Source organism: Humulus lupulus, chromosome X, assembly GCF_963169125.1.
Source record: "Humulus lupulus chromosome X, drHumLupu1.1, whole genome shotgun sequence".
In the NCBI taxonomy this organism is placed as follows: domain Eukaryota; kingdom Viridiplantae; phylum Streptophyta; class Magnoliopsida; order Rosales; family Cannabaceae; genus Humulus; species Humulus lupulus.
The window spans coordinates 86712685-86773632 of NC_084802.1; the positions used below are offsets into that span (position 1 = coordinate 86712685).

The window sequence follows — 60948 nt, forward strand, 5'->3', positions numbered from 1 at the left end:
TGACTACAGGGCTTGGAGTGATGTGCACTTGAAGGCAGGTGCTTTCCTTCCTTTAGACCAGCTCCCCCCCCCCCCCCCCCCAAACTCGTATCGACTTTTTGGGGGATTAAAATATTTATTCTTAAGGCACGAGTGGGAGGTTCCAAATCTGGCTGATATTATGTACTTCTTCTGCCTCAAAGCCAGTCCTGATCAAAAAGGGTGAGGTGACGGTTTCTACAACCTCACTCGCCTCCCCAGCACGACCTCCGTTATTGACCTCCCCAGCCACCCAAATGACTATAAAATTTAGTTCTGTATATCGAATGGGTTCAAGAACTGCAATCACCAATACTTCAACCATCCTTGTAAGTCTCCTAACTTTCTGAACTCCATACGTGAACTCCATTATCATTTTTTTATTGAATTTAATCCTCCTAATTGAGTTTGTTATTTGTGCAGCTATATTCAAGAGGACAGGGCGATCGAGACCCTTGGAGGTCAATACGAGACACTATCCCGTCTTCCTTCGAAGGAGAAGGAATTCTGACAGGTAGTGAATGGTGCTACCATGGTGGCCTGCAACCTGATACGCAAAGAGCAAAGATCAAAAGCTGGCTATCAAGAGCCGAGGTCCACCTTCCATGCTTCTTAAGAAGTTCAACCCACCATTGAAGACACCGAGGAAGAAGAAGATGTGGCACTGCTGGTGCATAATAAAAGAGTTCGTGAGGATGGGTAGCATCCTGACCCAGTCTGAGCTGATTCTGGGGCAGCAGCCGAAACTTCCCCCGAAGGTAACCCATAGAGAGAACTAGATCAGGCTGCTACCAGTTTTAGGCTAATTCGATTGAACACCCATCAACTCGTGAGTCAAAATCCTATTTACCTAGACCTGAACACAACGCTCCTCCAATGTGTGGATCATTTGGTGGTACACTTTGACCATAGCTACCCAAGATGCACTATTGTGGTAGACAATACCTTCCATTTTAGGTCCACCATTTTTTAGGAATATGGTACGAATCGTAGGACATGACCTTCCTTAAGTCAGGGTGTATTCTCCCCAGGTTTTAGGCAATTCGTAGATAAATCCAGCTCGGAAGAAAATGAACCCCTTAGGACCCACGGTGTAATGATTCTAGAGTCCCCCCCCCCCCCCCCCACCTCTGGTAGACCAGGAGTTAGAGGTTTTTCCCAATCCAGTTCATAACCATGAAATGATCGTAATAGATTCCACCCCTAGCTCGGAGGGTAGGGTTCTTTCTCTGTTCTTTTTTTTGCATTATTTTGACTAACTATTCCTTTTATCTGAATCCTCTGCTCATTTCTTTTCAGGCTGTTGACACCGTTTTTCGTCAACAGTGAATATAGAGCACGTAAACAATAATTAGTTATGGCCAAAAAAATATAATAACACAAACAAGATTTTTTACATGGTTCAGCAGTTAACTCTGCCTAGTCCACGAGTCTTTGTTATTAGAACTTAAGATGATTTCTAGAAATTCTTCAAGAGTGAATTCTCCAGAGTTTCTCTCCAAATTCCAAAATTCCAGTCCTTTTCAAGGGTACAAAACTTCTCTATTTATAGATGAAGTCTCAGGATACTTTTCCACACGTTTCTGGGAAGTTATCTTTTACATTAATAAACTTAATGGCTTTAATGCCTGTAACTCCTATATAGAAGGAAGCGTCCCCTGAAGACCAGGGGGCGTGTAACTGACTAATAAATATCCCTTTATTATAGGGAAGTTACAGCAACAATATTTCTTGAATGCATGGACTGGGTCTCTTCAAGTGATCTATTAAGCGACTCGAGATCAGCGATCGGCATCATACCCGTCTAAGTCTCTTAATGAAGTATGAGTTACCTCGTTTTCTCAGGATCAACTCGGAAAGGGTGAATATCACCGAGGCTGCCTTTCCCCGAGCTCACACTCATACCCACGCTCGGGCCAATTGATTCGAGGTCACCCCCGAACACGGACGCCTTCCGATGTCAGTCTTTCGAGCTTATGAGAATTTCGAGTTTACCTATCATCGAGGTTTCCACCATTGTGAAGACTCGGTGCCTAGACTGCGAACACATATTCTAAATATTGCGAGCTCACACTTGACGAATCCATCTTTCGAGATCACAATTCTCAGAGCTCGAAATCTGGGTGTAACATTTTGCCCCCTCAAAAGTATTTGTTTGAATCCTATGAGAGGGAAACTTTTGAACTACTTTCTTCGAGAACTGCACCGTCACACATGTTCGAGTATGGATACGCGTCAGTTGAGTATTGCTCACTGAAAAGTACTCGAGTGTCTTGGAAACCTGCCCACGATCGTTCGCCTGCCATCTTTTCGGCACCATCTTGTCATTTATCCCTGGTCGTCATATTTGATAAGGATCCTGGACAATGGCTTAGATTAATCCCCCTTTTTTCACTTTTGATTGTCTATATATAGGGCTTCAGTCATCCTTTTCTTCTTACTTTTACGTTTACCAGAAAAAAGGAAGAGAGAAAAAACCAGAGACCAGCCCAGAAAGTTTTTGCTTTTGCATGTTTTCCCAGTCAAGGAAGCAAAGGACCACCAGCCTGTTTGAGATCATGAGATCATACCTGCCTCTTCAATCATCAGTTTCTCTGCAACCACCATTTTCAGTGTGTAAGTGTCTGATCTTAACTTGTATGTATATCTTTTTTTTCTTTACGCCAGTTTCTGCCTTTGTTACTTCTGCATTTCTGGGAATGTGCTGATTTATCCTTTAGGTTGTTGTACTAGTATATTTTGATCGATAGATAATCGTTTAGGTTCCCCATTACTGGTTTAGAATCTAGTTCAAATGTAGGAAGACTCATCTTGTACACCAAGATATCGGGTACAAAATCATGATTTTAAAGAATGCACGATACCCAAAAATACCATTTGTAAATAACCGCCACCTTTTTCCCTGATATTTCAGGATTCTCAAAAATTAAATTCACTTCCTTCCCTTTTTCGTGAAATACACGTCGTGACCCTTAATCGGGTCTCCAGGATCGAACTCGTCTCGTACCCAAGCATTCTCGAGCTTGTTTCACCAAGCTCAGTATTCTTAACTCCTTGGTTGCATGGCCCTCACCATTTTTTCTTTCTTGCTAGATGTCACAGAATCTGGAAAGACAGTGGGGGTCGCTGCTGGCAATTCCGTACTCGCCAAAAACTCCGAGCCCAGAATCGCTGTTTGCTCAGAACCAACGTCTGATTCGTGAATACGATCTCGGGCACGAACAGGAAAAAACACGAGCTTACTATCGCCACCAAATCATCGAGGTCATAGAAAAGAAGAGGAGAATCCTTCGAGAGGCTCTTTATCCGGAATCTAATTCGGGGCCAAGGCCGATCCCCCTTGATCCTAGGTTAAAAGTGACCATCGCGTACAACCCGGGAGAGCTCCAATTCTCACTGATGGGGGAGCCCTCTACCTCGCAGCCGAGGAGGGAGTTCTTCGAGGTCGAGCACTACTGGAGCTCGGTTACCTTGCTAGGTCAGATAAATGATATCCTGGCCTTCCACGGTCTCAGACTGTCAGGCTCCTTAAGGTGTCGAGCCCCTACCTCTAGTGAGTGAAGCTGCTATGCTCCAGGAGATGGAAATCCTGATAACAAGCTGAGGTATGTGGCTTGGAGTCAGGAGCATATGAAGGCAGGAGCGTTACTGCCTTTGAAGTCTTTCTTCAAGGACTTCACGGACTTCGTTGGGTTGGCTCCATTCCAGCTCAACACTAATTTGTATAGGGTTCTGTCTGCCCTGAAGTCGATTTACAACGAGCTGAAGTGGGAAGGACCCACGCCGGCAGAGATCTTGTGTCTCTTCTATTTGAAAAGCAATCCCTCCCGAGCTCGGGGAGGAGATGGCTTTTATTATCTTTCGAGCTACCCAAAGGAGAAAAAGATGTTTGAGGATCTTCCCAATCATCCTCCTGAGTTTAAGAAGGCCTTCTTTTGGACGGATGGCCTGTCTCCATCATGATGCTATTCGTTCAGACAGATCCATAAGTGCCCCACCTCCTTTATCTCTGTGCTCGAAAATTTATCTATAGGCTTATACTTAGTTGAAATGTGTTTTATTTTCCAGCCAACTATCGTCGTCCCACTCCTTCTGACGAGATGAAGGAGCGCAGGGAGATCCTGCTCCAACTCCCTTATGGCAAGAGATCGCTCTCATACCTTCTGCATGAAGATAAACTTCGAGCTTGCGGGCTCTTGGGAGATGGCCAGTCCACCTTGGACTGGTCTAACAAAAAATATGACCGCTGGGAGCTTGTGCCCTTGCCAACAGGCGTCCTCCCCCCGAGGAAAGAGGTGAGGCCCTCGCCTCCAGTTCGCCGAAGGAGCCTGCAATCAGGGAACGAAGCCAACGATGAAGCCTCAAGCTCGGGCTCGGATGATCAAGGTACAGTCATCCTAAGCTCGAAAATGTGGTCCCCCACCCTGTTAAAGCACAAACCTGATAGGCTAGTTCTGTGCGAAGACGATAAGAACCATTTTTATGTGTGGACTTGGGTAGATGAACGGGTTCATAGGTTCGATAGTTGTTTCGGGCAATACGATACTATGTATAGCCTGAACGAGGTATGGAACGGAATAGCCGTCGAATACGGGACCAATGATTATAGGGACCTTTCGAGGTTGACATCCACATATAGGGAAGGCACTCCCCCCGCCTCTTCTGAAGATGGGGGAATTTCATGGTCTCTGAGCTCAAGCTCGGGGGAGAGTTCCAGTTAGGTCTTTCTCTACTTGTTGGGTTTTTTTTTTTTTTTAATCTTCCAAGTTTGTTAGCACTATGCTTAACCTCGATTGGAATTGTGCAGGTGCTATGGATTCCAACCTTGACGTCGTGCTCTTCAGCGATGAGGGAGCTCAAAAGAGTAAGCGCCTGAGACGCTCGCGGAAATCAGATCGACCATCTAAAATCCCCAGGTGCACTGAGAAGACCCCATCGGCTCAAACTGCTGCGAGCACAGCTGAGGATCCGAATGCCCAGGTCGATGCATCTGTCTCGACCGCGCCTGCCATGCTTCCTCCAGCCACAACTCTCCCAACACTCGGCCGACCCCCGAAGAAACCCTCAAACTCCAAGGCACTCCTACCGTCGGCCCGACCTCATGTTGAAGAGTTCGTGCTTGATGGTACTGCTGGGACCCACGGAGCCGTACTTGGCTCAGACGTCCTTCCTCGAGTGGGTCAGAGCCTTTCAAGATTCGGCACTGACCACTGGGATTTTGTGAATAAGGCCCTAGACTGTAACACTCTCTATGATAAGAGTATTGAACTTACTGCCGCGGTAATTTTCGCAACTCACCTTTAATTGCTTATGTCTTGGCTTGTGCTCTAATTCAATCTCTGTGTTTCAGGCCCTCGTCGTCTCGGTACAACTTAATTATAAGCTGACCAATGAGGTGCACACGAGCATGTCTCTAGCCCAAGAGTTGAGGGATCTCCAACTTAAAACGGCTGATGAACTCAAAGACTCGAAGGCCGAGCTTGAAAAGATGAAAACTCATCTTGCGGAGCTGGAGAAGGCTAATGCCAAACTCGAGGAGGAGAAAGCTGCCACTTTTGAGATAATTGAAAATGAGAAGTCCCGCCTTCTTAACGAGTTCAAAGAGAAGAAGGAAAAAGCGGTCTACCAAGCCATGTACAAGATCTGGGTCGATAATGCTGACCTCGACACCAGCTTCCTAGGTCCTCTTGAGGCAAAGTTTGTAGAGCGGTGGAATGCCCAACTTGAGGCGGATGAGGATGCTCGGGGGGCTGCTCAGAAGGATAGTCATGCTATTCGTCCTAAGGGGTCTAGTGCCGCTGATGCTAAGAAGGCCAAGGAAACTGCTCCTTCTTGAACCTCACCTCGGGGCTGCATCCCTTTATTTTTGTAACTGCTTTAATTTATGCCCGTAGGGCTGATACAATTTCTTGGTTTGAAATATTTTGCACATTTTATATTAAAGTCGCGTATGTTTTTTTATTCGCACAAACATAGTCTGGGTTTAGGCTCGAGGTTCAATTCCTTCATGCACAGTTTGCTCGAATTACCCGCTTCCGATCTCGTTATTCGTCAAGATCGGATATTACTTTAACCATGAACTTCGAAAGTACTTGTATGGTGTGTAATACGAATGGTTTAGTTATATCTCATTTTTTAGTTACTTTTTCTCGTCCTCGGTTAGCCCTCCGAGGTTATGAGTTTGAAACTATTTTTTATAAGATACTCCAGCCTCGATCTCGACTTAACTCGAAGTAGGTTTATGTTCCAACTTATCGCCGATTAGTTTTAGCTGGTTTGCTCCAAACCTTTTAAGGTCGTGATTGGTTTGTAATCCATACACTTATATGTTTTTAATAATTTGGTTATATCCAAATTACCTTAGCTCGCGCATTTGGTTACATCCAAACACTTGTACGTTTTTGACAGCTTGGTTATATCCAAACCATCCCAACTGGTGCATTTGGTTATATCCAAACGCTTGCATGCATTTCGTGTATGTTATTTTATTTTTCAAGCTGATGGTATATATACCAATAATGCCCCCTTAATATCCTATGAGTGTGACCATAGGTTATTAAATTAAGAGAGATTGCAAAAATAAAGAAAAATATAACATATTGAACAAAATAAATCTTTATTTGACGAAATCCAAAAGTAGACAAAACAGTACAGATAAACAAACATGGTTACAGGCAACACCCTTCCTATACTATTGGTAGTAAGGTCTTAGGTGTTCGTCATTCCATGCTCGCGGTACCAGGCTCCCATCCAATCTCGCTAACTTGTAAACACTGGGCCGGATGACTGATTCTGTCTGGTATGGTCCTTCCCAATTTGGCCCGAGCACGCCAGCAGCTGGATCTCGTGTTGCCAAGAATACACGCCGTAGCACCAAATCTCCCATGCCGAACTTTCGATCCCGAACTCTCTTGTTGAAGTACCTGGTAGCTCGATATTGGTAGGCAGCGTTCCTCAGCTGAGCTTCGTTTCTTCTTTCCTCGATCAGGTCTAATGTTTCTTCGAGCTGAGTGTGGTTTGAGCTTTGGTCATAAATGTGGGTTCTAATTGTAGGGATTTCGACCTCAATAGGCAACATAGCTTTGCAACCGTATGCCAGAGAGAACAGGGTATGTCCTGTTGATGTTCGAGCTGTAGTCCTATATCCCCATAGGACTTGGGCAATTCTTCGGGCCATCGTCCTTTTTCTTCCTCCAACTTTTTCTTTAGCGAACTCTTGAGAGTTTTGTTTACAGCTTCGACCTGGCCATTCGCCTGAGGATGAGCTACTGACGAAAAACTCTTTATTATTTCCATTCTTCTCGCAAAAGTTGGTGAACAAATCGCTATCGAACTGAATTCCGTTGTCGGATAAAATTTTCCTCAGCATCCCATATCGGCATACGATGTTCTTTACCACGAAGTCAAGGACCTTCTTGGAAGTTATTGTTGCTAACGGTTCAGCCTCTGTCCACTTTGTGAAGTAATCTACGACAACTACAACATACTTCACACCGCCCTTGCCAGTTGGGAGAGAGCCTATGAGGTCGATTCCCCATACTGCAAATGGCCATGGGGAAGTCATCATGGTCAGCTCGGATGGTGGAGCTCGAGGAATCGTGGCGAACCTCTGGCATTTATTGCATTTCTATACGTACTCGAAAGAATCCGATTTAATGGTAGGCTAGAAATAACCTTGGCGTATGATTTTCTTGGACAGGCTATGCCCCCCAGTATGGTTTCCACAGAACCATTCATGAATTTCTTCAGTGATCTTCTTGGCTTCGGGTGGAGTCACGCACCGAAGTAATGGCATGGAATATCCCCTTCTATACAGCTTTTCATCCAAAATGGTGTAACGGGGAAGTTGATACATTAACTTTCGAGCCTGGTTCTGATCTTTTCGAAGGACTCCGGTCTCGAGATATTCGACTATCGGGGTCATCCAGGTAGGCTCGAAATCAATCATACACACGTCTTCCTCCCCCGGCTCGTTAATGCTAGGTGTCGAGAGGTGTTCTATTGGCACAACATTTAGCTCATCATTCTCGGCGAAAGTGGCGAACCGAGCTAAGGCATCTACATTTGAGTTTTTCTCTCGGGGAACCTGTTCGATCGCATAAAACTCGAAATGTTCCAATGCGGATTTTTCCTTCTCTAAGTAAGCTGCCATTTTTGTGTCACGAGCCTGGTATTCTCCCAAGATTTGGTTAACCACAAGCTGGGAGTCGCTGTAGCAATGTATTGCTTTAGCTTTGAGCTCTTTGGCTATACGAAGTCCCGCCAGTAAAGCCTCGTCTTCGGCCTCGTTATTTGATGCATTGAAGTCAAATCTTAAGGCAGAATGAAATCTGCTCCCTGCGGGAGTAATCAAAATGACCCCTGCCCCCGATCCATTTTCATTAGATGACCCATCGACGTAAAGTTTCCACAGCTCGTGGGCCGGGGTTATAACTTCATCGTTGGTTATGCCAGTACATTCCACTATAAAGTCCGCCAATGCCTGTGCCCTAATTGCCATCCTCAGGTGGTAGGTGATCTCAAATTGTCCGAGTTCAACCGCCCATTTAAGAAGTCGACCTGAAGCCTCCGCTTTAGACAAGACTTGCCTAACTGGTTGATCAGTCAATACATGGATGGGGTGCGCCTGAAAGTAGGGTCGAAGTTTACAAGATGAATGAATTAAGCTGAGAGATAGGTTTTCTATCAAGGGGTATCTCGACTCTGCCCCCAGTAATCTTTTGCTGATGTAATATACGGGCCTCTGTACCTTTTCTTCTTCTCGCACGAGCACTGCACTTATTGCGTGTTCGGTAGTGGAAAGAAATAAGTACAGTACTTCTCCCGTAATAGGTTTTGATAAGATGGGGGGTTCTGCGAGGTGCTTTTTAAGCTCCTGGAAGGCCAGCTCACACTCTTCCGTCCATTCAAATTTCTTGCCTCCCCTCAAAAGGTTGAAAAACGGAAGACAACGGTCTGTAGATTTCGAAATAAACCTACTTAGCGTCGCCATCCTGTCGGTCAGACTTTGGACATCCTTGTGTCTTCGAGGTGAGGACATGTCGATCAGGGCCTGGATCTTGTCTGGGTTGGCTTCTATTCCACGAGCGTTTATAATAAAGCCCAGGAATTTTCCTGATGATACCCCGAAGGAGCATTTCTGAGGATTTAGTTTCATGTTATACTTCCGGAGCATGCCAAAGCACTCTTCGAGGTCGTCAACATGGTTATCGTTAAGTTAAGACTTGACTAGCATGTCATCAACATAAACTTCCATGTTGTTCCCTATTTGCTCCGAAAACATCATATTCACGAGACGCTGGTATGTGGCCCCAGCATTTTTGAGCCTGAATGGCATGACATTATAACAGTATAGCCCCTTGTCCGTTATGAAGCTCGTATGCTCCTGGTCGGGAGCATGCATGGGAATCTGGTTATATCCATAATAGGCATCCATGAACGACATCAGTACATGCCCCGCCGTGGCATCCACGAGCTGGTCAATCCTTGGTAAGGGAAAACAGTCCTTCGGGCAAGCTTTGTTGAGGTCCGAATAGTCAATACAGGTTCGCCACGTCCCATTAGGCTTTGGGACCGACACCAGATTGGCTACCCAGTCCGGGTAAAAAGCATCCCTAATGAACCGGTTTGCTTTTAACCTGTCGACCTCCTCCTTCAGTGCTTTTTTCCTGTCGTCATCCAGCTGTCTTTGCTTTTGTTGCTTTGGAGGGAAGCTTTTATCAATATTTAGCGCGTGGCTCACTATGTTTGGACTTATTCCTACCATGTCCGAATGTGACCACGCAAAGACATCCTGTTTTTTCTTCAAAAAGAAAATTAGTTGCTATTTGGTTTCTTCCTGGAGGTGTTTCCCAACCTTTACCTTTTTCGAGGGATCGGAATCTTCGAGTTGGATCTCTTCGAGCTCTTCTAAAGGTTTGAGATCAACTTTCTCCTCAACCCTCGAATCGATTTCTTCATCAATCTCCAAGACCGTCCCATCTTTATTCTGAACAATGACGAGTGCATGTGCGCTCGTCTATTTCTTTCCTCCTAAAGAAATGTTGTAGCATTCCCTTCCAGCCAACTGATCTCCCTTCAATGTCCCAATACCACTAGGGGTCGGGAACTTAACGGCCAGATGCCTTACAGACGAGACTGCCCCCAGCCCAACCAGGGCGGGTCTTCCGAGCAGCACGTTGTAGGCCGAAGGTAGGTCTACTACTACGAACTCCATAATCTTGGTTGTCGAGACTGGGTAGTCTCCCAAGGTTACGGGGAGTTTGATGGATCCCATGCAAGCGGTCCCCTCTCCTGAAAATTCGTGCAGTGTTGTTGCACATGCTTTCAGGTCGCGAAGAGTGAGTCCCATTTTCTCCAAGGTGGCTTTATAAAGAATGTTAACCGAGCTCCCATTGTCTATGAGAACCCGATGAACTCTCTTATTTGCAAGCTGGAGAATGATAACCAGTGGGTCATGGTGAGGAAACTGAACATGGGACGCGTCGTCCTCAGTGAAGATTATTGGCTGAGATTCAATCTTTTGATTTTTTGGAGCTCTAGGTTCGGGTTCATAAGGAGACCCGTCCCCAGTTTTTAGCTCATTCACATATCTTTTTTGGGAATTTCTGCCCATGCCCGTGGGATGAGGCCCTCCCGAGAGGGTTATCACGTCTTCTCCATCAATTGGAGGGGGCCTATCTTCTTCCCTAGCTTGGGAATTGTTGTTTTGTGCAAGCTGTGGCGCAGCTGCCCTCTGGCTCATAGACGCCTGATTAGTATTCTGGTTTTTGACATATTGTCTAAAATAACCTCTCTAGATCAATCCTTCGATCTCATCTTTTAGCTGTCAACATTCATTAGTAGTATGCCTGGTGTCTCTGTGAAATCGGCAATATTTGCTGGAGTCCCTCTTGGGCTTCTGATTTCTCATTGCATCTGGACACCTGAAGGGGACCTGGTTTTCATTAGCCAGGTATATGTTCTCCCAAGACTCGTTGAGCTCGGTGTACACTCTGTACACGGAGAAATATCTCTCCCCCTTCTTTTTCTTTCCTCCCTCGGCCTCGGGGTTTACTCCCTTTGTTCTTTTTTCTCTTGGAAGGGTTTTTCACAACAGGCTTTGAAGCTGGTGGGTCTATTGAGGTGGAGGCAGAGTTTACGTTTATCGTTGTAGTTACGGGCTAGGAAGTCACATTAAGTGTCGACCTCGCTTCCTCTACATTGACAAACCTCTGTGCTCGTTTGTTAAACTCGGTTAGGGATCTTACTGGTTTTCTCTGCATGTCGTCCCAGAGAGCACTCCCTGGCATTACTCCAGCTTGGACAGCCATTAGATGACCGCTGTCATCCACATTTCAAGCTCGGGCAACTTCCAAGTTAAACCTTGTAAGGTAACTTTTCAATGTCTCACCTGGCTGCTGCCAAACGTTAGTCAGAGTTGATGCCTCAGGTCTAACCCCCATCATGGCTCTGAACTGCTTTTTGAAGTCTTTAGACAGGTGATCCCAAGAAGTTATTGAGTGTCTTCTATATTTTTTGAACCAGCTTTTGGCTGGTTCTGTCAGCGATGCTGGAAATAACATGCATCTGAGCTCGTAACCCACGTTACTTGCTCTCATTATGGTATTGAATGTACTCAAATAGCTGTACGGGTCAGACTTTCCCTCAAACGTTGGGACGTGGGGGATCCGAAATCCTTGGGGAAATGGAGTATTGGAAATATGGGGAGCAAACGGTTCAAGCTCCTCATCAGAATCTTCATATCTACCCTGACCTTGCTCATTTTTCAAAAGCTTGAAGGCCTTTTCCAACTGATCAATTCTTTCCTGGACCGGGTCCGCGAGGGGTCTTGCTTGAAATTGATTGTCGTCGATCATAATTCCAGGTTCGTGCCTCCGCAGGGGGTCTTTACGCCTATTTAAGCGATCCCTCAGGTCTGGGTTTGTCGGGTTAACATTACCCCGACTTTGATTCAAGTGTTCCCGCAGGTTGGAGCGATTCCTGCGGCTCCCCGTATTCTTTTGACCTTGATCATGCATACTGACTGATCTGGTATCTCCAGAGTCCTCACTAGTAAGACTTGTCACATGATTATTTCGAGATGGGTCTCTTTCATGCCGTCTCGTTTCTGCAGTGCGAGACCGGGACGTTTGACTTTTTTTAGATATGGTGCCTCTCTGTTCCCGGAAAGCTTCCCTGTTCCCTTGTCTCCTCCCCGCACGTCTTTCCTCATCATCTCGAACTGGTTGAGCATTCCTGCGAGGAGGTGAAGGATATCTTATAGGCGATGGAGGGAATCGTATGGGTGATGGTGGCTGCCACCATTTCGTGGCCTGGACAGTCCGAAGTTTGCCCGAGATGGGTTGGTTGCATTCTGTATGTTTCCAGGGACTTGAGTCCAAGCCTCTGCAGGGGCTCGGTTGTTCTCAATTCCCGCTGGTACCTCCGCAGGTGGATTAACCGGGGCCCTAGCTCGGGTACTTCTCTGGGGTCTCGAGGGAGCGGATGGCTCTACTAGTGCCGGAGGTTGTTCCGGCCTTCTTGTGGCAGAATTTTTTCGTGGACGCCCACGAGGCCTGCGGGGAGGAACATGCACATCCCTCGGAGGAGGGGCTTGGTTTTCATGCGGAGGCGGGGGCTAAGCCGCCTGCGCCTCTACGGCTATCCTAGCCAACTCCTCATTCCGCTTGTTGGCTTTTGCCAACTGCTGTTTCAGCTGCCGGTTTTCAAGTTCCACAATGGGAACGTACCACTCAGGATTTTAGTACATATCCTCATCCCTTGGAGGTGCGGGTGGTCCCCGAGAATCGGAGGACTCACTTCTCTCCTCAGCATCCGGGTTTACCATTGGCTGTTTCCTAGGGTGTCTCGGATAGTTTTCTTCAGGAATGTTTTGATCGTTAGCGGCCATAACTTGTTCAGGGACTGAATGCTTAAGGCTCTCAATGAAAGCACCAAACTGTTGATGTCGTTTCTCATCAACAGTGAATATAGAGCACGTAAACAATAATTAGTTATGGCCAGAAAAATATAATAACACAAACAGGATTTTTTACGTGGTTCAGCAGTTAACTCTGCCTAGTCCACGAGTCTTTGTTATTAGAACTTAAGATGATTTCTGGAAATTCTTCAAGAGTGAATTCTCCAAAGTTTCTCTCCAAATTCCAAAATTCCGGTCCTTTTCAAGGGTACAGGACTTCTCTATTTATAGAGGAAGTCTCAGGATACTTTTCCACACGTTTCTGGGAGGTTATCTTTTACATTAATAAACTTAATGGCTTTAACGCCTGTAACTCCTATATACAAGGAAACGTCCCCTGAAGACCAGGGGGCGTGTAACTGACTAATAAATATCCTTTTATTATAGGGAAGTTACAGCAACAATATTTCTTGAATGCATGGACTGGGTCTCTTCAAGTGATCTATTAAGCGACTCGAGAACAGCGATCGGCATCATACCCGTCTAAGTCTCTGAATGAAGTACGAGTTACCTCATTTTCTCAGGATCAACTCAGAAAGGGTGAATATCACCGAGGCTGCCTTTCCCCGAGCTCACACTCATACCCACACTCAGGCCAATTGATCTGAGGTCACCCCCGATCACGAACGCCTTCCGATGTCAGTCTTTCGAGCTTATAAGAACTTCGACGTTTCCTATCTTCGAGGTTGCCACCATTGTGAAGACTCGGTGCCTAGGCTACGAACACGTATTCTAAATATTGCGAGCTCACACCTGACGAATCCAGCTTTCGAGATCACAATTCTCAGAGCTCAAAATCTGGGTGTAACACAGGTGAAGAGATGGATTTGCTAGATGCTTCGGGTTTAAAGGGTGCCTTCATGGCTGGTGGGGCCGAGGCTGGGCCCATGGTAAAAAGGCCTAGATTTCCAAAGAAACACGCCTCCAAGACATGAACTTCCACCGAGTCTCCAATCAAAGAAAAAGGTGCCAGCTCCACTCAGGAGCAACAACAACCAACTTAACCCCCAGGCCCAGTAATAGTAGTCACCATCCTCGAGGCTCCTCCTCCTCTTCCTTGACATGCATCTCCCTTGGGTCCTCAAGTGATTCAGGGCGATGCTCCCTCCGCTCAAGTCCCCTCTGTTCAGATCCCGGTAAAGCCACTTGAGCTAGCAAGGATCCCCGAAGCATTTCAAGGAACTGTATACGAGATGGCGAGCCATATGCTGGGCCATGCATATAGATCCAATGTCAAGGATTTAAGGGCCATGGAAGTGCATACTCCCGAAGATGTTCTCGAGTCCACCATGGGGATGAACCTCACTATGAACAACCTTCATTCCTCCTATAGTACTTATTTTTTTTCTTTTTCCTCTTTTTTTTTACTAACCTTGACCTGCATTTTCCCCTTGCAGTCTGTCGTGGCTCAACTCCGTGGTATTTCTCAAGTTTGAGCCAGGAGTGATGAGCTCTAAGCCACTCTGACTGCCTTCGAATATGGCGAACGATCTTCCAAGGCTGCCCTGGTAACCTCCTAGAGTGAGCGATCTGCCAAGGTTTCCCTGGCTACCCCTCAGGAGAGCGAGTAGATTGGTACAGACTAGGTCATGGAAGTGAGTCGATAAATGGACCAGCTGCAAGGCGAGAATGATAGCCTAAAAGAGAAGCTTGATGAGGTCGAGACCAAAGCCAAGGAGGAGGCCGAGAGGGCGAGGTTGGAGATTGCAGAGTCGATGAATTCTCTAGACAAGATGTTCTACCAGTGTTGGGCTTCCAACCAGGACGGGGATTTCACCTTCATGCAGCCAGGGTTGTGGGAGCCTTATCTTGCCAAGTTCAAGATTCGATTCTCACAAGAACCCTCTAAGATCGTCGAGGCTTCCAGTGATGTTGACGGGGACGGCAAGGAGGTGACATCCTCTGAGCAAGTCGATGGAGCTCAGTGATGCCTTTACTTTATTTTTTATTCTGTAACTAAGTCCTTAGTGATTGAAATAATCACCTTTGGGCTCAGATCGACATTTTTTCTTCCTCGTGATAACTATATACTTTTGAATACATGTTTGTTAATTTGTGATCTATTTGTGTTCCCCTTAATTTATTGTTTTCTCGTGTTTATGAATCTTGAATTTTTGTACACTTGAAATCATAGGGGTTGTCTTTAGATCGAGATAGGTTTTTGATTGCTCGACTAACGTATCTTTAGTCGATATCTTGGTTGTATCCAAAATTTGGTCTACCTAATTGTGTTACACCTGTTAGAAATCTGGCCTCGGACTTGGTCGTATCCAGGAGTTTTAGTCTCCTTAATAGCATTGTACCTGTTAAGAATCTGGCCTCGGACCTGGGTACTTGTTCAACGAAGCTGAATTTGAATTCCGAAAACTTGCCCTTAACCTTGGCTAAGTAAGCCGCCATCTTGATGTCGTGAGCTTGATATTCCCCCAATATCTAATTGACCAGGAGCTATGAATCACTATCACATTGGATCACATTTGCTTTCAGCTCTTTCGCCACCCTTACTCCTGCCAATAGGACTTCGTACTCGCTTCATTGTTGGAAGCTGGGAATCAGAACCTGAGAATTGTATGGAATTGATGCCCTTCAGGTGAGATTAAAATTATCTTAGCTCCTGATCCATTTTTGTTAAAGGATCCATCATTGAATATTTTCCACAACTCCTGCACCGGTTCTATCATCAACTCGTCCTAAAAACCTGTTCACTCGGCAACGAAATCAGCGAGGACTTGACTCTTGGCTGTTGTGTGTGGCATATGCAATATCTTGAACTGGCTGAGTTCGATGGCCCACTTTAGTAAACGCCTTGATGTTTCAAGATTTTGCAAGACCTGCATTAAAGGATGGTTGGTTATGATGTGGATGGTGTTGGACTAAAAGTACGGTCTGAGCTTTCTCGCAACCAAAATAAGACAGAACGCGAGCTTTTCTATTAATGGATATCGGGACTCAACTCTTAGAAGTCTTTTACTTACGTAGTACACTAGTTTCTGTGACCGGTTCTCCTCTCGAACTAACACAGCACTGACTACATTTTTCGTCACAGCTAGATAAAGAAGCAAACATTCTCCAAATGTCAGTTTTGATACTACAAGGGGTTCAGCCAAGTGAGCTTTTAGGTCATGAAATGCCCCGTTCGCATTCTTCAGTCCACTCGAACTTTTTGTTTCCTCTGAGCAAGTTGTAAAATGGGAGACACTTGTCAATGGACTTTGAAACGAAGCGATTTAGGGCCGCCACCTTTCCAGTTAAACTCTATACCTCCTTACGCATCCTAGGCTAAGGAATTTTCTAATAGCGATATGATTTTCTCTGGATTTTCCTCTATCACCCTTATGTTGACTATAAACACTAGAAACTTTCTCGATGAAACTCCAAAAGGGCACTTATGAGGATTTAACTTCATGGCATACCTCCTTAGTATGCCAAAACACTCTTCCAGGTCAAACACATGGTTACTGGCGGTCTTTGATTTAACTAGCATATCATCGACATACACATCCATGTTTGTCCAGATCTTGTTAATGAACATTTTGTTGACTAATCGTTGGTATGTTACACCGGTATTCTTCGCCCAAATGGCATAACTTTGTAGTAGTATACGTTATGCTCAGTGATGAAGCCGTTATGCTCTTGGTCTGCAGGGTTCATCGCAATCTAGTTATATCTAGAATATGCGTCCATGAAAGACATGAGCTCATGACCGGTTGTGGCATCTACCAACTGATCAATCTAGGTAATGGGAAACAGTCCTTAGGATAGGCTTTGTTGAGATTGGAGAAGTCAATGCAAGTTCTCCACTTTCTGTTTGGCTTCGGGACCAAAATGGGGTTACCAACCCAGGTCGGATATTTTGCTTCCCTGATAAATCCACATTTAAGTAGGCAAGCTACTTCTTCTAAAGCCTCCGACCAAACTCTCCCCAAAAGCCTTCAGTTTTGAGACTTTGCAGGCACATTCTTGTCCAAGTTCAAACTATGCATTATTACACTTGGACTAATTCCCACCATATTTTCGTGCAACCAGGCGAAGACGTCCAGATTCTTTCTCAAGAATTCGACCAGCTCCTTCTTCCTTTCAGCTCCAAGATTTTTCCCTACTTTTACAACTCTTGAAGGTGTTTCTGGGTTGATACTGATTTCCTTGACCTCCTCCATAACTTGGAGCTCAAATATATCCTCGCCTAATCACAGATCAATGTCGTCTTGTTGGACAACCTCGTTATCTCCTTCTTGAGGTTCTTCCATCCCATGGGTTAGTTCCATTACCCGAGACTCCCCTCCTCCTTTGACTATGACCATTGCCTGCTGTCCAGGTTGTGATTTTCCCTTCATGGAAATGTTGTAGCATTCTCTGGCAGTGAGTTGGTCTCCTCTTACAGTACATATACCTAAAGTTGAGGGGAACTTCATCGCTAAGTGTCATATCGAGATAATGGCCTAAAAAATCATCAGCCCAGGTCGTCCCAAAATCGCGTTATACACAGCTGGACAATCAATTACAACGAACTCCAGTATTTTAGTAACAGTTCACATATCATCCCCAAGCGTAACCACCTGTCCAATTATAACGCCCCAAATCTGATAATAAGGCCTAGTGCCTTGATTAGCGTGTCGAGAGAGCAATAATTGATTTAATTATCTTATTATGTGAATTAAATGATTATATGATTAGAAATGCATGTTTAGGTGAAATAAATATTCATGTGGGCACATTTTCGTTAGTAAGGGCATATTTGTAATTTTGGCCCGTTAAGGGCATAAATGTAAATTATGTTTGTGTTATGATTGAGACCGCAGTATTGTGGATATATATTGCAATGTGTGATCCGAGATGGTTCTAGGGAGTAGAACAGCAGAATAGTCATAACATGGTCAAATACTTGGCTCGGGGTGAGCCTAGGAGTATTTTGGGAATGTAGCACGTGTTCGAGATTATCGAGTAACGGGTAGTGATTTAGCGACTATTTGGGTATGTCGGGATTAGATGGAGGTTTATAGGACTATTCGAGGAATTAGCGAGAATGTGCCAAAAGACGATTTTGCCCTTGGTGGAGTTAGAAAGGCTAAGGTTAAGTTAGAGGAATTTTGGTCTTTTGTATTAAGGGATAGATACACCTATAGGAACTATGTGGAAGGAACCAATCAGAAGGGAAAAAAAACACAATTCTCTCAGTCTTATCTCTCTCTCTCTCTCTAATTACTCTCTCTCTCAAAGCTAAGGGGAATTTTTGCTTAAATTCAAGGGAGGAAGCTTGGAATTCAAAGGGAATAGATGCTTAAGGTGTTTGGAGTTAGCTCAAGGTCAGAATTGCAGTTGAGGTAAGGATTCTATTCTAATTTTTGAGGGAATAGTATTTCTTCTACAGTTAAAAGCTTTCTTGAGGTTCAAACTTAGGATTTGATTTTGAGTTTTGATGAGTTTGTGAGATAAGTTTTGGGGTACTAATACTGCTGATGTTGCTTGGATATGAATTATGGACATAATTCTAGGTCTAGGTTTTGAATTTGGTGAATTTTGGGGAGTTTGGCTCGTAGAAATGCATGGAGGATTGTTGGGTTTAGGGCTCGAGTCGCAGCCCTGTTCTTCACGCGCCACGGCCCGTGTGTGCGGCGCGCCTCTTGTCCCCATGAAGAGAGCCCCAAGGCTCTCTGACTTGTAGCGCGCCGCAGTCCTAGGGAGCAAGCCGCGACTCAAATTAAGGGCTCATGAAGGATCCTACTACCCTGTTTAGTAGGATTCGAGGTCCCAGAGGCTAGAATACTATTTTGAAGTTCTTATTTGATTTAGGGCTTGATGGATATTATTATTGCATCGTCACTAGGTTTTACCGCCAAAGCTCAGGTTTATGGGATCGTGCTCGGAATCGCATTGGCCAGCTAGCTCGGGACACAGGTAAGAAAACTGTTTGTGCCTGTAAAGCAGGGCATGGCCTGATTGATTGTGTTGAATGTTGTGCATGAATAGTTGTAGTTATTATGCTATGTTTTACATGATTTTGTTTGATCGGTGAAGGCCGAGAACGATGAAGGTTGGGATCGGCATTAAGCATGTTGAATGCAGGCCCCTAAGGTAAAACCCTCTGAGGGTGTTGTACTTACCCACTCGGTAAAGACCGTGAACCCAGTACCTGGCAAAGCACCTAGGTTTGCATAGGTCGTTATGTGAATAGTCTGATATCTGTTTATGGTTGTGTATTTATTTGATTGAACTGTCATATGCTATGTATGGATTTTTCTTGTTGGGCCTTGGATCATGGATGCTCTATGGTGCAAGTAAGGGCAAAGGAAAGGCTGACCAAGCATGAGTCGAAAGGCATGGAGCAGCGCGTACATGTTTGGCCTACCTGGCTGCCATGACCAGGGTTATTTGAGGGACATGCTGTAAACAGTTGATTTTGTTGCTTAGATCGACTATACCTTAACTTTGAATTGTAAATACATTTTGAAACAGTATCTTGGGATCCCAATGTATCACTTTTATGAGTTTAATAAATGTCTAAACCTTTTATATTTAATTTTCATTAAATGGATTTTTATTTCAATTTAATGACACTTTTTAGTCTAAAACCTCAATTAGCGAGTTATTGGCACATATTAAAATCACATGGTAACGACTCTAAGGTAGTAGGGCGTTACACCAATTGTCCCTATGGCTGCTAATCCTTCACCTCAAAATCTATACAGTGTCATTGAGGTCGCTTTAAGATCGGTTACGGATAATCCCATATTTTCTAGGGTGGACCAGAAAAGCACATTTACTGAGCTCCCATTATCAACCAATATCCTTCGTACCCTTTGGTTAGTGAGCTGAACGATTACAACCACCGGGTCATTATGTGGGAACTGAATATGGCTAGCGTCCTCTTCTGTGAAAATGATTGGTTGTTTTTTCTCATCGCTGTTGTTTTGATAACCGTTTCTTTGGGATAAATTCAACGTCGTTGTGAGTTTTTATCTCCTGTATATACCGTTTTTGGGCTTCATTACTTGTGCTCGCCAAATGAAGTCCTCTAGTGATAGTAGTTATATCTCCTCCTTCTATTGGATGAGGGTCAACTCGGTTCTCTTGATCCATCTGAGTCCTAGGCTGACCTATCGAAGTTTCCAGAGCTAGACAAGAATTTTCCCCGGCTGATTGATTGGGAGCAACTTGGTTTGGGGCATACTGGGCTACAGGTCCAGCCTGAATGATAGTTTCAACCTCATCCTTCAATTATCGAACAATCATCAGTGGTATGGCCGATGTCATTGTGATATCGACAAAACATTGAGGGATCTCTCTTCACCCTATGGCACCTTAATGGCTCTGGGTTCTTCCACAAAAGGAAATTAGAGTTTGCCAGGAAAATATGCTCATGTGTATCCATCAAGTTAATGTAGATGGCATAAATGGGCTTGAATTTCTCCCCAGGTTTGTTCTTCTTTGTGCCGCTCTGGTCGCCCTTAGCATTCCCTTTCCTCTTATTGTTTCTTGCCTGGTTATTCTAGGTAACAGGTTGGGCCGTAGCTGCAACATCTATCACCGCTCCAGCAGGCTGAATAGGGATCTAGCTAGTTCATGCTACAACAGATCGCGCATCCTCCAAGTTTATCCATTCCTGAGCCCGGGCCAAGAACTCATCTACACTTTTAACTCCTTTTCATTGGAGCTCTTGCCATAAATTGCCTCCTACCAGGATTCCTATTCTCAATGCCATTAGCTTGGAGCTATCATCAGCATCTCTAGCTCGTGTTGCAACGTTGGTGAACCTGCTTGGATACACTTTAAATAATTCACCAGGTTATTATTTTATGTTGGCCAATGAGTCGGCCTCTACAACTTCTTCCATGAGCTGATCGAATGTTTTTTGTATTTTTTGAACCACTTTCTGGCAAGTCCGGTCAGAGTTGTGGGGAACAAAATACATCTTAGGTAAAACCCAACATTTTGGGCCATCATCAGCATATTGAACATCTCGAGGTGGTCGGATGGATCTGTGTTTCCATCAAACGCAAGCATGGTCGGCATCCAGAAACCAATAGGATACGGAGCTGCTGCAATGTTTGGGGCAAAAGGCTCAACTTCCTCATCATAATCATAGTTATCAATTCCTTTTCCAGATAAAAGCTTCTTCATTTGTTCCTACATCAAGGCCAGTCGCTCTAGGGTTGGATCTTTGGTCTCTATGTTAGCTGGGAGTTGTTCCACAGGCCCCATCCTATTGTACGCGTTTGATGGGTTGTTTTCCCTCCAAGTTTGAGCTTGGTTAGGTGGGACATTCCCATTGTTGCGTACGATTGATGGACCTCCCCCATGCTGAGTATGACTCATATCATCATTGCAAGTTGGATACCTCCTTTATGAATTCAGATGGTCACGCAGGTCAGGATGTGGATCGGAACGAGGAATTTGTGCGAAACTTAGATGATTCCTCAGGTTGCTTTCAAACCTGCCTCCATGTTGGCTACCCATCCAGTAGCTTCCATTTGACAAACTTACGACCCGCGGCTGAGATCGAGGACCTGGATTATCAGCACGTGCTCGTGGGACGCTGAACTCCTAGTATTGTCTTGGCCCACATATTGCTTTCCAGGATGTTGTTGAGTGTCTGGGCCCATTTCAGTGGGAACGGCCGTATGACGCGACTCTTTCCCACCAGGTTGTTCCATTTTGATGTCGTGCATTGATCGAGTAACCACCATGATGAACGTTGAATGAAACTTGTAAGGCATTAAGCACTAATTTCCTCTCAACGAAAGCACCAAACTGTTGAGGCGGTTTTTCGCCAACAGTAGATTAAGAAATCCAATAGGAAAGATATTAGTGTTTTTTTCTAAACCATAATGAACTATATGAACAATTTCTTACACACACAATTTTACGTGGTTCAGTGGTTAAAATTCACCTAGTCCACGAGGCAATATTATTACTCTCTCACAATTGCTATAGAGTTTTTGTATTACAAAAAGTAGTCTCTTTCCTTGTCCATTATCCTTGATATTTATAGTGGAATTTCCTGGACAGGTTTAGGTAATCATGTGCATAAATATGATAAACAATCAATCAAGATAATTCCCATTTACATAGGGATATGATTGCTTGTGAAAATTACTCCCATTATCTCGGGCAATAAATGTATAATACAGCCTGGACATTAATGAGCGTAAAAGTGACCTCCAAGTCTTTCTTGATCCTTCACTGTGCGTCATGATCCAGTTTCCACGAGCTGAACACTTTCATCGAGCTAGTGATTTAAGAGTGTACGAACTCAGATTCGGGTTAAGTTCAGACCCTCCTAAAGGCAATCTAGAGATCACCTATCTCGAACTAGACCATTGTCCTACAAGGCGATCTGGAGATTACTTGCATGTCACACTGTCAAATCCTAACTCGGTGTTATCATATCAGCACTAGCTAGATGTTCTACTCGCCTGATATTTCCACTTGTTTATCTTACAGCTGTACCCCTAGCTAAGTGATCGAGCCCATGCCTAATTTGGGGTACAACAGTTATGAACCAATCTTTTTTTAATGATATTTTTCATTGTTATTATAGCATACCTACTGCAAGTTTTAAAAAAAAATCTTAATAATTTATTGTGTCAAAAACATTGTTCAAATAAAAAATTTCGAATTGTAATGTACCGATTTGGTAAACAAATTTTTAATCGTGTTTTCAGCACAATGATTATCCTTTTTTTTTTTTTTGAAAACTTGTAGGTGGTCTGCTATGACTACAATGAACATCGTATAAAAAAAATAGAGTAATATATCTACGTGTCAAGCAAAGTCGTGTCACAACGGTTATGGTAAAAATACTTACTCCACCACTGATGCTATGTGCTAGGTCAAATTGTTTTTGTTATTTTTATTTTAAGTTTATATTCATCATTTTCCTATTTTTTTCTTTTATATTTTATTTGATATATGTATTTTAGTTATTATATTTTTCCTAATCTTGTGTAAGAAAGCTCAACTCACTAGTTTCATCAAAATGTGGGATATTGTTTATTTCATTTTTAGGATGGCCTATTTGGATCATCACATGAGGTTTGTGAAATTCTGTATTTTAATATTACCAAGTGATTTAAAATAAACAACTTAATTAAATGTGAAATACTGATTAAGTTGTTTAGACAGATTTCAGTTTTGTTCACACTACTTATGCAACTGTTTAAACAGAAACAGAAAAACAGGTAAAAATTCAACACACGAGAATTTTTACGTGGTTCAAAAATCTTTTCAGATAACCTACATCCACGGGGCCACACATAGAGAATAAACCTGTTGACCCTCATTTTGGTCAACTGCACGGAGTCAAACGCTTGATGTGATAGAAGGTATTGAAATTGATCTAATGGAAAGAACAGTAAACGACACAACAAATTATAGTGGTTCGGCCCCAAGAATTGGTAATGACCTACGTCCAGTTAAGTCATTATTGATGTTGATTCTCAAAGGAGTGATCAAAGATCTAGGGTTCTCCGAGTTTCACAACCCTTAGAGGGATAAACAATAAATCAGAAGATAATAGCTATAATTCTCTTGTACAGCATAAACTCAGAATTAGTCAAAAGTAAAGAATTCCCCTTCCTTGAGCTATTTTTCTTTATTTATAGGCTCAAGGAAGATTACATAAATTTGTTATAGATATTCTTTCCTAATTAATCGGATACTCAAGAACCATGGGAGATAATCTCGGATATTTTTATAATTGCATAAGATCTTCTCAAAATATACGAAGTATACGACCAAGCTAGTCGTATATAAAGTCCAAATGTTACGCTAGGGGAACCTCCCTGGTCGATAGTCGAACAGAACCTTTGCCAGGTGTCAGCCACGTGCTAAAAATGTTTGCCACGTCATCCACGCCTATTCTTTGGATAACATTTGCCCCCCAAGTTTATTTATTGCGACCAACAATAAGTAAACTTAGGAAAACAATCTTTCATATGCCCCACGAAATCTGTCAGAACCCTCGTGTGTTTTTGAAAACTGTGACCTAATCATGTCTAATCAAGCCTTTTCAGTTTTCAAGAAACCACTCCGACCGCTGTTACACTCCCCCATGCTTCGAAAAAGGTAATTAATGATTATTACTTTTTGTCACACTTAAGCTTCTATAAGTAACCCTCTCATTCACCTTTTAACCTTTTACTCGTCATTTCCTGCCAAGAACTCTCAAGAACTCCATCCCAAAGCTCAAAACTTCGAAAGTCTCCCATTACTTTGCTTAAGGGTTCTTTGATTGCCAACCCAAAGCCATCCCATTTCAGAATCTCCAACCTTCATCCAGGTAATTTTCTTCATCTTTTAAACTCTTTGAGATGCCATGCATACTGCTTTTGAGTTCTAAAACTTTTTGCGTTCATGAGTAGAAATTTGTGAGGATTCTGTATATGTCGTTGATGCTTGTTAGGGTAGTGTAATTTTGCTCTATATAAGTTAGGAATTAGTTTGATAGTCAAGATCATAGGTTTAGGGCGTAAAATCGACGTAAAAATTCGATTTTTAGGCTAGTTGAAAAACTGAGTTTTTCCCGCCCCTTTAGAGTTGAAAAAGTTTCTTTTCAGAAAACTCTTTACTTTCACTTTTTGATCCGTTTTTCAAAATGCTAGCATAAAACTTAGTGTTTCAGTTAGAATGTTGTTGGTCGATAGACGCGAGCAACGTTATTCCAACTTTCAACATAAGTTCCCAGGCTGTGCGTCTTATCTCCTCCTTTGTCTGTTTGCAATTCATATGCAAGACCCGTGGGGAGGAGAAAGACCCATCGATGATGATCTCTTAGTTCAACTACTTGAAGATGAAGAACAACCTTCGACTCTAATACCAGATATTCTTTTTTCTCGCCTTAACCTAAACACTTCCCCAGTTTTGACCCAAAATATGGCTCGTACCAAAACCAAAGATCGAAAAAGAAAAACTCCCAACACTTCTCATCAGCCTACTGCTAATGCTCCCCCGACCAGTGGTCGAGACGAAAATTCCCCCGATCCAAATGTGCAAAGGCATGCCTGTCCTCGACACGCTACTCAGCCAGATGTTGAGTGGCATGTAGTTTCTGAAAGTGGGGTGACGATCAGAATGATCGCCAACTACTTAAACAAATACAATCTGACAGGGGTGACCGTAGTCAAACCAAACCCAGACCAAAGGGCTAATCTGCCTGGAGGTGCTTACAGCGCCTGGTCGCGGTTTCATGTTGAGGCAGGAGCCACTTTGCCTCTTCATGCATTCTTTCAGGGGGTGGCCAACTACTTCAGAGTTGCCCCCTTCCAAATTACCCCAAACGGATTTAGAATGCTCGATGCACTCTATATCCTGTATAGCCAGAAAAAATGGCCCGCACCGTCGCCACATGAGGTCAACTACCTGTTCGATCTCAAATCTAACCCCAACCAAGAAGGCACGGGGTTCTTCCACTTTTGTCATCAGGAAAACGGGCGCACTTTCCTGACTGACACCACCCATATCTCCAACGTGGGGAGGTACTACCAGGAGTACTTCCTTATGCCTGACCTGGTCGCAAACAACTTGGCTTTCACACGAGGAGGTAAAATTTTCACATCGCTGGCTTCTTCACTTAGTGTTTTTCCACCACCATGTCTTGAACTTTCAATGTTTTCAGGCCCGTGGCTGCGACCAAACCCAACTCCAGGGATGGAGTCAAGGGCGGCACTCTTAGCCAGCATGTCAGATGCTGAGAAGAGTGTTAAAAATTTAGTTATAGAGGCTAACCTTAGGTTGGCCGGTCTCTGGGACCCTCAACCAACTACGAGTGGGCCTTCGGCGAGGAATGCTCACGCCGAAGTGGAACCCGAGCAGCAACCCCAAGCGTCTCCTCCGCGGAGGAGACCAACTGGGGTTACGATCAGGGAACCTACCGACACTCACTGAGTGGAGAGGCCCTTGGCTCCCAAGGGAAAAGGAAAGCAAAAGGTCGCCAAGCCTACCGAACTCTCTAACGACTCGTCGGATGATAACGGTACAATAATTTCACTTTTAAACCATTTTGGCAATTCCCTGTATTCTGTTCGACGGGGATGGCAACTTTAAGAATGCTCCCATCTTAAATTCAGATTTCTTCCAGGCAGTAGGTAGTTCGGTAAATAATATAGCGACCAATAGTTGTAGCGCGGGTACTTTACTTGTAATCTTTTCACTTTCATTTTTTGGCCCTGTGTGACCATCTAGTCTCAATGCCCGTGTTGTTTTCTTTTGTGCAGATATGGACTCCAAAGATGTGTTCGAGCATTACAGGGCTGCTGCTGCCTCTTCTGGCCAAAAGAAGGACAGCAAAAGGGCTCGAGGGGAGAGCAGCAAGACTGCCTCAAAGAAGGCCCGAACTGACGATCCTCCGGCTACCGCCCCTTCGAAGGAGAACTCACCGCCTCCAACACCCCTTGAGCAACCAGCCTCAACTCCTGCCGATCAGCAGCCTTCTCCTAAGGCTCATAGCAGGGAAACATTGCACACTCAGCCCGAAGGTTCCCTGCCCAGCCTCGTGGTCAGCTCTGCCAGGGAGAGAATATACAAGCTCTCCAAGCATAGACGCAGCCAAGTAGCTATTACCGAAACCGCTTCTATGGAGGCTGATCAAGTTCTCAATAGAGGGCTGAACGAGATAGTTAGCGTAAGTCAACTCCTGCTGATGTAACATTTATTTTTTATTCCTCGTCTTTACTTTATCTTTTTCTATCTGTCTTTAGGGACTACTGACCATAACCGTTGGCTGGCGCCGTGCTGGGGCGTTGGTGTCTCGGGGTAGGAACTTTGATTCCAGGCTCACCGAGGCTAAGCAAGCACTCGAAGCTAAAAACAACGAGCTTGCTAAATAGAATGGCGAGCTGCTCGGGGAGAACACGGAGCTGTCCAAGCAGAAATATGAGCTGCTCGAGAACAAAGCTACTCTGACCAAGGAGCTGCTGGAAACCTGAGATGTCCTGAAGAAAGCCAACGAATCTAGGGAAAAGTTCAGGGAAAGCACCAAGCTCAACTATCAACAAGTTGTTCAGCTCGAGCTTGATCTGATCGCCAGCAGGCAGGAGGGGGAGGAACTCGGAAAACAAGTGCAGGAGCTTGAGGAGGCTGGAGCCAAGAATTTGGAGAAGTACAAGAAAGCCACTCATCTCTGCTTGTACGTGTTCCAGAAGCACAACTGAGAGGCTAACTTCAGCTATCTGTCCGAACGCTTGAGGAGGACTCTAATGACGCAGTGCGCCATTCGTCTAGAAGAAGAAGAGAAGGCTGGAGTGCCTACTTCCCTAGAGATTTCCCTGGCAGCAGGGATAGATGGTGCAGATGCTAAAGCTGGCCCAGCCATCGACCAAGGCGCTCCTCAAGACCCTCCAGCTCCCTAATATTTTTTTTTCTTCTTTTATCTCAACTACACGACCCACAAATCGTACTGTAAAGACAATTTATTTTTTATTGCTGCAAGGGCAGCCATTTTACTTTTATTTGAACAGTTACATCCGAGCAGTACTGCTCACGGTGTAAAAGGACTCCTCTGACATTATAATATTTTTGCTTTATTATAATATCTGTTCGCATGACCGAACCTAGCATAGTACTTTGGCTTGATTTTTCAAAATATAAATTTTGAAAAATACTCTAAGTACCGTAGTATGCTTTCACTTATTTTGTTCGTGTGTTTACATACCTCTTGGTATGCTTTGCTATCGATGTACCTTATATGCCCCCCAAGTGACTGAGGAGCTTTAGGTCCTTGGTCACTTGCCTTGACCACGACCTGTACGAACATTACTACTCAGTATAAAATGAAAAACTTATAATACAGCAAAACAACACACGTTATGAACAAATACTTGTAAAAAATTACAAAGTTTGGCAAGAATGACTAGCTGCACACAGTCCCTTATAATTCTCATATTTAAATGGACTAAACATGTCTTTACGAGTGATCTTTGAAAGATCTTACACTTATAAGCGATCAGCCATATAACATGACTAACCCTTTTTCAAAACTTGTAAAAAGTAAAAATTAATACAAGCCAGTCCTTTAAGAAGGATTGTTTATTGATAATACTTGCACAGGTGTTCTCCATTCCAATAACGTGGGACGAGATCTCCATTTAAGCGTGCAAGTTTATAGGTGCCTGGATGAAGGACTTCTTCAATCTGGTAAGGTCCTTCCCAGTTTGGTCCGAGTACTACAGCAGCTGGGTCGCGAGTATTTAAGAAAACTCGTCGAAGAACTAAGTCTCCAACGCTGAACTTTCTTTCTTTTACTCTAGAATTAAAATATTGAGCGACTTTTTGCTGGTACGCAGCTACTCGGAGTTGGGCCTTTTCTCGTTTCTCTTCGATCAGGTCTAGGGACTCCATCAATAGTTGGCTATTTTGGCTTTGGTCGTATGTGATTCTGCGATGCGAGGGAGGATCTAACTCGACAGGAAACATTGCTTCATACCCATATGCCAAGGAAAATGGAGTATGACCTGTTGTTGTTCGGTGAGAAGTTCTATATGACCAGAGTACTTCAGGCAGCTGTTCTGGCCATGCTCCTTTAGCTTCTTCGAGCCTTTTCTTCAAAGTATCCTTCAATGTCTTATTTACTGCTTCGACTTGCCCATTTGCTTGCGAATGAGCAACTGAAGAAAAGCTCTTGATTATGCCATGCCTTTCGCAGAAGTCTGTGAACATGTCACTATCAAACTGGGTGCCATTGTCTGAGATAATCTTTCTTGGCAATCCATATCGACAAACAATGTTCTTGATGACAAAATCGAGTACTTTCTTTGTCGTTATGGTTGCGAGTTGTTCAGCCTCGGCCCATTTGGTGAAGTAGTCGACCACCACAACTGCGTATTTCACCCCACCTTTTCCTGTCGGCAAGGACTCGATTAAATCAATACCCCATACTACGAAGGGCCAAGGACTTTGTATCTGCTTTAACTCGTTAGGAGCTACCCGTGGGATCTTCGAAAACCTCTGACACTTATCGCATTTTCGCACAAACTCCATCGAGTCTTCGTTCATGGTTGGCTAGAAATAACCCTACCTTAGAATCTTCTTCGATAAGCTCTGCCCCCTAGCATGATCTCCACAGAAGCCTTCATGCACTTCCTTCATCAGTTCTTTAGCCTTTTCTGGTGTAACACACCTAAGTAGTGGCATTGAGTATCCTCTTCGGTATAGAACACCATTGATCAGTATATACCTAGCAGCCCGTCTTTGAAGAGTCCTGACTTTGTTTCTATCTGCTGGTAGTATACCGCTCGTGAGATAATTACTGGCGATGGTGTTCTATGTTACTCCAGGTATGGTGCCATCCACGTATCCGCTAACTGGACCTCCATATTGGTTTCTTCTGCTCGTATGCTTGGCTCGTGCAGCCATTCAACTGGCACTATATTTAAAGTGTCAGCATCCTTCGCACTCGCGAGCTTGGCTAGGGCATCTGCGTTTGAATTCTGATCATGAGGTATTTGCTGGAGGGTATATTTTTCAAATTATGCCAATAGATCTTTAGTTTTGTTCAGATAGGCCACCATTTTCAGACCTCGTGCCTGATACTCCCCTAAGACCTGATTCACTACTAGCTTTGAATCGCTGTAAATATCCAGCACTTTAATGTTCATGTCTTTGGCTAACCTTAACCCAGCGAGTAGGGCTTCATACTCGGCTTCGTTGTTTGAAGCGGTGAAATCAAACCAAATCACACAGTGAAATCGATGCCCTTCCGGCGTTATCAATATCACTCCTGCTCTTGCGTGCGATTCGTTGGACGATCCGTCTGTGAATAGCTTCCATGAAGGAGCTTCAACTTGAGGCTCAGGCGCACTAGGCTTTTCACCCTGCTCGACGTCTGGGAGTTCAGTGAACTCAGCAATGAAATCAGCCAAGACCTATCCTTTTATTGCTGCTCGCGGTGAGTATGTGATATCGAACTGCCCGAGTTCGACTTCCCATTTCAACAAACGACCAGCAGCCTCTGGCTTTTGGAAAACCTGTCGAAGGGGCTGATCAGTCAAGACTATGATTGGATGGGCTTGGAAGTAAGGACGTAACTTCCTTGAGGCCAAAATTAGGCAATAGGCTAATCTTTCGATGGGAGGATATCTCAACTCGGCTCCGATTAACCTCTTGCTCACATAATACACCGCCTTTTCTACGCCTTCTTCTTCTCTCACTAGCACCACACTAGTAGCATATTCGGTGATCGCCAGGTATATGAACAAAGTTTCCCCATCTATAGGCTTTGATAAGATGGGAGGCTGCGCCATGTGGCCTTTTAAGGCTTGGAAAGCCTGCTCGCAGTCTTCATTCCATTCGAACTTCTTGTTGCCCCTAAGTAGATTAAAGAAAGGGACGCACTTATCCGTCGATTTTGAAATGAATCTAATGAGGGCGGCAATTCTTCCAGTCAAACTTTGCACATCTTTGACCTTTACTGGCGATTTCATATCGATCAGGTCTCTGATCTTTTTGGGATTAGCTTCGATTCCTCTCGAATTAACGATGAACCCCAAGAACTTCCCTGATCCAACTCCGAAGGAACACTTGAGAGGATTTAGCTTCATCTGATATTTATTCAGAACATTGAAACACTCTTGTAAATCCTTCACATGTCCTTCTGCCTTTTTTGACTTTACCAGCATGTCATCAACGTACACCTCCATGTTTACTCCAATTAACTCCTTAAACATGTGGTTTACTAGTCGCTGGTAAGTCGCACCAGCATTTTTCAGTCCAAAGGGCATTACTTTGTAACAGTATAGCCTTGTATCGGTTTGAAAGCTAGTGTGATCCTCGTTAGGGGGATGCATACTAATCTGATTGTATCCTGAGTATGCATCCATGAAAGAGAGGATCTCATGGCCTGCAGTCGCATCGACCAGCTGGTCAATCCTTGAGAGTGGGAAGCAATCTTTAGGGCAGGCTTTATTAAGGTCTGTGAAATCCACACAGGTTCGCCATTTGCCATTCGGCTTGGGAACCAGTACTGGATTAAAGACCCACGATGGATAAAACGCCACCCTGATGAACCCATTCTCCTTTAGTTTTTCAACTTCTTCTTTCAAGGATTTCGATCTGTCCTTATCGAGCTGCCTTCTTTTCTATTGCACAGGTGGAAAGCTTTTGTCGACGTTCAGGACATGGATGATTACTGCAGGATCTATCCCAGCCATGTATTTATGTGACCAGGCGAAAACTTCCTGGTTCTTCCTCAAAAATTCCACCAGTGCATGTTTGGTTGTTGCTTCTAAATTTTTGCCGACCTTTACAACTCTGGTCGGAAACTCTTCGTCAAGCTGGACCATCTCAAGGTCCTCGACAGGTCCTACATCTTCTTCAAAATCCCTAAAGTGAGGATCTAAATCTCTATCCTCACTTTGGGCAACACCCTATTTGGTGACTTCATCACCTGATTGGGCTTGTACATCAATGGCCATCTGCAACTTTTCTGGGGGAGCACTCCTCGACATACCCTTCTTGGCCTTGGTGATTGAGGCATTGTAGCACTCCCTAGCTTCCCTCTGGTTTCCCAATACGCGTCCTACCCCTGCGTCTGTTGGGAATTTCATGGCCAGGTGCCATATAAAGGTGACGGCCCGAAGGTCAACCAGTATGGGCCTTTCAATTACAACATTGTAGGCCGAAGGAAAATCGACTACTATGAAAGTAGTGAGTAATGTCCTGGTAGCGAGTACTGTACCTGTTGTTACAGGAATCCTGATTGACCCTGTTGGAGCGAGTCCCTCGCCAGAGAAACCATAAATTTTTTGGTTGCAGGGCTCCAAATCCTTGACAGACAACCTCATTCGTTCCAGCGAAGATTTATACAGGATGTTAACTGAACTTCCTGTATCGACCAGCACTCTCTTCGCCATCATGTTGGCAATTTGAACATCCACGACCAGCGGATCGGAATGTGGGAACCGGACATGTTGGGTGTCGCAATCAGAGAAGATTATTTCACCGTCCACTGACTGAGCCTTCTTTGATGCCCGGTCCTCCACATTCATCATCTCGATGTCCTGGTCATGGTGTAGGGTCCGAGCATATCGTTCCCATCGTTCCCTTTCCTTTCCACTATTTCCCGGAAGGTGCGGGCCTCCGCAAATGGTGAGTAAAGTGCCAGCCACGGGGTCAGGCTGCAAAGGTGGCGAGCGTTGGCGTGCAGGCACCTGCTCGTTGCCACCTAGAGCCTCTCGTTGGGAACCCCCCGCGGCCCGCACGTATCTTCTCAAGTGTCCTTGTCTAACAAGGAACTTGATTTCATCCTTCAACTGGTTACACTCATTCGTATCATGTCCATAGTCGTTTTGAAAACGACAAAACTTGGTGGTATCCTTTTTCAAAATATCTTTTCGAATGGCACTGGGTCTTTTGTAAGGCACACTGGAACTTGTGGCTCAATACACCTCTGCTCAAGACTGGACAAGGATAGTGTAGTTAGTGAACCGTGGCTCATTACGGTTGCCCTTAGCGCGCTTGCTCTCGGAAGTAGAGGGTTCGCTATGGGGCCTCTTCCCCCCATTCTTTCTGTTGCCATTCCCATTGCTTTTGCTGTTGTCGTTGCCATTGGGCTTTGACCCATTGGCAGCATTGGCGGGTCTTCAGTCCCCTTATCCTTATTTGGGGTTTTTCCCTCGCTGGCAATCGCATCCTCGAGCTTGATGTATCGATCAGCTCGATCCAAGAATTCTTGGGTAGTTTTAACCCCATGCTTCCTGAGGCTACTCCAAAGAGGTGTACGGGGCCTAACCCCTGCAGTTACGGCCATCATTTTGCCTTCATCTCCCACTGTTTTGGCTCCAACCACAGCTCGCATGAAACGCTGGACGTAGTCTTTCAGTGGTTCTCCTTCTTGCTGGCGTTTCTCGACCAGCTAGTTTGCCTCGATTGGGTGCACATGACCCACATAGAATTGTCCATAAAACTCCTTTACGAACATCTCCCAAGATTCAATACTTGTAGGAGGGAATTTAAAGAACCACTCCTGTGCAGCATCAGAAAGTGTTGCAAGAAAGATCCTGCACGGAGGGTAACGCCCTGGATAGCCAAGACCGTCACACTGTGTGTTTATAAAGTGCCAGACTTGCTAATCAAGTCATTTAATTAAAACCGTGTTACTAAAACTGTAAAGGAACTAGGGTTTAAAATGGTTTGGTCTCAAAAGCCACTTTTTCATTAAGAAACATTATTTGTTTACACGGGATCCCAAAAATACAAGTTTAAAGATCGTTTACAAAAGTTATAAGTTTCAGGTACAATAATCAGCCATACTAAGGCAAAACAAGCAGTTAGGTAATCCCTGTCCTGATCCACTCCTCGACCATGATGATCGAACAGCGGGCTATGTACATTCCACCTCGGAGCTCTCCATCTCAGGCTTGGTCCAGCTTTCCTTTGCCTTTACCTGCACCACGTAGCACCCGTGAGCTAAGGCTCAGCAAGAAAACATAACAACAGAGCATAAGCAATCAACAGACAAATCGATATGTCACATTGCATCACATGATCTCAGCCATATAGTCATTCAGTATAATCAAGTATCCAACATGTTAAACATATCAATTCATATCATATATCACTGCACAAATGATAACTAGGGCTAGCGCTCTCAGGCTGCTCCCTCCGTTATCCCACTGACTCCGGCTTGCTTAGGCCGAACTCAGTGAATATTCTCGGCTACCAGTGGCCAAGCCGCGCCCTGTGCGCAAATACTATGTACGGCAATCTTAGGCCGTTTTACATGTCCCATGGCGTAATACCATCACTGACATGATACAATTCTCGGGAGCACTTAGTCCCATCACAAACATATAATCGGGTGCAGTTTTCTTACCTTTCAATTTACTAGCTTTGATCCCTCGACTCCTTGAGCACGATCCCACTCGAGCCCTAGCGCTCACCTAAACACAATCATGGGCCAAAGTCATTATCGATCCTCAAGTTCAAAACCTAGCCTCGGGCCCAATCCCGAGCCCCCGGGAAGTCCTAGTTCCACCAAACAAGGTGGTGGAAACAAACCCCAAACCTTAGGTCAAAAACCCTTGCAAATAACCCTAAAATCCCCTTCAGGAAGCAGGGTAGCGCTACAACGCTCTTGGGAGGGCGCTACAAACAGAAGCCAAAATCCCCTCAGCATTATGGCCTAGCGCTACAGCGCCCAAAGGCTAGCGCTGTAGCGCTAGTCACAGACTGGCCAACACCAGTTTTCCTTTCTGCGACTTTCCTCGAACCAACCTCAACCAAAACTCTTCCAACTCTTTCCCAAACTCAAAAACAACCTCATGACCATACTCCACTCATCCCAAGCACCCCAAACACCTTTGATAGGATTTTGACCACAAGCTGTCTCTAGGCCTCCTTGGCTTGCTTCTCCTTAACCTTTGCCCTGAATTTCCCCAAAGTTCCCCAACAAACTCAACTTATACACCACAATTCAAAAACCAAACCAGCAACTGAAGAGATTACAGAACCTTACCTCAAGTGATGGCTTAACCTTGCTAAACCTTCGTCAATTCCCCACACTTAGCTTAGAATCCTTGATGCTTAGCTTATCCCAGCTCTCCTCTGAGCTTTACTCCAGAAATCCTCAAGAAACAGGTGAAGAAAACATGAACCGACCTAGAAAACTCTCTATGTTTTCCCTCCTTTCTTTTCCCTTCCTTTTCCTTCTTTTTCAGACTTCTACATTTCTCTACACTTCCCACTAACATAAAGCCTCAGTATATCTATTCCTTACATGCAAATGACCCTAATGCCCTCCCCTTATTTCTAATCCTTTAGTCCACTTGAGGGCATTTTAGTCATTTTACCCAATTCCCGCTAATTCCTCGAATGTCTCTAATGTTACCCGCTTAATTCCCGTTACCTATTTAATCACTAATAATATTCCTCAATGTCAAGATAGACTCCAGTATATTCGCTAAATTCCCATTTATACCCCTAAGCTCACCCCGAGCCGGGTATAAATCCCCGCCATGACTTTTCCGCTACTTTGCTCACTAGGATCGTCTCGAGTCACAGATCTCAGATATATCCACATAATAATGTGGTCTCGACAATTATCACATATATCAATTCAGTTATGCCCATAATGGCCAAAATTACGATTATGCCCTTCTAACCTAATCAGGGCCTACATGCATACTAATACACATAGTCATGCATCTCAAATACTCAAATAATCATATAACATGCTTTAACTCATAATCATGCATCTTAATAATTAAAATCACACACAATTCCCATTATGCCCTTCAGACACACTAATCAAGGCCCTTAAGCCTTATTAGCAAATTTAGGTCCTTACAACTATCCCCTCCTAATGAGAATTTCGTCCTCGAAATTTACCTGAACAACTCGGGATACTGATCCCGCATCGCTATCTCAAGCTCCCAGGTTGCCTCTTCGACCTTACTATTCCTCCACAACACTTTAACCAGAGGAATCGTCTTATTCCGCAATACTTTATCTTTCTGATCCAAGATCTGAACTGGTTGCTCCTCATAAGCCAAATCTGCTTGAAACTCCAAATCTTCATGCCTCAACACATGAGTCACATCTGAGACATACTTTCGAAGCATGGAGACATGGAATACATCATGAACTCCAGACAACGATGGCGGCAAAGCTAACATGTAAGCCACCTGACCAACCCTTTCCAGGATCTCGAATGGTCCAATGAATCTAGGGCTTAACTTACCCTTCTTTCCAAGCCTACTCACCCCTCGCAATGGTGAAACTTGGAGAAAGACGTGATCCCCAACTTGGAACTCCACATCCCTACGCTTAGGATCAGCGTAGCTTTTCTGTCTACTCTGTGAAGCGAGCATCTAGCCTGAATCTTCTCTATGGCCTCACTTGTCTTCTGAACCATATCTGGCCCCAGATATCTCCTCTCACCCATCTCATCTCAATGAATGGGCGATCTACATTTCCTCCCATATAATATCTCATAAGGAGCCACTCCAATCGTTGACTGATAGCTATTTTTATACGAGAACTCAATCAACGGAAGGTACTTACTCCATGAACCCTCAAAATCAATCACACATGCCCTGAGCATATCCTCTAATACCTGGATCGTCCTCTCAGACTGTCCATCAGTCTGAGGATGAAAGGCTGTACTGAACTTCAACTGAGTCCCAAGAGCTTTTTGCAAACCTCCCCAGAACTTGGAAGTGAAAATAGGATCCCGGTCTGACACGATAGACTTAGGAACCCCATGGAGACGTACGATCTCCCTCACATACAACTCAGCATACTGATCCACAGTATAAGTCGACCTCACTGGAAGGAAATGGGCTGACTTGGTGTATCTATCCACTATCACCCACACCGAGTCATGAAGTCCTACTGTCCTGGGCAGACCTCCCACAAAATCCATGGTAATATCCTCCCATTTACATTCAGGAATGCCCAAAGGTTGAAGCAACCCCGCTGGTCACTGATGCTCAACTTTTACCTGCTGACAGGTTAAGCACCTAGCAACGTACTCAACCACATCCATCTTCATCCCGGGCCACCAATATAAAGTTCGCAGATCCTGACACATCTTCGTGGTACCCGGATGAAGTGAGTACAGCATCGTATGAGACTCATCTAGTATCTCTCGTCTGATTCCCTCATCCGCTGGAACGCAAATCCGTCCCTGATACCGAAGTAAACCAACCTCAGAAACAGAATAGTCCTTAGCTACTCCCGCTAACACATCCTCTCTAACCCTCTGTAACTGAGCGTCTGTCAACTGCCCCTCTTTGATCCGCTCTAGCAGGGTCGACTGCAGAGTAATATTAGCCAACCGGCCTACCACCAACTCGATCCCTGCTCTAACCATCTCATCAGCTAACTCCCTTGAGATCTGAACAGAACTATACAATTGACCTAGACCTCTGCGGCTCAATGCATCCGCCACCACATTGGTTTTCCCCGGATGATAAAGAATATCACAATCATAATCCTTTACCAGCTCTAGCCAACGCCTCTGTCTCATATTCAGGTCCTTCTATGTAAAGAAATACTTCAGGCTCTTATGGTCAGTGTACATCTCACACTTCTCCCCATATAGATAATGCCGCCAAATCTTCAGTGCAAAAACCACTGCTGCCAACTCCAAGTCATGAGTAGGATACCGCTGCTCATACTCCTTCAGCTGTCGTGATGCATAAGCTATAACCTTCTCATTCTGCATCAACACACAGCCTAAGCCCAACCTCGATGCATCGCAGTAAACAACAAACTTCCCTTCCCCCGAAGGATGACTCAACACTGGCGCTGTAACAAGTCGTCGCTTCAACTCCTGGAAATTGTCTTCACACTTGTCTGACCAGATAAACTTCAGATTCTTTCTTGTCAATTCTGTCATCGGTGCTGCTATCTTCGAAAAGCCCTCTACAAACCGTCTGTAGTAACCTGCTAACCCCAGAAAACTCCGCACCTCCGAGGCATTCCTTGGCCTCGGCCAATCCCGAACTGCCTCTATCTTAGATGGATCCACCTTAATCCCATCTGCGCCAACAATGTGTCCAAGGAATGTCACTTCAGGTAACCAGAACTCACACTTCTTAAACTTAGCGTACAACGGATGCTCTCTCAACCTCTAAAGAACTTGTCGAAGATGAAACTCGTGCTCTGCCTCTGAACTGGAATACACCAAGATGTCATCAATGAAGACTATAACAAACTGATCTAGGAAGTCCTTGAACACCCTGTTCATTAGATCCATAAAAGCTGCTGGGGCATTGGTCAAACCAAAAGACATGACCAAAAACTCATAGTGCCCATACCGCATTCGGAAGGCCGTCTTAGGTATATCCTCATCCTTGATCCTCACCTGGTGATAACCAGATCGAAGATCAATCTTTGAGAACACCGTCTTACCCTGCAGCTGATCGAACAAATCGTCAATCCTTGGTAGGGGGTACTTATTCTTGATAGTTAACTTATTCAATTCCCGATAATCAATACACATCCTCAAAGTCCCGTCCTTCTTCTTAACAAACAAAACTGGAGCATCCCATGGCGAGTAGCTAGGTCTGATGAACCCCAAATCCAGAAGCTCCTGCAGCTGTATGTTTAATTCTTTCAGTTCCGCCGGTGCCATCCTATATGGTGCCCTTTACACTGGCTCTGTCCCTGGTGCCAACTCAATAACAAACTGGATCTCTCTACGCGGAGGCAACCCAGGCAAATCCTCAGGAAACACATCCAAGAACTCGCAAACCAATCTGGTGTCCTCCGGTCCTACTGATGAAACTCTGGTGGTATCCACCACACTAGCCAAAAATCCTATACATCCACCCTGTAGCAAATCTCTGGCTCTCAATGCAGATATCCTGGGTATGCGGGGTCCACGCACCGCTCCCACAAAGACGAAGGGATCCTCGCCCTCTGGCTCAAAAGTTACCATCTTCTTTCTACAGTCAATGGTAGCTCCGTATCTAACCAGCCAATCCATACCGAAAATCATGTCAAAATCCTCCATGCTCAACTCAATCAAGTCTACTGACAACTCTCTACAATCAACTATCACTGGCAGTGCTCTAATCCACCTCCTAAATACTACCAGTTCTCCTGTAGGCAATATAGTCCCAAACCCTGAAGCACTATACTCACTAGGTCTACACAGTCTATCAATCACCTTATCAGATACAAATGAATGTGTAGCACCAGAATCAATCAACACAGTAAAAGGAATGCCAGCACTAGAAAGCTAACCTGTCACTACCGAGGGACTAGCCTCGGCCTCCGCCTGCGTCAGAGTGAACACTCGAGCTGGAGTCAAGTTGTCCACCTTCCCTGTCTCTCCCTTCTTCACTGTCGGGAAATCCTTCCTGAGGTGTCCCACCACCCCACACACATAGCAGGCCTTAGCCCGACACTCGCCTGGATGGCGTCTCTTGCACCTCGTGCACTCTGGATAAGTCCTCCACGAATCACCGCCTCCCTGACGGCCACCCTGAATACCCCGACCTCTCCTATCAGGACCAGGAGCAATCAAAGCATCAGGAGTCTTTCTCTTCAAATCGCTGGGGCCTCCGCCCCTACCAGAACCAGAATATGGAGGCACCACCCTGCGGCCCTCCCTTCTCACAACACTCTCCCTCCATATCTTATTCTCCGCTTCCTCGGCGGTAAGAGCCTTCTCCACAGCCTGGGCATAAGTAGTCCCTCCAGGAACTGTGGTAATCCTTACATCTCGGGCTATCATAGCATTCAGCCCTCTAGTAAATCTTTCCTGCCTAGCTGCATCAGTAGGCACAAGATCTGGTGCGAACTTCGCAAGTCTGTCGAACTTCAGGGCATATTCTGTAACTGTCATACTGCCCTGAGCCAGCCCCACGAACTCATTCACTTTCGCTGCCCGAATGGCAACATTATAATACTTCTGATGAAACAGATCCTTAAACCCTTCCCAAGTCATTGCAGCAACATCCCTAGTCTGTGATGCCACCTCCCACCAGATTCGGGCATCCTCCCTCAACATATAAGTGGCACAAGGCACCCTGTCATATCCTTCCACTCTGATAAAATCAAGTATAGTAGTGATCATAGTCATCCACTGCTCAGCCTTTAGTGGATCTGGTCCACCCTCAAAGATCAGGGGATGTTGCTTCCTGAACCGCTCATACAACGGTTCCCACTTGTTCCCAACATCAACTGGTTGTACCACAAGTACCATCGCCGGTGGCACAGCAGGGGCAACACTCCCAGATGGAGCTTGCTACAGAATTCGAATCTGTTCATCTTGGCTATGAAGCCTAGCTTGCATATCTGCCATTAACTGCTGCCAATTCTCAGGGACTGGCAGAGGGGTCTGACCCCGATCATCATCTCTAGCCCCAGACCTGCCGGCTAGTCATGTGGATTTCCTTGAACGCATAACTATTCAAGTCAATCTGCAACCAACGACTCAGCAAATTAGGCTATAATGACAGGGTAATAATCCTTTCACAATCCATCACTGGAACTCCAATCATTCACAAGCAATCAAAGTATAGCAATTTATCCAGATATCCACTCACATACACAGCAGTGCTAATAAGCACGCCTCAACAACATCATGCAATAGTCAAGGGCCAGGCCCTATCAGCATCTCAGGCTCCCTATTCAACAATCAAATATCAACAATCATATCTCACTCAAATCATTTAAGCACATAATCATGTACACATTTACCAAACCCTGAGTTGAGCTTGTCTCCCGCGGCGAATGTACATATCCAGCCAGTCTTCAGGACCCATAAACCTAGGACGCTCTGATACCAAGTTGTAACGCCCTGGATAGCCAAGACCGTCACACTGTGTGTTTATAAAGTGCAAGACTTGCTAATCAAGTCATTTAATTAAAACCGTGTTACTAAAATTGTAAAGGAACTAGGGTTTAAAATGGTTTGGTCTCAAAAGCCACTTTTTCATTAAGAAACATTATTTGTTTACACGGGATCCCAAAAATACAAGTTTAAAGATCGTTTACAAAAGTTAGAAGTTTCAGGTACAATAATCAGCCATACTAAGGCAAAACAAGCGGTTAGGTAATCCCTGTCCTGATCCACTCCTCGACCATGATGATCGAACGGCTGGCTATGTACATTCCACCTCGGAGCTCTCCATCTCAGGCTTGGTCCAGCTTGCCTTTGCCTTTACCTGCACCATGTAGCACCCGTGAGCTAAGGCTCAGCAAGAAAACATAACAACAGAGCATAAGCAATTACCAGACAAATCGATATGTCACATTGCATCACATGATCTCAGCCATATAGTCATTCAGTATAATCAAGTATCCAACATGTTAAACATATCAATTCATATCATATATCACTACACAAATGATAACTAGGGCTAGCGCTCTCAGGCTGCTTCCTCCGTTATCCCACAGATCCTTAAACCCTTCCCAAGTCATTGCAGCAACATCCCTAGTCTGTGATGCCACCTCCCACCAGATTCGGGCATCCTCCCTCAACATATAAGTGGCACAAGGCACCCTGTCATATCCTTCCACTCTGATAAAATCAAGTATAGTAGTGATCATAGTCATCCACTGCTCAGCCTTTAGTGGATCTGGTCCACCCTCAAAGATCAGGGGATGTTGCTTCCTGAACCGCTCATACAACGGTTCCCACTTGTTCCCAACATCAACTGGTTGTACCACAAGTACCATCGCCGGTGGCACAGCAGGGGCAACACTCCCAGATGGAGCTTGCTACAGAATTCGAATCTGTTCATCTTGGCTATGAAGCCTAGCTTGCATATCTGCCATTAACTGCTGCCAATTCTCAGGGACTGGCAGAGGGGTCTGACCCCGATCATCATCTCTAGCCCCAGACCTGCCGGCTAGTCATGTGGATTTCCTTGAACGCATAACTATTCAAGTCAATCTGCAACCAACGACTCAGCAAATTAGGCTATAATGACAGGGTAATAATCCTTTCACAATCCATCACTGGAACTCCAATCATTCACAAGCAATCAAAGTATAGCAATTTATCCAGATATCCACTCACATACACAGCAGTGCTAATAAGCACGCCTCAACAACATCATGCAATAGTCAAGGGCCAGGCCCTATCAGCATCTCAGGCTCCCTATTCAACAATCAAATATCAACAATCATATCTCACTCAAATCATTTAAGCACATAATCATGTACACATTTACCAAACCCTGAGTTGAGCTTGTCTCCCGCGGCGAATGTACATATCCAGCCAGTCTTCAGGACCCATAAACCTAGGACGCTCTGATACCAAGTTGTAACGCCCTGGATAGCCAAGACCGTCACACTGTGTGTTTATAAAGTGCAAGACTTGCTAATCAAGTCATTTAATTAAAACCGTGTTACTAAAATTGTAAAGGAACTAGGGTTTAAAATGGTTTGGTCTCAAAAGCCACTTTTTCATTAAGAAACATTATTTGTTTACACGGGATCCCAAAAATACAAGTTTAAAGATCGTTTACAAAAGTTAGAAGTTTCAGGTACAATAATCAGCCATACTAAGGCAAAACAAGCGGTTAGGTAATCCCTGTCCTGATCCACTCCTCGACCATGATGATCGAACGGCTGGCTATGTACATTCCACCTCGGAGCTCTCCATCTCAGGCTTGGTCCAGCTTGCCTTTGCCTTTACCTGCACCATGTAGCACCCGTGAGCTAAGGCTCAGCAAGAAAACATAACAACAGAGCATAAGCAATTACCAGACAAATCGATATGTCACATTGCATCACATGATCTCAGCCATATAGTCATTCAGTATAATCAAGTATCCAACATGTTAAACATATCAATTCATATCATATATCACTACACAAATGATAACTAGGGCTAGCGCTCTCAGGCTGCTTCCTCCGTTATCCCACTGACTCCGGCTCGCTTAGGCCGAACTCAGTGAATATTCTCGGCTACCAGTGGCCAAGCCGAGCCCTGTGCGCAAATACTATGTACAGCACTCTTAGGCCGTTTTACATGTCCCATGGCGTAATACCATCACTGACACGATACAATTCTCGGGAGCACTTAGTCCCATCACAAACATATAATCGGGTGCAGCCTTCTTACCTTTCAATTTACTTGCTTTGATCCCTCGACTCCTTGAGCACGATCCCACTCGAGCCCTAGCGCTCACCTAAACACAATCATGGGCCAAAGTCATTATCGATCCTCAAGTTCAAAACCTAGCCTTGGGCCCAATCCCGAGCCCCTGGGAAGTCCTAGTTCCACCAAATAAGGTGGTGGAAACAAACCCCAAACCTTAGGTCAAAAACCCTTGCAAATAACCCTAAAATCCCCTTCAGGAAGCAGGGTAGTGCTACAACGCTCTTGGGAGGGCGCTACAGCGCTACAAACAGAAGCCAAAATCCCCTCAGCATTATGGCCTAGCGCTACAACGCCCAAAGGCTAGCGTTGTAGCGCTAGTCACAGACTGGCCAACACCAGTTTTCCTTTCTGCGACTTTCCTCGAACCAACCTCAACCAAAACTCTTCCAACTCTTTCCCAAACTCAAAAACAACCTCATGACCATACTCCACTCATCCCAAGCACCCCAAACACCTTTGATAGGACTTTGACCATAAGCTGTCTCTAGGCCTCCTTGGCTTGCTTCTCCTTAACCTTTGCCCTGAATTTCCCCAAAGTTCCCCAACAAACTCAACTTATACACCACAATTCAAAAACCAAACCAGCAACTGAAGAGATTACAGAACCTTACCTCAAGTGATGGCTTAACCTTGTTAAACCTTTGTCAATTCCCCACACTTAGCTTAGAATCCTTGATGCTTAGCTTATCCCAGCTCTCCTCTGAGCTTTACTCCAGAAATCCTCAAGAAACAGGTGAAGAAAACATGAACCGACCTAGAGAACTCTCTCTGTTTTCCCTCTTTTCTTTTCCCTTTCTTTTCCTTCTTTTTCAGACTTCTACATTTCTCTACACTTCCCACTAACATAAAGCCTCAACATATCTATTCCTTACATGCAAATGACCCTAATGCCCTCCCCTTATTTCTAATCCTTTAGTCCACTTGAGGGCATTTTAGTCATTTTACCCAATTCCCGTTAATTCCTCGAATGTCTCTAATGTTACCCGCTTAATTCCCGTTACCTATTTAATCACCAATAATATTCCTCAATGTCAAGATAGACTCTAGTATATTCGCTAAATTCCCATTTATACCCCTAAGCTCACCCCGAGCCAGGTATAAATCCCCGCCATGACTTTTCCGCTACTTTGCTCACTAGGATCGTCTCGAGTCACAGATCTCAGATATATCCACATAATAATGTGGTCTCGACAATTATCACATATATCAATACAGTTATGCCCATAATGGCCAAAATTACGATTATGCCATTCTAACCTAATCAGGGCCTACATGCATACTAATACACATAGTCATGCATCTCAAATACTCAAATAATCATATAACATGCTTTAACTCATAATCATGAATCTTAATAATTAAAATCACACACAATTCCCATTATGCCCTTCAGACACACTAATCAAGGCCCTTAAGCCTTATTAGCAAATTTGGGTCGTTACACCGAGCATCGTCGGACACTTTCTGAATGTCCATTTGTATCTCAAATTTGTTGACATGAGATACCGGGTCACCATACCCATCAAAGTTTGAAAGTGTGGGCTTTTTAAACTTGTAGGGAGTTTCTGCCACAGTAATCCTTTGGACGAAAGGAGTGCCCCTTCTCCTGTCGTACTCGATGTGAGACGTTCTTCCCCCGACCAGCTATTGCACTGCTTGGTTCAGGGCATTTATCTGGGCCTGAACGGCTTCAGGAATTTTCGGGGCATCTGGTGTCGGGGGAATGTACTCGTCGTGCCATTCTCGACGGTCGTTGAGTACATCCCTTAAGTCGTTGTCTCTTCGCCGTTGCTCGCTGGCTCCGAGCCGGTTAAAGACGTTGTTCTGTCTGGGCTGCCCCCGGCATTACGTCTCGCTTGTTGGTCTTCTCTAGGTGGTGGGCTTCTGCCTCCACCTCTCTCCTCATTCCTCTGACTGACATTCCCTCTGCCTGAGTTAGTCTCATTGTAGCCATGGCCATCTCTGAATCTCGATTGGCTATTGTGAGACCGACTGTCTCCTCGGTTGCCTCCTCGGGCTGGAACTTCCCGAGCGTTAGGGGGAGGCATGTGCTGGTCGGTAGGTTCCCGTGCATTATCATGCCGTGGAGGGCCCCTGAGCGCAAAGCCTGTCTCTGAGTTCCTTTTGTTGCCAGAAGGACGCTATCCCCTGCTCGGTGGGCGCGGCTCTTCACCCCCTTGGCGTCTAGGGCTGCGGGGCTGCTGCCCGGCCCTATTCTGCCTTGGCTGTGGGGGATTGCCTCGACCAGCCTGGGATAGAGGCTCCATCTCAGGGTCCCTAGGTGGGACATCATCCTGAGGCATTGGTGGGTGCTCCGGCCTTTGAGGGCTAGTTGGCTGGATTGGAGGGCTAGGATTGTGACCCCTTTGAGGTGGCCCACTTGAGGGTTGATCCAGCTGCGAGGCAGGAGCAGCCTGACTCCTAGCCAATTGTAGGGCTGCTTCGAGGGCTGCCATGGCCTCCCTCTGACGACGGTCTGTCTCCGCCTACCTTTCACTCAGTTCTTGGCGCTGACGCTCTATTTCTTGCTGCTGTCGTGCCGTGGTCTTCGCAACACTTTCCTGATTGGCCCTCAGATTGGGCAACTCATCTTGCAATACTCCCAGGGTATTTCTAAGCGTTTCAGAGTCCAGTTCCTCCTCATCAAACTCCAAGTGTGGCTCATCCTCAGCCACGTTCAGAGGAGGAGGTTGGGATGGTGCAGCGCCAGCCGCCTACTCAGTCTTCTTGGTTGTCTTTGCCATTAGTACTTCAACCATTTTGTCTCAAGCTCTCAATGAAAGCACCTGAATGTTGACCCTCGTTTTGGTCAACTGACACGGAGTCAAACGCTTGATGTGATAGAAGGTATTGAAATTGATCTAATGGAAAGAACAGTAAACGACACAAAAAATTATAGTGGTTCGGCCCCAAGAATTGGTAATGACCTACGTCCACTTAAGTTATAATTGATGTTGATTCTCAAATGAGTGATCAAAGAACTAAGGTTCTCCGAGTTTCACAAGCCTTAGAGGGATAAACAATAAATCAGAAGATAATAGCTATAATTCTCTTGTACAACATAAACTCAGAATTAGCCAAAAGTAAAGAAGTCCCCTTCCTTGAGCTATTTGTCTTTATTTATAGGCTCAAGGAAGATTACATAAATTTGTTAGATATTCTTTCCTAATTAATCGGATACTCAGGAATCATGGGAGATAATATCGGATATTGTTATAATTGCATAAGAACTTCTCAAAATATACGGAGTATACGACCAAGTTGTTCGTATATAAAGTCCAAATGTTATGCTAGGGGAACCTCCCTGGTCGATAGTCGAACAGAACCTTTGCCAGGTGTCAGCCACGTGTTAAAAATGCTTGCCACATCATCCACGCCTATTCTTTGGATAACAAAACCAATTAGCAAAAAAACAATGTGTACGAAAGCATTAACTTAAACAATGTAAGACTCCCTCTTAAACTATTGTCGCAATCTTGTTGTACTCTTCTCTACGAATCTAGTTTGATGAAACGCTGATTCTCTTGAACTCCCTTCAAATAATAGCGAGTGCACACTTCCTCCCAAAGTAAGACTTAGATAGAATCATCTCCCGAAGATCCTTACGAACACATTCACAATAGACACTATCTGATTACAATGGACTAGATAAATATCCACAAGTACACTCATCACTATTACAAAGATTAAGGTGAACAAACTTAATCTCTACAAATAAAGACACTCTTCAAAATAACATAATGTTTACAAATATTCAAAATGGAAGAGGTGAAAATTCCAAAGGCCTTGGCAAGATATTTATAGGCAAGGAAAACATCCAAGGCCATCATTTTCTGATATCTTTGAAATCAATTTGCAAATTCCTTTGATTTTGGAAATCAGCAAGCCAGATGAATTATGTGTCGACAGAAAAGGAAACTGATGAGTCAGCAACGTAATCAGTTTTATCTAGTAAAACGAACATGGTCATTTCTTTTGACCATGTTCATTTTCGACACCTTCTTTATTCCAGAATAAACATAATCCCTGAAAATAATCTCAAGATAATTTTAATACATATTTTTACCAAATAATGTTGATATGTGATAAATAAGGTAAAAAAATGTATTCACACTTAAATGATATTTTCACACTAGAAAATCAGCTGAATCATTTTGATAATTAAATCAAGAATCAATATGGATATGCTACTAATTTTTCTTAATAACTTTAAAATATTTTGTCTAAATTAAAGTTAGCCAATAAATGATTTTACAATCTCCCCCTTTGACAACTTGATAGAAAAAAATATTTTAAGAGTTTATTTTGAAAGATCCTGCAAAGACAAACCAAGTTAGAGCAAATAGTAATGTAATTACTCCCCTACGAAAGACATCTCAATTATAACCAATATCACAAACAAGGTTAACTTTTTGAGAAAGTTTAACAAGATAAAAACCCAAGATAAAGACCCAACAAAATAAACCTTACTCCCGCTTGTTGTCTATCAATAAGCCAACGGAGTAAAACCAACACAAAAAACAATCCAAAGAGTCAAACTACTACTCCCCCTCTTTGTCTATCAAAAAAACCAAAAGGCAATGACAACACAATTTTTCAAGCCTTCTTTGTGGTGACCGAGACGGTTGTTACCAATGGGAAATGCATGTACTCCACTGCCTCGAGTTTTTACCATAGTTGCAACAAACAAAAACAAAGAGAGATTTTTTTTTTGAAAGAATGAGGAAATGAGTCTCTCTTTGACCGATTATAAAGAGAAAAAAATGGCACTCAGGGATTTGATTTTATTCCTTTTTAAGACCACATTAATGAATTGATATCCCAAAGAAAAAAAAACTTTGCACAGTCAAGGAAAATAAACCAAAAATAGAAACTTTTGATTTCAAATAATATAATAAGTGACAAAATAAAAAACAACATATTACCACAGTTTCCCTTTCTTGATAGCCACGGTCAAGTCTTTTTTTTATTTTTTTTATATAATATAATATATAAACAAAAATACCAAAAATATCATATTCTGATTGTGCCCAATGTCTTCGTGCCTTGTCCTTGGAGAAAGTAACAAACATTAATTCTTAACATATTTTTACTATAAGGTTAGAAAATATATTTAATCTAAATCATGCTTTTATTTTTAAAAGAAAAATATCACAAAATATTTACTCCTGACACAAAAAATATTTTATCCAAATTAATAAATGTGTATGAGTCTTAAAAAAAAATTCCAACAGTATATTTTAAGCATTTGTGTGTGATTGTGAAAGCAGAGATCATTGCCCTCTATGGAAATTTTAGCCTTTTTCAGGGTCATTGCCCTATGTGGCAAATTTCAGCCTTTTTCTCAAAGAGTACATAAATTAGACGCTTTCACACTACACTGAAGGCATAATTTATCAGTTGTAGAGTATTTTCTACATAATTTTAGTTACATAGTTCCAACTTACTCAAAGATAGCAATTTACACAACAGTGTAGGTAGTTCTATTCTAAGATGGAGTCTAACAATACTTTCAAGGATCAAATGCTCATACACTACAAACACAGATTGATTTGGAAGAATATTAATTGGAGGGACTGTTTATTTTGATTTTTTATTTTTAAAAAAATGTGCATGATATATATTAACTATAAATTCTAACTAGTAAAAATACATTTCGTCATAATGTTTGAGACTTTCTCTTTGGACAAGAACAAGAAGACATCAAGCAACTCTTTCTAGCATAGGGATATGGCACAACACAAACAATATTTAATTAATACAAACCCCCAAGGATTTCCTGAGGGAATAAAACCTGATCGTTTCAAGGGCTTCTGTGAAAATATCTGCAATTTATTTGTCAAACTCAATATATTCTAAGACCAAAGTTTTATTTTCAACAAGTTCCTTAGTGCGTCGCGACACATCATCAACACAAAAACATTTTTCATGAGAAATTTTCAAATGTTTTCCCAATTGACCTGGTTCACATTTACCAAAAGAATATTTACTTAAAATCGGTAAATCATGAACATGACTCATACTTCCAATTTTTCTCAAATTTTCACAATCCACATGATCATGTTTTTCATGACACAAATTAGTATCACTCCTTGTAATTGTGTGACAATTGTGTGATTGAGATAATGTGTAACAATTATCAATAGATTTATAACCCTTCAAAACACAATTTCTATCTTGATCAAGCACAAAACAATTATCAAGAGAAAAATTTATAAACAAGTCTTGGTCACAAATTTGACTTATACTAATTGGATTAGTTTTAAGTCCATCAACCAAAAGAACATTTTGCAACTTTAGTAGTTCTTCAGAATTTAGAGTGTCACTGCCAAGTACCTTACAAGACTTACCATCTCCAAATGTGACTTCCCCATTTTTCAAAGTCTTCAAGTCAGTGAGTATGCTTTTGTTACCTGTCATATGCCTAGAACAACCACTATCAAAAAACCAAGAGTTAGAAGCACATGTTGTAAGAAAAGTAAAGGCAGCAAGACATTTGAATTTATTTTTCTTCACCCAAACTTTCTTAGGTGGAGTCCTTTTCTTCAAGGGCATTTGTCTCAAATTACCATAATGATTAAAGTAATTTTTGTGAAGAAAATTCATCAAGGTAAACATTTAGGTCGAATATGACCTTTCACTCCACATAAATGGCGAATTGGAATAGAATGACCAGTTTTTTTATTCTGGAAATTTTTGGTATGTTTCTCATGTGTTGTGACAGATTGAGAAGATGAGGCTACATGAGTCTGAGTAGAACCTGCAGAATGGTCAGTTGTTGAAACAACAGGAAGATTTCCAGAAATAAAAATTGTTTTTCCTTTAGGTTTAGATCCATTTGATCCTAACCCAGAAGAATCACAAACTTTTTGACCTGCAAGCAGAACATCATCCAAAACAATAGATCTATGATTAAGCATTTTGACACATTTCACAATTTGATCAACTTCATTAGACAAACGTTTAGCTTCAAAATCTTTAGCAACAATATCAATTTCATATTATTTAACAAAAGAGTCAAGTTCTTCATTTCTCTTCTTGAGAACTTTGTTATTGTTTGCCATCAAATGATTATCTAAACACACTTTCAACCATTGATCATACATGATTTTGTATGATTCTTTCAAGGAATCCTCATCCAAATCGAATTCAAATGAATCACTATGGGAACCCCCATCTATTGAAATAGTATTATTTAAACACACAATGTTTTCATTCTCATGTACAAAAAGAGGTAAGCAAGAAAAAACTGAAGTTAAGGTAAGATTATAATTTTCTTCCTCATCACTACTTTCAGATTCATTGTCACTCCAAGTGGCTGCCAAGACCTTCTTATTTTTCTTTATGGTATTGGCACATTCGGATTGAATATGTCCAAAACATTCACACTCCCTGCATTGAATACCTTTTTTATTAGTAGATACAAAAGGTTTGGAAAAATTATTACCTTTGGAGGATTTAAACATGTTTTTCTTGTTACCAATCTTTCTCATAAACTTCTTAAAGTTTTTTGATAATAAGATCATTTCATCATCATCTTCCTCATCTGAGCTTTCCATTTTCTCTTTGGAAGATTTCAAGGCAATTGATTTATCATTCACATCAATTGGTTTCTCTTGATGGCGAATATTTTGATTTAGTTCAAAAGTTCGAAGAGATCCCATCAATTCCTCAACTTTCAAGGTGTCAAGGTTCTTTACCTCCTCAATGGCTGTGATCTTGGATTGAAACCTGTCAGAAAGAGATCTAACAATTTTCCTAACCAAAACAGAGTCAGACAACTTTTCTCCTAAAGAAAAATATTCATTAGCAATGTCAGACAATTCTTCATAAAACTCACTGAGGGTTTCTTTTTCTGACATGCGAAGATTTTAGAATCTAGTAGTCAACATTACAAGCCTAGATCGCTTAACATCAGTGGTTCCTTCAAATTGAGTTTGAAGGATTTCTCAAGCATCTTTAGCAGACTCACAAGAGGAAATCAATTTTATATAAGTTTCACCAACTCCATTAAAAATTGCACGTAAAGATTTATTATTATAAATTGATAATTTATCTTCTTCATTAGACCATTGAAGTTCAAATTTTACCTGTGTCTTACCGGATTTCGAATCTATCTCGACAGGTGGTGTCCAACCAATTAATATTGATCTCCAAGCCCTTTCATCAAGGGATTTGATAAAAGCTTTCATCCTTACTTTCCAGTATGGATAGTTTGTATCATTCAACAATGGAGGGCGAGTGATAGATCCTCCTTCTACAAAGATAGACATTTCACAAGAAACAAAACAAACGGAAAACCACAAAATCTCACTAAGAGTTTAGTGATCTGCTCTGATACCAATTGAAATTCCGTATTTTAATATTACCAAGTGATTTAAAATAAACAACTTAAGTAAATGCGGAATACTGATTAAGTTGTTTAGACAGATTTCAGTTTTGGTCACACTACTTATGCAACTGTTTAAACAGAAACAGAAAAATAGGTAAAAATTCAACACACGAGAATTTTTACATGATTCAAAAATCTTTAAAAATAACCTACATCCACGGGGCCACGCCTAGAGAATAAACCAATTAGTAAAGAAACAATGTGTACGAAAGCATTGACTTAAACAATGTAAGACTCCCTCTTAAACTATTGCCACAATCTTATTGTACTCTTCTCTACGAATCTAGTTTGATGAAACGCTGATTCTCTTGAATCCCTTCAAAGAATAGCGAATGCACACTTCCTCCCGAAGTGAGACTTAGATAGAATCCTCTCCCGAAGATCATTATGAACACATTCACAATAGATATTATCTGATTACAATGGACTAGATAGATATCCACAAGTACACTCATCACTATTACAAAGATTAAGGTGAACAAACTTAATCTCTACAAATAAAGACTCTTCAAAATAACATAATGTTTACAAATATTCAAAATGGAAGAGGTGAAAATTTCAAAGGCCTTGGCAAGATATTTATAGGCAAGGAAAACGTCTAAGGCCATCATTTTCTGATATCTTTGAAATCAATTTGCAAATTCCTTTGATTTTGGAAATCAGCCAGCCAGATGAATTCTGTGTCGACATAAAAAGAAACTGATGAGTCAACAACGTAATCAGTTTTATCTGGCAAAACGAACATGGTCATTTCTTTTGACCATGTTCATTTTCAACACCTTCTTTATTCCAGAATAAACATAATCCTTGAAAATAATCTCAAAATAATTGTAATACATATTTTTACCAAATAATGTTGATATGTAATAAATAAGGTAAAAAAATGTATTCACAGATATTTTCACACTAGAAAATCAGCTGAATCATTTTGATAATTAAATCAAGAATTAATATGGATATGCTACTAATTTTCCTTAATAACTTTAAAATATTTTTTCTAAATTAAAATTAGCCAATAAAGGATTTTACAATTTGTATTAGCCTTTGGGCTTTTCTGACTTGTAATAATGGACTTAGTTCGTGTTAACCATTAATAAAGCTCATTTAAATAAAAGTTTTATTAAGTTTAAAACACCTCTACAATAAGGTAAGTCACTAAGTGACAGTTAAACATAATATAGATTCTTAAAAAGTTACATGAAATATCTGATGGCGCTTTCAAAGCAATTCTAAAAAACAAATTGTTATTCGAAGTATCAATTTCATTGAGTTTGAAAAGAGTATAATATTACTGCTAGCAATTGGTTAATATGATACTCCTATATTCCTAATATCATAATTAATAGCGACAAGAAAGAGTATCCCGTAGTTACTTCTATGTAGAAGTTACATGCTATAAAAGTTTCCTAAAGTATACATACATAAGATTTTATTTTCATTTTTAGATTATATTTCTATTTCTATATATAAAAAATTAAATTGTTGATGCGAGTTTTCTTCAATGACAAAGTACTTAATGAGAACTAACGAACTATAAACGACAATCGAGTTTTATGCAGTTCAACTTATTAATTAAGCCTGGTCCACAAGTCTCTTATATTGACGAAGAACTTGCACGTGTTTAAGTTCTTTTTAGGTTTGCAAATGGGCAGTGTTTTGGCATGCACAAGTTGGTTCATCTTTATAATGAGTTCCACAACCCTATTTATAGCCGGATGAGAGGATTAGTATCTCCGAATCGAGGTTTAATAAAAAAGATGTATAAGTGTTGGGTCAATCCTCGAGGACCCAAGACATTAAGCTACCTTTCCAAACTACTCCTCGGAGACACCTGGAATCACATGTAATACGACCATGATCGTGGCAATAGTGACAGTGTCAGGTGATGCGCTACCTATTTTCGAGGTCGATTCTAATCCCTTACATCTTTTTTGTCAATTGTACGAAGGGGACAACCACATTCCTAGGTAACCACCACTCTTGTCAAAGGAAGGTGGGAACGCGTGTAAGGGTAATCCCCCTTCTGGTGGACATGTGGGTAGTCGTTTCTTGAGGGTCCCAACAAAGGGCCCTACATTTCAGCTACTGTTTCTACTAGGAATAGAGCCCTTGAAAGCATATGTATTAAATAATATTTGCGTAAAATAATTAACTGAATTGAATTTTTGCATGCATTAATTGTTTATTATTATTATTTGAATGATATTATATAAAAATCAAAAAATTCTCAAATTTGTTATGACTACATTCTTGTATTGGTACAAAATAATTCAAATTGTAGGAAACAAATTTAAATAGTTCCTAGTAAAACAAAGTTACATAAAATCTTTGGATTCAATACTGTTAATAGGATTCACTAGTATTATGAATACATGTAATCTAGATCTGAATTACTGATGTATAAGGACTTGTTAGCGGATGAACTTTGTATAATTTGGTTATACAAAACTGGACCTAATATGTTATTAATACTTACATCAATAATGTTTTGTTTTATAAGTATTAATTAAATATATTAATAAGATGATCATATACAAATTGATCTCAATTCTGACATTACTATGAACTCTTGTTTTATGTCATTCACTCGCCATGGTTTGTCAGAATGATCAAGCTAGAAACTTTTGTTTTGGAAACTCATTGAAACAAGTAGCTATAGACATAGTATTCAGATATGGAATCTATAACTTTTTTAGAGGAATTGAATAATGGTTCCCTTAGCTCAAATTCATAAATCAATTTATGAATTACCCTTCACTAGTAAAGTTAATTGTACTTAAGGAAACAATAAATAATTAAAGAGGTAAAATTGTGATCTTATCCATGCCTAAATTATGAGGATTTAATTGTATATAATGATTAAATCGATGGAAATAAATCTATAATTGCAAGATTACAATCTCATATTTTTAATAGAATAATATTGAATTAATAAATTAAGTTTATCATATAAAAGAGATTTATAATTAATAATGTAGATTTATTGAAGTTTAAAATTATAAGTCCATAAGTTAACTCTATCAACATTATTCATAGTAAAAGTTGAAACCAATGAGGGCAATGAAAGGACATATTTGAAAAAAAAATTATTCTTCAAAACAAATATGTAATTGAGATTAATTAATTATAATTTTAGAAATTATTATTGAATATTAATTATCATTTTAGAAATTAATAAATAATAAAAATAATTAGTTTTGAATTACTTAAAATTGTGAAAAATAAATCTGATAATTCAAATTGGATTTGAATTGGCGTGTAATAGAAACCTGTTGATGCAGCTTTTCACCAAAAGTGGATTAATAAATCTGAAAATAGAGATTAGGTTTTTGCTAAACTGTAACTGGATAAATAAAAAAGTATTGAGATCACCTACACTTTTTATATAATTCAGTGGTTAAAATTCTTCTAGTCCTCGAGTCACTCTTATTAATCTGTTTGTTTCTCACCACGAAATCCTCATTTACAATTTCACCAGAGTTTCCATATACCAAATGTTCCCCCCTTTCTATCCATTCCTGGACAATTTTGGGTAATCTCCAAGACAACATAATGTTGTGAACTGATGTACCATCCGTAGAAAATGAGAATTTGTTTCCCCATTTTAAGCTACTACATATTCATTTAAAATTTCATGTGTAATTACAATATAATTCAGCCCATATCAAAATGTATTATTGTCTTAACCATGTAAGTGTACACTACTACAACAAGTGCATGAAAATTCGATTAAAAACCAACCTATAAACATTCATAAGTTGGTTTGAAACCGACCTCCTGTGCAATGACTTACCTTATAAACACATAGCTTAGAAAAAGAAGAAACTGCAAATGCTATACTAGCTATTTCTATATGCATATACCCCAAAAAAGTATAATGTTAATGATATATTGATGATAACACAAATTCCAACTCTGTCTCATGAGAGAGAGAGATTATGCATTACAAGGCTACATGATTTAACTCTATACCAACACATCTACTGGAGTACCAATTTTGTAAATCAAATACCAACTTCTTTCTGGTTAATTGTAACATTATCATGCTTAAACTAAACTATCAAATTAATTTACTTTGAAATGACGACAATAACATGAGAGAACTGAGTTCAAAATCCTAAAATAGAGTAGGCATGATGACCCTAAACTAGTAAATGGTAAAACAAAAATAAAGCTATCTTCAAGCAACATAATAAACCAATAAATTCAATAACAACAACACAAGCTCCAATGAATAATGCTCTTCATACCTTCATGTTTGTGAAGTCATTCGATTAAATGCAAGAAGCTTAGCATGACTATAAATATTACTCAACACTAACAACCTCATTCTATTTGTAGCTAAAGTACACTGAGCCTAATAACTTATACCATGAAGTTGAATTTCTTGAAATTAAAATGGATAAGACCATGCTCAGCAAATCAAAACATGCATAAGAAAAAAAAATAAAAGTAAACTTAAGAAACAATTAATGGCATGGTGAGAATTCAGAAATTTCATAATGAATGGAAGTACGAACATTTTGAAGAGTTATGACGCAACAACTTATGCTTGAGCAAGTGCCAAACAAAGACATAATAAAAGGGGCACAAGTTTAATTAAACAAAGTGAAATGCAATAAGAGTAGAAAATGTGTACTTTATGACAGCTATGCATTTCTCTTAATATAGGGACTTAACTATCTATCAACAACAAGTCAAACAATTCAAACAACATACAATAAGTTTCTTCCTTATATCTCCGCAACACACAAAAAAATTTCTCAAAACCTACTCCACCAAAACACACAAGTTCTCAACCTATTCTTATCATCGCATCACATAATTTTAATCTCAAAACCTACTTCACTACGGACGAATATTTAAGATATTCAAACGCCTTTAACATTTGTATAATAATAGTAAAAATAAAAAATAAATAAGGGAGCATACATTCCTCTTGCAATTAACAATAATGAAGTAAATTGTGCACAATAAGATCTCGCATTCCTCTAAAAAGTCCATCTTTGTTAACTCTCTTACTTCCCTCAAATAATTTTAGTGGTCATAAAAAGATTCTAATATTCATAATAAAGTTCCAAGAAGTATATAAATACTTGCAGATGAAAATAACAAAAAAAATTATTATTAGTACTCACACAAAACATAAAACAGAGGGAAAAACTGCTGCTGCCAATCTCAATCCATAGAAATTAAATTAAAAGAGCTTAAGCAAAATAATTTCACTTCAAATATCCAGAAGAGCTAACTAAAAAACATTACTGAAAAAAAATACAATTATTAATTAACAAGAAACAAAGAGTCTATATACTATAATAATAAAATTAATGGCAAAATTTATAATCCTAAACATATTTAAACAAAATCAATAATAATATGCAGTCCCAAAATTGTAATAATATTAATAACAAATTACAACTCCAAATCTTGTGAAAAAATCTTGCAAATTTCTATTCTATTCCAAGTGCATATACAAAACTCAATTATGATTGCATAATCACTTCTACAGTTGCTGGAGGATGCAAATATACAGCCACATAATCATTCCCAACTGGTTATGTAAATCATTTATATTTTCTAGTTTGTTTCAACTTTCAAGTCCAATCCAGGTTTAAGGTTATGTAAAACATAAAAACCAAACAACTATATTAAAATCAAATAATCCCTAGTCTAATAAAAGAAATACAAGATTGCAGATAACATAACATATATAGTTTGAAATATGTGTGTAGAAAGAAAACATGTAAGTGTTGCAAGTAGCAACGCATAATCAATAAAATTACTCTGTTCTCTGCCAGCTTTGTGTGCAAGTCAATGAAATGTAATATTATCTAATGACTTATACCAGCTTTGTGAGTAAAAGTAATTTTATAATTAAACATATGGAACAAATCATCTTCATATTTCTTTTAAGCCTACTTACCTTGTAATATTATATAAAAATTTGTGTAGGGGATACAACATCCACAAAAAAAGCTTATGAATATTATCATGGAACATCTTAAATATGTATGTATTCAATTGTAAAACATGTAAACTAAATGTGCAATTTCACCAATCACAACACATATAAACAGATTTAGCAACCATGAAAATCTCAAATAGAGAAAGGGCAATCACTTCAATAAGTGTTGCTTGATTTAATAGATAATAAAGAATAAAAGAAAAAGCAGTTACAAGCATTACTAGAGTTAGAGAGTTATATCACCATGCATTAGTAATCGTGTAAAAGTCTTAAGTTAAATAGTGTTTTAAAACATCACAAATTGGCCAAAAGTGAGCAAATATCATATTAAACCATTTAGATAAGACCCCTATATACTATTTACCTAGTAACCTCGATATAAAATGCAGACAAATTAATTCTCTAAGAAAATCAAATCAATCCTAGAAAGACATTTATACAAAAAGTAATTAACATTTACTTAAACCAATTATAATTGTATAACTGGAAACATGCATAGCTTTTTGTAATTTTTTGTATTCAACTATTGAAAATATATTAGCATATGCTTGAAAAAGTGACTCATTTAGATTGAAGTGGACAAAAACTTTATCTATAAAAAAATCAATATTGCAATTAAAGAAAAGAAAAACATATAAGGGAAAACTAAAACAATTGTTCCTCTCATGGTGCATCACGTTTTGGTTTGGTGGTGCACTGTATATGCTGGTGTGATGCAATCAATTTCATACCCAATTAATGTTCCATTTGTAGTGTTTATATTAGATTCTTCCTAAAGTGGTATAACTGGGCATGAAAAGTAACTAAATAAAACGAAGAATGATGACTCTTAAAGCTATTATCTCCGACAAAGTGCAGAGGCAAAAAAATTCATAAAATTTTAATATCCACTTAACATATTGCAAAGAATCCTTTCAGCCATCCAAACTAATATTTTATTAAAAGAAGATTACACATCAGATCTAGTTTTATACTATCATCAGTCAAGGACCCAGACAATGGAAGGAAAAAAACATAAAAAAGAGATCTTGTGAGAGAGAGAAGGATATCTTACCCATTGATGTCGAGTTCCCCAAACTCGCTGCCATCACCACCACCAAGCACCATCGTTTGCGCCTAAGCCGTCGTCGCCAAGCCCCCTGTGTCATCAACGACGTCTTGTACAGAGAGAAAGATGGAGAGATCGAGTGTGAGAGAGACAAGGAGATCGAGAGAGATGAGTGTGAGAGAGGCAGAGAGAGATCGAGTAGTGTGAGAGAGGGAGAACGACTGAGAGAAAGGGGGAGGAGTAGGGTTACAAGAAAATGGTGAAGCCCCAAAACGTTTTATTTTATATATTTTTATAAACGTTTTTAATTAATAGATAATTTTTATAAATATATTTATATAATTTAGTTTATTTTTAATTAAAACTATATTATTCATTAATTATGGGCCGTAAAAATTTTGGTGTTGTTTGGTAACACTTAAAAAAAATAATTTTTTATTTAATTAATTAAAAATTTAAAAATTAAACATAAAATGTATTTTGTAACTCTATTTTTATTTATTATTTTTTTAAATTTTAATTAAAATTTATTAAATTTTGAAAATAGAATTTTTTCACTTTCAAAATTTTTTTAAACAGTTTTCAATTTTTTTTTTCTTCTCTTCTTCAAATCAACACTTTATATTGTTAAACAAAAATAAAAATAAAAGTTATCAATCGTGTTTATTATTTTTTGTTTTTAAAAACAAAAAACAAAAATAGTTACCAAACATAATTTATTTTTCAAAAATAAAGAAACAAAAATAAAATAATATTTCTATTTTTTTGTTTAAAAAATTCAAAAACAAATTAATTAATTTTGGCTACATTTTATAAATTCTAAATGATTAATTAATTAATACATTTTAAAAAATTATATTATATGTAATATTAATAAATATATATTTTCTTATACTTATTTCATACACAAATAAATTATATATGTGTATTATTTAAATAAAATAATATATTTTAAAATTCAAATAATATAATAATAAATTAAAGTATCTTTAATAATATATTTTTATGATGACATGATAGGTCTGTTCCCCACAACCAACCTACCATATCATTTAAAAAATTATTAAAGAGATACTCTCTAAATTATTCAATAAAGTTTTTTGATTGTAAATAATAAATACTACTAAATTGAAATATTTTCTCATTTATAAAAACTAAAGTAATTTATTTAATTCTAAATAAATAATTAATTAATATGTATTTTAAAAATTATAATATATGTAATATTAACAAGCATATATATTTTATACTTATTTCATATACAAATCAATTATATAAATGTATTATTTAAATAAATTAATATATTTTAAAATTCAAATATTGTAAAAATAAATTAGAGTATCTTTAATAATATATTTTTATAATGATATGATAAGTTTGTTCCCACACAACCAAGTAAATATATACAAATACACAACCGACGGGAGCTGCAAGGGAAAAAATCAAACAAAATATATATATGGAAGACTTTTCAATGGTTACTAACCATAGATGGGTACTAACAATTATGATGATTTGATAACATAGTGACTTAGTATAGCAAGTCACCAACAGGTAAATATTTTTTTTCTACATTAGTTTCGAATTTAGTTATTTTTCTTTTGCCATAATTAATGTTGTGTCCAACCAATAAGAGACACTAGTTATATTTAAAAATTTACATGTATTTGAAAAATGAAAAGTTTACAATATTATATTTTCATAATAAATACATTTTTTTCATCAGGTAAACCTTTCAAAAATTTGAAAAATCAAAATTTATTTTAAAAAATATTAATTAACAACTATAAATATGAATCATTGATCTTAATCCAATGTTTAATATTGAAGTAACTATCCATGGGTAATAACCATTAAGAGTGCACCCATATATATATATATATTTAGTTTATGCTCTCTCTCACTCTCATATATATATATATATATGGGTGCACTCTTAATGGTTACTATCCATGGATGGTTAAATATTAATCATTAGATTAAGATCAATGAGCCATATTTATAGTTGTTAATTAAGATTTCTAAAAATAAATTTTGATTTTTTCAAAATTTTGGAAGGGTTACCGGGCGAAAAAACGTGTATTTATTATAAAAATATAATATTGTAAACTTTTCATTTTTCAAATACATATCAATTTCTATTTATAGCTAGTGTATCTCATTGGTTGGAAACAACATTAATTACAGCAAAAAAAAAAAACTAAATTCGAAATTAATGTAGAAAATAAATATTTATCTGTTGGTGACTTGCAGTAACGCCCTGGATAACCAAGACCATTACACTGTGTTTAAAATAGTGCAAGACTTGCTAATCAAGTTATTTAAATGAAAATGTGATCCTAAAGTCATAAACAAGCTAGGGGTAAAAGATTTTTGGTCATAAACGGACATTAAAATAAATGTTTAATACATGAGATCCAAAAAACATGGTTTAAAGGACAAAATTACAAAATTCCAAAAGTTATATACAATCAATGTCACTCTAATGGCAAAATACACCTTTGGCGAACAATCCCTCGACTATGGCGGACAAGCAGCTAACAATGTACACCTCGCCCCCAGAGCTCTCCAACTCATGGTTGAACCATCAAACCCTTGCCTTTACCTACACCATGTAGCACTCGTGAGCCGAGGCCCAGAAAGAAAACTATATAGCATAGCATAAACAATCCAGATAATCAAATGATTCATAAGATATTAATGAGATATTTAGCAGGCCATAACAGGCACAAAATCAGTGACGACAAACAAAGAATCATCAGTCTATCATCCAGGTATTCAACAAGCAATCAGCATCAGATTAATAACAGTAAACACATTCATAATCAACAATTGAACAAAATCATCATACAATACTCAGGGTCGATGCCCTTAGGCTGCACCCTCTGTTTAACCCACTGACTCCAGCTCACTTAGGTCGAGCCCAGTGTTTAACTCACTGACTTCGGTTCGCTTAGGCCGAGCTCAGTGACTATTTAGCTAACCTCAACTACCAATGGTTGAGCCG

The 60948-nt window shown here is 41.0% G+C and overlaps 1 protein-coding gene across 4 annotated transcripts; it reads right to left on the bottom strand.

Annotated features, from left to right (window-relative positions):
• Window positions 1-33008: 33008 nt before the first annotated feature.
• LOC133805313 (uncharacterized) lies at window positions 33009-58209 on the bottom strand. Of its 4 annotated transcripts, none has more exons than XR_009878914.1 (3): window positions 57948-58209; window positions 48887-48972; window positions 33009-33353 (listed from the first exon to the last, which is right to left on the bottom strand). XR_009878914.1 is itself a non-coding variant. In XM_062243453.1 (3 exons), the coding sequence occupies exon 3, from the start codon at window positions 39624-39626 to the stop codon at window positions 38658-38660; it is 969 nt and encodes a 322-aa protein (XP_062099437.1). In that variant the 5' UTR covers window positions 39627-42068; window positions 48887-48972; window positions 57948-58209; the 3' UTR covers window positions 38492-38657. The 4 variants fall into 4 exon arrangements, 2 of the variants coding, with proteins under 2 accessions (XP_062099437.1, XP_062099439.1); XM_062243453.1 differs by lacking the exon at window positions 33009-33353 and adding an exon at window positions 38492-42068; XM_062243455.1 differs by lacking the exons at window positions 33009-33353; window positions 48887-48972 and adding an exon at window positions 48983-50793.
• Window positions 58210-60948: the final 2739 nt, after the last annotated feature.

What these genes read in the sequence shown, in the direction of transcription:
- LOC133805313 (XM_062243453.1), bottom strand. Translation starts at nt 39,626, where the DNA reads ATGGTACTTGTGGTACAACCAGTTGATGTTGGGAACAAGTGGGAACCG.